This window comes from Dipteris shenzhenensis, chromosome 15, assembly GCF_047967505.1.
Source record: "Dipteris shenzhenensis isolate YYH24624 ecotype China chromosome 15, Dip_SZ_1.0, whole genome shotgun sequence".
Classification (NCBI taxonomy): domain Eukaryota; kingdom Viridiplantae; phylum Streptophyta; class Polypodiopsida; order Gleicheniales; family Dipteridaceae; genus Dipteris; species Dipteris shenzhenensis.
Window position 1 is genome coordinate 17,678,990 of NC_141610.1, and position 71,719 is coordinate 17,750,708.

General features: G+C 40.7%; 2 protein-coding genes and 1 non-coding gene across 4 annotated transcripts in view; 1 reads left to right on the forward strand and 2 right to left on the reverse strand.

Annotated features, from left to right (window-relative positions):
• The first annotated feature begins 3,731 nt into the window (after positions 1 to 3,731).
• Positions 3,732 to 29,193, forward strand: LOC147893469 (TRAF-type zinc finger-like protein). Of its 2 annotated transcripts, none has more exons than XM_087386013.1 (5): positions 3,732 to 3,899; positions 11,069 to 11,204; positions 27,782 to 27,919; positions 28,111 to 28,241; positions 28,534 to 29,193. In XM_087386013.1, exons 1-5 carry the CDS (start codon positions 3,859 to 3,861, stop codon positions 28,706 to 28,708), a joined length of 621 nt encoding a protein of 206 aa, XP_087242139.1. In that variant the 5' UTR covers positions 3,732 to 3,858; the 3' UTR covers positions 28,709 to 29,193. The 2 variants fall into 2 exon arrangements, with proteins under 2 accessions (XP_087242139.1, XP_087242140.1); XM_087386014.1 differs by having other exon boundaries at positions 28,111 to 28,235; positions 28,534 to 29,190.
• Positions 29,194 to 60,321: 31,128 nt separating this feature from the next.
• The window catches only part of LOC147893470 (callose synthase 3-like), an 18,566-nt gene continuing 7,168 nt past the window's right edge, over positions 60,322 to 71,719 (reverse strand). Inside the window, exons 14-43 of the mRNA XM_087386130.1 lie at positions 71,640 to 71,719; positions 71,431 to 71,550; positions 71,196 to 71,313; positions 70,685 to 71,019; positions 70,536 to 70,588; positions 70,369 to 70,429; positions 70,100 to 70,184; positions 69,924 to 69,973; positions 69,731 to 69,817; positions 68,881 to 69,003; positions 68,607 to 68,783; positions 68,366 to 68,532; positions 68,099 to 68,222; positions 67,921 to 68,015; positions 67,635 to 67,767; positions 67,412 to 67,563; positions 67,215 to 67,324; positions 67,000 to 67,119; positions 66,838 to 66,906; positions 66,555 to 66,741; positions 63,325 to 63,424; positions 63,037 to 63,156; positions 62,799 to 62,917; positions 62,644 to 62,727; positions 62,349 to 62,461; positions 62,023 to 62,252; positions 61,130 to 61,927; positions 60,960 to 61,010; positions 60,685 to 60,870; positions 60,322 to 60,558 (exon numbers count right to left, since the gene is read on the reverse strand). The exon at positions 71,640 to 71,719 is cut by the window's right edge and continues 8 nt beyond it. Coding sequence (XP_087242256.1) covers positions 60,322 to 60,558; positions 60,685 to 60,870; positions 60,960 to 61,010; positions 61,130 to 61,927; positions 62,023 to 62,252; positions 62,349 to 62,461; positions 62,644 to 62,727; positions 62,799 to 62,917; positions 63,037 to 63,156; positions 63,325 to 63,424; positions 66,555 to 66,741; positions 66,838 to 66,906; positions 67,000 to 67,119; positions 67,215 to 67,324; positions 67,412 to 67,563; positions 67,635 to 67,767; positions 67,921 to 68,015; positions 68,099 to 68,222; positions 68,366 to 68,532; positions 68,607 to 68,783; positions 68,881 to 69,003; positions 69,731 to 69,817; positions 69,924 to 69,973; positions 70,100 to 70,184; positions 70,369 to 70,429; positions 70,536 to 70,588; positions 70,685 to 71,019; positions 71,196 to 71,313; positions 71,431 to 71,550; positions 71,640 to 71,719 — 4,484 coding nt within the window. The remainder of the gene's footprint in view (positions 60,559 to 60,684; positions 60,871 to 60,959; positions 61,011 to 61,129; positions 61,928 to 62,022; positions 62,253 to 62,348; positions 62,462 to 62,643; positions 62,728 to 62,798; positions 62,918 to 63,036; positions 63,157 to 63,324; positions 63,425 to 66,554; positions 66,742 to 66,837; positions 66,907 to 66,999; positions 67,120 to 67,214; positions 67,325 to 67,411; positions 67,564 to 67,634; positions 67,768 to 67,920; positions 68,016 to 68,098; positions 68,223 to 68,365; positions 68,533 to 68,606; positions 68,784 to 68,880; positions 69,004 to 69,730; positions 69,818 to 69,923; positions 69,974 to 70,099; positions 70,185 to 70,368; positions 70,430 to 70,535; positions 70,589 to 70,684; positions 71,020 to 71,195; positions 71,314 to 71,430; positions 71,551 to 71,639) is intronic.
• Positions 66,823 to 66,909, reverse strand: LOC147893471 (small nucleolar RNA J33). Its single transcript, XR_015542297.1, has one exon. It is a non-coding gene; the product is annotated as a small nucleolar RNA J33 (small nucleolar RNA).

Consider the following 71,719-nt stretch of genomic DNA (forward strand, 5'->3'; position numbering starts at 1 on the left):
ATTAGATCCTCAGTATTGATCAAAGTGCCAGGGAAATCACCCTTCAGAAATTTGTACATAATGCCTTAGGCTATTGCATCCATTATTAGAAAAGTATCTAAACAGTTTATGGATAAAATAAGAAGCCTGCTCACGATTGTTACAAATGTAAATGATAGGCATAATTTGAGAGCATATACCCATATAGCATAGTTTTGATGGTCTATTATTGTCCATTTTGATACCCATATACCCCATATAGCATAGTTTTGATGGTCTATTACTGTCCAATTTGGTGCTAGGAAATTTAACATTCGTCCCTACTATGCAACCATTCTCTAGTTGGCAAAATGTTGTGGTGTCAGCAATAATCTCCACAAAATCAAGAGGGTAAATACAATAATCATCATGGGAACAAAACCTGATAGGGTTAGGTATATTGACCATGCAAATGTCATCGATATATCTAAAGGGATATTGAAACCATTTTAGAATATCCCATCTATCTTGTCTAGCCAGATTAATGTAGAATTTTTACTCAAAGTAAAATAGGTATAGATTGCACCAAATGGGTGAGCATGATAAGCCCATAGGAATTCCCATCTTTTGTCTCCATGTCATGTTGTTAAGTTGTACGTACATGTTCGAGATAATCCATGAATTAATTGTAATAATAGTTTCCATATCATAGTTCAGATCAAGTTCATTTGTAATAATAGTTTCCATATCATAGTTTAGATCAAGTTCATTCATTAAGGTCCAAATTCCTTCAATGGGATAAAGGGGCTTCTTTCTAAAAGAGATGAATTTGAAATTACTATCCTTGAATGCCATAGTTATTACTTTCCTCATGATGTTAAGTAATGGATGCAGGTGAGTGGAGCTCCTTCAAAATCATTTGGTATTTATAAATTAGCAAATTGCGTGTTTTTTTCATAGAACCCTCCTTGTAAAGATTATCTGTCACGTACTATCTTGACTAATAAGTCTAAGATGGATATTGTTTGTCTTGTAACACACACACACACACACACACACACACACACACACACACACACACACACACACACACACACACATAGGAAAAGGACACGAATCTTTCACGGCCCTCTAGGTGACCTCCCATAGCTTGACATTATTTTTACTTTTGTTTTGAGCTTCAACTAGGGCGAGACTCTCTCAATTCTGTATATTTCATTCACACAGCTATGTATTGAAAATGTTGTTAGCCATCTACTTCATAAATCCAACAACTTGCAGCTCATTGAATGAAAAGGATGCCCAAGCAATATGCTATTTGATTGGTCTATCTAATATTAGAAGCATTTTCTAGTTTGATTGAGGCCATGTCAGAAGTGGGAGATAAAATGCATGGTTCTTATTCCCCCTTTCCAAAAGAAAAATAACATCTGATATTATGTATGAAAAACCGTAGAAAGCTTGTGTAATGAAGGGGAAAAATATGCGAAGTCAGTGGGGCTAGCATTATTCTATTAAACTCAGATTTCAAGCCTTTAAAACTTAAAACACTTGAAAACTTAAAGCTGTAGTTTGGCTACTTCATGGAAGAACAACAAACCTTAGGATAGCCACTTCAATACTTTACATGATATGTAAAAGCATCAACAGCTACACCAAGACCATTGTAGAGGACTCATGCCATTGTGTGAGCCTCCCATCCATCCATCCATGAGCATGTGCATGGTGCTCTACTACTCAAGGTGCATGGCCTATATCTAACGGCACTTGAGTAGGCCCTGTCATTCTCATGTTTGAGCTCTCAAAGCTCATGCTCAAATATCAAATCTTTAATTCATCAAGGTGTGCCTTGCTACTAAGGTGTTGTTCAGTATTCAAAGCATCTTCACACAAGCACAACACGACATGTGTAACTTTAGCCAATTGCAAAGCCATCATGATTCACTCTAGTGGGTGCACACATGTGCAAGCACAAGCACACACACATGTGTAACTTTAGCCAACTACAAAGGCATTGTGATTCATTCAACTGGGTGCATGCGCACACATGCACACACACACACACACATAAGGCAAAGATGTGAGGATGGAAGTAAAAATGCCTCACTAAAAAGCATGAACACAAACACAAACTCATCTCCATCCAAAATCTAAACAAACATTGATGCTTAGATACCATTTTGAGAGTAGACAATCACAATAGGCTAACTATGTACACTATATTGCAAATGAAAAGACTATGAGAATATATATATCTTATCGCTGAGGGTTAGGCTTAGAGTTTCCTCATGTTTCCTTTTAGGGTCCACTCTAGACCTTATTATATGGTGCAATTTATACCATCCTCAACAACAATCACAGGGTGCTATCCTTTGTTGTGTAGATGGAGAGACAAGGACCATGAGGAGATCCAAAACGAGACAACCAAGGTTAATAAAACTAGCATTTGGAAGGACACAAGAACATGAATGGTATCGATGGCATTAGCGTAAATAGACACGTTTTAGGAATGGAGCCATCATGGTTGATGACCATTAGCAAGGTCAATAAAACTAGCATGTGGAAGTACACAAGAACACGGATGGTATCGATGTGGCAATTAGCAAAAGTAGAGACGTTTTAGGAATGCGGTCATCGTAGTTGATGATAATCAGCTCAAGTATGCTTTATTTGATTAAGCTTGGTGTATTTGTTTTTTGTAAATATATATGGTTTGATATATCAAGCAGTCTCCAATACCAAACTCTCTACAACTACAAAACTTTCTCAAAGGGAAACCAAATCAAAACATAGAAGAAAGGTGCTAATCACATTTGAATCAATTTAATTCAAGTTATTAGATTTTAGCAATTGTTGATAGAGAGTTTACATAAGACTTACCAACTAGAGAGTTTACTTATGCTTTACCAACTATAGAATTTTGCAATCATTTTGATAGAGCGTTTACATAAGCTTTAACAACTAGACTCAAGATATTTTTGAGTACCATGCAAAAAAAAACTCAAAACTTTGCTTAAACCCTATGCTTTTAGTGATTTTGTTATTATTAAATGGAGAAACAAATGGGGCAATGTATAAAAATCGAATTACATGAGGCACTATATAATATCCATTAGAATTTAGAACTTGATCCCCCCGTACAAATACCAAGATAATGCCTTTATTAACACGTTAATGAAGGTAATGTATGAATAATCTATCGAGCAAAATAGTTAATAAATAATGTCTTTGGGAATATGATAACATGCAAGTTGATATGCCACAACTTGTAGCATACCAAAAAATTAATGTGTTGACATTAGGATGCAAAGTTGCCTCTTCATAGAATGGTCGATTGATCGGGTCCTTAGGTTGTCCTTCAAATATGATAACATGAAGGCTAGTGTGCCCTTTGGAGCTCTGTTCATTTGCTTGTCTCTTTGACTGCTCCCTCGTGCACAAGAGCATGCTTCAACTGAGAGGCTTGGTTAGGTGAGAGAGCACAGATTTATGCTTCAAGAAGTGACGAAAGTGAAGTAGGAAAGAAGTGCGCGATGGAGACCCATAATATAACGAAACCTCGTGCCAGTAGTTGAGAGATGATGAGAGTACACAACTCTGGGATCAATTTAATGCGTTATAAAGGGAGTGCCACAAGGTAAGTGTGTGATGAGAATAGAGAGATGATTAATATTTTACAGAAGCCTTAATGATGAGAATAGACGGATGATTAATATTTTACAAAAATCTTAAGTAATAAGAGGCTTTGGTCTTGTCTTTGGTCGTATCCTCTTTGCTCTTTCATTTCCCTCCGGGTCTGTTTGGCCAACTCGTACACACAAACGCAAGATCACAAACACGAAGAAACAGAGCAGCAGCACCAGTAGAACCTTCGCCTCTCGCCCCTTCCTTGCCTTCGTCATGGGTGATCCCAGTAGCTCCTCCTCTTATTGCTCCCACTGGTAAGTTTCCCCTGCTTCAATTTTGCCTTCTCCTCCCTCTTTTTATACATCAAAATGTACCCTTTTCCTGCCCCGCCCCACTGCACCTTCTGTTGACCGGCTCAGCGCTTGTCGGTACCCTGTCTTGTCGAGCCATTTCTGGCTTGACTTGACCCTCCGACTCGTCATTGGAGTTCGGCGCTCTAACGTTGGAGAGTTCCTTTCCTATCGCTTTGTTGGAGGCTAATCACATCGCCCATCACCGTTTCCGAGTGGATCGCCCCACTGACGGTTTAACGAAGCGCATCCCTACGGTGCAATGTGTATCTAAATCTAATGATCATGTAGTTTGAGGCTTACCGATCGTACACAAAATGAGGTGCCCGGCATTTTATCCTTATGATTATTAATTAGATGCCCTTAATATTTTGGGCTGGAGATCTAATTCTTGATGATGATAAAAGTAGCCCTCAACCTACAACATTATAGTGTGGTTGCAACCCATAAGCTTTCTTTTTAATCGGCAAGGTTTCAATCTAAAGGCTTGAATAAAGAAAGCCTCAACTTCAATCGTTTTTCTCTTTCTTTTTTCGGCAAGATTTAAATCTAAAGTCTTGGATAAAGAAAGCCTCAACTTCAGTCATTATGAAGCTTTTTTCTTTTGATGTATAGATTCACTTGCAAGACTTTTTCCATTATGTACGCTAATTGGCTAATCAAGCTTTTTAAAGGTCGGTAACAATTTTGGCAGCATGGTGGGGGGTTGACTTGGTTTTTATCAATGTTAGCCAAAGAAGAGACATTGATGCATCTTAAGCAGTAGGTTCAAACATCCGGCTCTGAGGATATTGAATTGCCGAAGACATAAGGCAAAGTACAAAGGATTGATGCATTGTAAGACATATCTTCATGCTCAAAGAATGGCATTCCAGGTTGCAATTCTAATTGAATTTCTTACATGAAAAGAGTGGTCAATATAGGCAAGGCTTAGCTCTCTTGCCAAACAAATCATGTAAACAAAGGAGGTCCCCGGCGTTACGACCTACAACAAGGGGGTTGCAATAACTCCTTAAGGGGCACCCTTAAAAGCTATTACGCTTCCCAGTGATGAATGAAGCATGTCATTTGTAAGTGCACACATTTTCTACAGTAGGCTGTATTTATGGTTTTCCTGTGCCTACATTAACACTGAAATTGAATGGGTTAGACGTTTGATCTTTTTGGACTTCCTGGCAGCTGTAAATAATGTGAGGTATTAGGTTGGCAGTCTAATTACTAGCGTACTACACAGAGCTCAAAACATTGTCGATAATCTGTGCATATTGCAAAGCAGAAGTAACAAATAGCAAAGACTATGTGCAATCACATGAGACAGAAGGTTTGGTTCTTGAGGAGAAGAGGATCATCTATGCTGGGATTTGTAGGGTTACGTAAGCCTAGACTTGGTGCCATTACATTTGGGATCCGTCAGGCAGTCATGTGCGATGAGTTGAAGAACTTGATGGTGACTGTCCGTGCTCTATTTTCTAGAGAGGGAGAGGGTTGCCAGCTTATTGGGTGTCTGATGTGAGGGCCCATTAGCCTCAGAACGTTGAGCTGCAAATCTTGCCAAGGTTTTTAATTGGTAGTACAATATTTAGAATGATTGGGGGCCAACGTACTGAGGCATTGTAGCATAGATTCTAGATAGTCATTAACAGATTGAGTCCAATGCAAAGTCTTTGACTTTATCTTAAAAAAACGTGTGTTTTTTCAAAACACTTGAGAGGTAAGAACATTGTTACCATAACACTATTGTCATTTGCAATATTTTGTAAAATTTGCCCACAGCTCATCATTAATGCATGCCCTACAATGATACCAAAGTAACAATAGAGTTGTATAATCTTGAGATCAAAATTTTCAGCATCTAGTGCTTTCATGCATTTCCTTCTCCCAAACAGTTTCTAATGGGCTTATTAGGTATACCAATAGTGGGCCATTGAACTCCACGTTCCCATTGAAGCCGTCTTTAGATGCATGCAAGGTCCACAACATATCTTCGTACTTGCAATCTAATATTTTGACAAGGCCGAAGTATTGAAGCTCCTTGATAGATGTTGTTTGTAATCAAGGTCCTGCTTTGGTGTGATCTATTCTTTTGAAATCTAGCATTTATTGTTGGGTTGCATCATCATTTAAGTGTCTAGCAAGTTCAAGCCAAATATGGGGGGACACCAGAGAAAAGAAGCACAAGATGCTACTTGAAGGGCATGATAGGAAATTTACAGCAGCTTCTTTTTTTCAAATTATTTGACACTTTCGGGCATCAAAATAACACCAAGCCATATAGACTGCTAGATGCAAAATTTGGCGCAAAGGGTAATGCTGTATCAGAAACATCAGAAATTAAAAAAACATTAGGGCCATCATTTATAGTAGAAGAGGTGGTGAAAATGAATAATATAAGGATAATGGTGGTAAAAAGGAATACTATAAGGATAATGGGACTGTTAAATGATAAGGAGTTGCTCTTAAGTGCCATGGAGATCTTTGATGTTACTCAGGAGGAGAGAAACAACAGCTATGATGTGGGGCAATTTGAGTTTGAATCATGCACAAAAAGTCATCAATAAGCACACTCTCAGAAAAGAAAAAACTTTGAACAAGGGCTTTTTTTGCATACAGTTACATCCCAACTAGTGGTTTGCCTTATTTAGTTGGATGATTCATTGGTTAGCACACCGATGTGGCTAACTGGTTAGCCCCTAGTCAGTTAATCTTATTTGGTTAGCACACAAGTTGATAGCCTAGAATTTGGTGGTCAAAACCACTAACCCCCATGGTTTGGGTCAGAAAGTCATGGTTTAGGCTCATGGTTTGATGAACCATGATTTTGCTAAGCCATGGTTTGGGTACATAGATTTAGCAATTGATTGTTTTTCATGTGGAGCTGTGGTGCTTCAACTTTCCTGCATTAGGATGCTGGCGATTGCCGTGCCCTTCTTGAACCCATATGGTCGGGTTCCACAACCTCAGCCTCATCCATGTGCTCTGGCTGCTCCACATCGGGAATGGCTGTCAATGCATGTATGGGCCATGACACATGAAACACTGGATGCATGGTCCATGTCTTCGGCAACTGAAGCTTCATAGACGCATCATTGATGATCTAAAGTATTAGAAAGGGTCGAAAGCTTCGATGTGAAAGCTTAGGGAACTTCTTCCCAATCAGCTGGACGCACAGCCTCATGATGCGGGAAATCCACTGCGCTTCCTTGTCTCCAAACTTGCGTCTGTCGGCTTGAGAGTGGTATAACTCTTGAGCTTTGGTAATGCGGTCCTTGATGGTCTCCATGATCTATTCATGGGACTTCTGCTCCCATTAGAGGAGGGTTCTTGTAGAGGCTATAGTATCTGCTGAAGGAACTGCGTTGACTGTTGCTGTTAGAGCTGCGAATACTCTTGAAAATGCTCTGAGGCTAGCTTATACTGCTGCATTGACATGGGCTGCTGGAGATGCTTTCCAGACTGCTGCTTGAGGTGGAGTACTTTTGCTGGTGCTAATGGTGCTCTTGCTGTCCTAGATGCTCTTGTAATGAGGGGGAAAGGCCTTTCTATATAAGAATAAGGCTGCGAAAGGGCCGACTCAGTCTGTGGGCTGCAGACTGCCAGACTGGTGGCTGGTCCAATTGCACTGACAGGCTGTTGACCAGGCCACATTTCACCTGACTGGGCCTGCAGTGCTCTGATCAACCTTGATCTGCCACGTGGCAGTCGGGTACCTGCTGTACCTGTCCTACCTGCAGCGCATCCATGTGGAAATCCTGGAAAGGCTGCAGTACTGTACTGCCAACCTGCAGAGACTGGAGCTGACCTGTACTGCTGACATCAGCCATATGTCCCTACTCGTGTGGAGTTGATGATGTGTCCTAAATAGTGTACTTCCTCCAAAAAGAATTTCTCTTCTTGGCATTGATGTACAGCTTGTGTCCTTGAGAAGCTGAAGGACTTGTTGTGTGGGATTTTTGGAAAAAATCAGAATATCGTTGAGAAAGACAAAAACTGATTTACCAATGAACAGTAGCTTTGTCGGGTTGAAAGTTGCAGGTGCTCTGGTGAATCCGAAGGGTATGACCATGGACTCATACTAAGAATTTTCCATGCAGAAGGTGACTTGGGAATGTCAGTTCGTGAATCCAGATCTAACGGTATCCACTCTTCAGACCAATGTTTGAAAATATCTTGGCTGTCCAAGTGTTCCAAGATGTAGTCGATCTTATGCATGGGGAACCTACTCTTGACTGTGTGTGAGTTTGTTGAGGGTGTGGTAAAATAATCAATGCACAACCTGGAATTGCAGTCCCCCTTTTTGAGAGAGGATCAGAGCTGTGTATGGAGAATTGCTCGGCCTGCTTATCAAGCTCCTCCTCCATGGCATTGCTGAGCCGGTAGGGGTGCTGGCTGGGTGGCATTGCTTTGGCTACGAGCTCAATATTATGATCCTCCAGTTGAACTTATGGGGTAAGTTGGAAGTGAGAAATATCTTCTGGTACTCCCACAATAAGGCCTCCTAAATAGCTGAAATCGATGGACCAGAAGAAACATCTTGAAGCCAAGGAATAAAATTCTTACCGATCGCTGGAATGGTGAGATCCAACCCCTTGGTCTGATACTTTGGTCAGACCTTGAACTGATGCCACCATCGGGCTCCCAAGATGACTTCCGCTGCCTGTGTTGGTGCGACCGTTATTGGCCACCTGTCGACCCATGTAGAAATCTTCAAGACGGCATTTTTGTTTTTTTCCACACTTTGGCCTGTGAATGCTCCATTTAAGGCCATTGTATCTATTGGTGACAGAAGAAGCGGAGCGTGCTTTGCTGCCTTCGTGTAGGATATGCCCTTCGAACTCCCATAAATGTCACTTTTGCTACGACAAGGCATGTCTTTGGTGGAGTTGTATATGGGATTATGCCATCACAATGGTGACACATCATACATGGCAGCTTGCTGCTAAACTCACTATTGTTTATCGGATCAATCCCAATGCGCCACATGGCATACTGAGCAAAGCTTGAACTGAAAGACCTACAAAATGAAAACACACCATATTTTAACACGTGAGTATTCAATTGTGACCTACTCATCAAGCCCTATCCAAAGGACACTACGTATAACAAACTAACTAGCCTTGGTTATAGTCCTCCCCATCCAAGATAAGACCTGTCCTCTTTTTTTGGAGTGTCACAAAATTATGTGAATATAGGTGAAAATCATCGCTGCCGCTGTAGTTATTTCCTGGAAAAGTCAGTGTTTGGGAGAGATAAGATCAATTCATCTCCAAGCGAAAATGAAGATGCTATGGCCTCCATAATCGTTGCATCAGCTGAGCAAGTGGGGGTATCACTCCACAATAGTCAATGGCTGCCAAAGAAGCTTCATTGTCAAGAAGAAGACTCCACTTGATGTAGTACTCCACAAAGATTTTCTCTCTGAGACATAGTCCATGAACCCCATAATTTTTGCTGGAATGTATTTAATATGCCCACTATTCATGCGGGCTTGAGCTTTTGTAACATGCAACGGTTAGTGATTGTGTAATTTGCAGCAAGAGCTTTAAATCCTATTGCAAGGTGTCTTTGTGTATGCACCACAGAGAGGGGAGAAAGAGATAAGGGTTAGAGAAATAGAGTGGACGATATTGGGGCACGGTTACTTAATGTAGGGGAGAATTTGCTTTTTTTTTTTTTTCCCAAGTAAAGGAACCTTCTATTAATGCGTGAAAGATTTCATACAAGACACCAGCCCTAAAGGTGCTGAGTATGGAAAAAATCGTAAAAGGCTGAAAGAAGAAACCAGCTTGTTCCAAAGAAACCCAGCTCATTGCCTAGGGGATCTCTGGAACTGGGGCTAACATCCAAGTGGGGGGACTATACAGCCAGCGAATCCCTTGCGGAGTGAAGATGTAGAAAACACCTGCAGGCCAAGCCTTGCAGAAACGAGCACGCCTCTCGATAGTCGCCCTGGAGCTTGGAGTCCCACGCTCCCAAGTGGACGGTAGAGTGTAAATGATATCTTGCCAGATGGCAACTAGGGTAGCCGAGGGTGGAACCGGGTGCTCACCCATCACAAGACTGCAGCCAGCCACCCAAATGTTCCAAGCCGTGATGTTGGCTATCACCTCCCAAACACTGTCCTCCCTAGGAGGAGGAGCTAGGCTATTAGGAGGGACTGCCTCATGGAGTGCAATCCTCTGGATGCTCTGACCCTATATCCAGTATGCTGGGGAGATCTCATCAATTTGAAACGCGTGTCCTCCCTTTGTCAACCAAGCCACCATTCCCCAGGTGGTCTCTATGAAGACTTTGCAAACGTGTCATGATCCTGAGGGCTCTCATTCAGATCCTTGTTGCGCTTCCAGTAAACATTTCACCCTCCTATCTGTCCTCTATAGCCCTGTATGACCTGCCAAAGGTGAAGAATGCAACTCCTGCAGTACCAGCGACTTGAAACCTAAGTTTTGAACAAGATAAATCCTGTTATAAATCATGATACAATATCAGTTCATTATGGAGCTCATAATTTGGATGGTCAAGACAATTAGGGTCCTGCAAATCCTGAAATATTGTGGCAGCTTCAGGATACAACAAATACTCCTCTTCAATTCCATGAATTCAGTCTTTATATATAGACGATAAGGTACAAGCCCACATTATGGAAAGCAAATTAGCCATGATATTCTCCTTTGCCATTCTATTTTCAATGTCAACATCATAGTTTTCCACAATGGCAAGCCACTTTTAGAGAGGAAGTATTTGAGAGTTCTATGATCTGTTTGGAAGCTAAAGTGGTGGTGATGCCAATCTTTTGCAAAATGCTAAAGTGTCAGCATGCATTTTCTTAGAGGCTTTCCTGTGGTCATTTGTGGTATTGATGTTCCTTTTTGCTCCAATTTTTTCACAATTGTTTTCTTGTAACTCAGAGCCTTGCCTACTCTAATCTAAGTACCTAATCTAGAAATTTGCTATGATTCAAAATTAGTTGGAACCTAGCGCCTACTCTAATCTAAGTACCTAATCTAGAAATTTGCTATGATTCAAAATTAGTTGGACGCTAGGTCTGTCAAGCCCTTGTCTTGCAACAGTATGTTATTTTCAAAGGATGCTCTTTGGTCATGCCTACTCATTTTCTTTTGGTGCTTTTTGAACAGTGAAAGAGATGTGCCTGCAGCAAACTTCGATTTGCACTTTGCACATTGCAAACGAAATTTAGAACGTTGCAATCTTTGTGGAGAGATGGTGGCTAGATCTCGTGCTAATGAGCATTATGATGACGTTCATGCTCCTGTAAGAGTATTCTTTACTTTTTAGATTGATGCTTTAAGAAAATCAAGAAAAGAAACACCAAATTTTTGGGTTTATGGAGTTTATAATAGAAATAACAAGAGACCTTTGGACATCAAATGAAATAAAGTATTCTATCGATTTTGACTCGGAGCACTAATTGTGCTCACTTCATTGCATCTTTCAAGTGTAAATTAAACTGAAAATAGATTTTATTTTCATTATGTATATATAGTATGGGACGTAGTAGTATGGCTTTTTTGGTTCATGAATGCCAATATTACTAGAGTTTTATCCAAACTTTTATTTGTCATGCTACCAATTTCCACTTTTAAACTGAGTTCAAATGTGATGTGCTTGGATGTTTGCCACCCACCCCCCAGCCCCCTTCCTTGTTCAATCATTTGATGATATCGAGTGTTGTTCATGGATTTTGTAGATTTTATAGCTATGGTATTGTCTCGCATTGTCGTATGTTTAAAATTCCAAAGCATATGTTAATTTTAAGGAATATCTGCACGTTGTTAGCAATGTTTTGCCTAGTTGCTTGTTCTAATGTTGCTCCAATCAAAATGGGCTACGCAAATTTTAAGAATTATGTGGCTAAGTTCATTCAAATGTGACTAGTTGACTTCCTTATGCACTTCTCGCTTTAGAGAATAAGGTCTCCTTAGTCACAAAGGTTTTTTTCCCAAGAATTAATATTCTATTAAGGGAAACAAAAAGCAAAGTACAATTGAGGTTAAACCCCCTATAATGTGAATTACATGGGCTGCTAAGTCACAAAGTCATCGCTCTAGTCATGGGTGGAAGCTCATTTGCAATGCTTGTAATCGTCTTTGCTAACCTTTGTCATGATTGATTCTTTCACCTTTAGAATCCGCTCTTTGTATGAAATGGATGCTCTTGAGCGGGTTTGTAAAAAAGGAATGGAAGTGCTAACTCCCCCTCTGTGCATCAGGTAATGCTACATACATCTAGCACTTTGCTGAACCTGAATGAATGCCACGCTAAGTGGGCTCCAATTGGAAAGCCTCAAGATCAAGCTGTAATACCTAAGGAGTATCTGCTAACATGTCCTCGTCCATCCACTTCGCATGCAATGATGAATAATGACAATTTCACCAAATAGCATCGTGCAACTTTACCTCTTACCTTCCTTTCCCTATGTGCTATAATTTGCTCGAGTACAAGGATCTCATCCATGTCTTTCACCTTTGGTTGGATCTTCGAAGGCAAATCCGTAGGCACATCACCTTGAAAAGGCTTAAGGAAACTCACATGAAAGAGCATTGTGAATGTTCCAATGGTCAGATAACTGTAAGCGAAATGCTACGTTTTATTAATCTGCTGAGTTACCTTGAAAGGCCTATAGTACCTCATACTGAGCTTAGGGAATAGCCGAGTACGACCCCGTGTACTTTTCAGCCTTGCTTTTTGAAAAGGCAGCAAGACATAATCACCTTTCTTGATGACAACGTCACGCCTGTGCTTGTCTACTCCCTTTTTCTGCTTCTCCTACGACTTCTGCAATGCTTGTTTCACTTTCTGATAAGCTATGTCCAAGCTCTCCACATACTTATCAGCTTCAAAATTTTTATCTTTCGTCTGCAAGATGGGTGGAATCTTACATCGGGCTTCTACTATCTCAAATGGAGCTTTACTTGTGGAAGAATGTACTGTGTTATTGTATGCATACTCCACCAATGGTAAAAACTTCTCCCACTATGACTGGTGCTCCGAAACATAGCATTTCAGCAAATCTAGAGCTGTGAAATTAGCCTCCTCTGATTGCCCATCGGTCTGTGGATGAAAAGCAGAAGAAAATAGGAGAGTAGTGTCCATATTCTCAAAAAGTCCCTACCAAAACAAGCTGGTCATGCGTGGGTCTCTATAGGATGCCCATCCTGTGTGAGGACAGCTCCAATACATTTTTACCACAAGCATCCGCATGCACATCAAAAGTCTTCCTCAAGTCAGGCAAAATCAGTACCGGATATGTTGTAAGCTTACGCTTGAGCTCCTCAAAAGAGTCATTCTCCGCTTGTGTTCACTGGAAAGGTCTTTCCTTCTTGGAAAGTGCATGCATAGGGGCTGCAATTTCTGCAAAATAACGGATAAAGCGACGGTAGTAGGAACATAAACCCAAGAAACTATGAACTTCGTGCAAATTCTTTGGTTGCGGCCAACTTCATATTGCTTTCACTTTAGTTGGGGATCCATACAAACCCCATCCTTGGAAACAGTATGCCCCAAAAAATGAATCTCAACCATGAAAAACTCACTCTTTTTGAGGTTTATGAACAGCCTCTGCTTCTTGAGCTCAGCGTATAGAATCGCGAGATGCTCCCGATGCTTTGCCTCATCTTTCGAAAACACAATCATGTCTTCAAAGAATGTACCCACAAAGGCTCTGTGGTCTCGAAAGATCTTGTCCATCATATGATTGAAGGTGGCCGGAGCATTAGTGAGTTCAAAAGGCATAACCAAAAACTCATACAACCCAAAAGAAGTCCTGAACGCCCTCTTATGCACATCTTCTGGGCGTATGCAAACCTGAGGATACCCACTCTTCAAATCAATGCGGCTGAAGACAGCTCCCTCCTTCAACCTATCCAGAATAACATCTATCCTAGGTATAGGGAAGCGATTCTTAATGGTGATCTTATTCAAGGCACGGTTATCAATACACATATGCCAAGAACCATCCTTCTTCTGAACCAACATAATTGGAGAAAAAATAAGGCGATGAACTTGGCTGAATCAGCCCCTTCTCCAAAAGTTCATTTACCTGACTCATGATCTCCTCCTACTGCGCCACACTAACTCTGTAGGGTGGTTTATTGGGTGGACTACTGCTAGGTATGATGTCAACCCCATGGTCCTCCGGCCTTTCTGGTGGAAGCTCACTAGGCAACTCATTAGAAAAGCAATCTGAAAATTCAGTTAGAAAAACAGCCCTTTGCTTTTCTAAAAGGGAAACAATATGCTCTTCATTTACAGGGGTTCTCTCTCTAGAAAAAACCATGTACGCGGAAGTATGGCTTTTCATTACAAAATTAATGGCAAAAGTCGTTGCAACTCCCTTTTTAATTTTGCATCAATTACATGGGTCCTCCCCTTATGTGAAACTGTAATTTTTCTCTTCTTGGCTTCTATCACTGCATCCCAGCGATGCATCCATGGCATACCCAACAAAACGTCACAACCTGCAAGTGGCATAACATAAAAGTCTTTGCTGTTCAAGAAAGACTGAATATGCAAGCGCAACTTCCCTATGATAGGTGTGACATGAGTGGTGAACTCCGGGTTAGCCATACCGGCTTCACAGCTTGGTTCCATCTCCTTGGCCCGAATGCCCAATCTCGTTGCCATCTCGGGAGAAATAAAATTGGCCTGTGCCCCTGGATCAAAGAAAATAAGGGCTATTTGATCCTGAACCTTACCCGAAGCTCTGCATAACTGAGTTTCCTCACCCTGGGGCTGTTCACTGTGATCACATTAGGCATCAAACCAGCCATGGTCTTCTGTTTCTTCCCCTTCTGATCACCTTTGCCTGCATCAGCCTTCTCCTCATTCCACTTTGGGCAATCCCGAGACACATGACTCGGTTCTTTGCATTTAAAACATTTCTTTTCTTCATAGAGAGTTTTCCACTCCTTTGGATTCAAATATGTAGCTGCTTTTTTATTGTTTTGTTACCTCCCTGCAACAAATGCAGCCTTCTGATGATTACCCTTCTTCTCTATTTTAGAAAATCGGAACCCATATCTTTTGTCTGTGTCATCCTTCTCGGATTCTTGCTTTTGTCCACCTTTGAACCCAAAAGTCCTCCCTTGCATCAAAGCATATGCCATGCTAGCATTCACCACTGAAGTATAACAGCCCGGCTGTTATACTCCTCTAAATTACAGCAGTTATTGGAATTCAGCTCATGCCAAGCAATCATGATATTCACCTTAAAACTCGTGGTAAACCACGTTGCTGAAAACACCTACTTGAAACCTACCCACGTGTTTGGTGCGGTGTTTTGCATAAGCATAGCTACCACTGAAGTGCATTCCCCTTTAGAAAACTTGCAGCCCGGCGTATTTTGGATGACTCTGTGAAATTCCCTCCTGTGTAGGCTGCATCAAATTGTTGCAAAAAGGTCAAGGCCTTGAGTTTATCTTGCACCCCACTGAATGTCTCAAATTGTTCACCGTTGCACTAGCCTTTTTAAAGTCCTTGGTGCCAAATTATCGTATACAGGTGCCTGGGCCATTGGGAAAAGCTGTATTATTCAGACTATACATCATATATGTCCCATGGGCTGTAAACTAGGCTGAAACCCAAATGTTTGACTAGTAGGCATACTCAAAAATCGGGCTTGTGGACCCATGGCCTGAAATACTGAACCACCACCAAAATAACCTAGTTGCACCGGGTTTTCCATAACTCCTTGCCGTCCGGAAACCATGGACTGAAAATTATTACCTTGAGTTGGGCCCGGAGTAGCATTAGGCTGTTGAAGACCATAGAGGTTTGAGAGGGCTGATCTTGAAAGCTGACATGTGGTCTCTTGTTAGCTTCAACATCTCTATCCCCATCATCGGGCTCCTTTTCTTCGGTTGCACATCAGAATTCAGCATCTTTTGGAAGCGAGGATCTTGTGTGAACTGCGTGAAAGCACTCAAGAAACTCTGCATTTGTGCCCTGAATAAATCCACATCATCTTCATCAGTCTGATTATCCTGATGCTCAGCAACATGCTGGGACTCCTCTCTTGTACCTTGGTCATCGTCATGAGATTGAGACATCTGCTGTTTCTCTTCCTCTCCAGTAAGACTCAGAGATCTCTCCTTGTGAGACATAATTACTGAATTGTATGCTGTCTTCTTCACCTAGTGTGCTGGACTTGCACCAAGCCAACCACAGGCTCCCCTCTTGAAGAAGTTAGGTGGATCCCGGCAATGGAACCACTGAAAAACGTAAAGGGTGGTAGGATCCACTTAATTACAGCATACATAGTAAATTGACAAATAATTATGCACCATAGATTAAATCACAGGGGAGCTAGAGTGCTCCTACTCATAAACAAGGACACCGATTGGCCCCAAATGTTGGCACCCGTTGCGGTATTCATTTAACATTCTTTTGAAGCCAAGCGGATGATTACAAAGGTCTTAGGGAAGCTGCACCACAGGCAAACCAACACCCACAGACTCCTCGTCCAGCCCACCCTATGATTTTTTGCTCAACTCCAAACGGTGAAATGGCATCCAATTACTAGACAACCCTCTGTCCTCAGCCAACCAAAGCATGCAACAGAGACCTTAAAAGCATCCATAGTATGTGCCACACTTGCAATTGCACAACTAGCTAGACACGGTTGAACAAGTGCAAGACAAAGCCCTCAACAGCCAAACTCTGGTGCAATCAATCGACAAAGCACTTCCAAATAGGTTGCCTCAATCTATAGCCTCTCTAGCCACTGCCCAATAGCATAAGTCAACCTTTCTTTGCGAGGAAAGAAACCCAAACACAATAATTAGCCAGCAACCAATCAAGGAACGGCAAAAGCAGGCAAAAAGCAAGTCTTCTTCTACCCACTATCCACAGAAGATAGGTCACTGGGGCTGGAAAACCTTAGATCCTATAAAGAAAAGCTGATACTGCTCTGGCACAGCCCCAAAAGCAGCTTAGAAGAGAACACCCACACCTAGAAAGTTACCAAAATCAGCAGCAACACCCATAAGGCTCCAAAAATCAGGTTGAAATCTCCTGCATAGCTTGGAAAGCTTGAAAAAGCACATCGCAATCTTCTACAACCATCTAGACATCTAAGAAACACTTGGAACATCCTTGGAACAAATCGCAGTCACCTGGCACAGTCTGGAAGGCGTGGAGATGAAATCACAATTTGGAAAAGACACCCTGGCTGAAATCGCAATCTGCAACAAGCTCCTGGATCAGGTGCGATTTCCTTTGGTAGGCCCTGGATTCACTGGAACTGGCCTTGGTTGATGGCGATTTCCCCTGGCAGGCTCTAGAAGCTCTTGGTAGATGACGATTTGGCTCTGGCAGCACCTGGCAGGCTGTGGCAGCTCCCAGCTGATGATTTGGCTCCTTTTGGAATTGATTTTGGCCTTCTTTCCCAAAAAACAAGGCTCTCTGCACTTTTTGGAGTCTTGTGCTAAAATTAGTAATTTTTAATTGCACCACTCTTTTGGCCCCCCTGTTGCACACTTTGGCCCTAGGACTTAATTGCCTAGTAACTGGGCGCATATTCACAATTTCCAAGGGCCCACTATGAAATTTTAATTCCCCAAGTCCCGCCCCATGGCCGGACCCTCGCACCCTAGAGGCTCAAGGCAGTCACGCACAAATTATGGGAGTTGCAAATCAAAAGTCCCATAATTTCACATCCTCTCTCTCGGCTAGGAGACCTCTACCTCGGACATGGAATGGTGCATCCTCCAATGGCCATACCCCTGCAGGAAATTCAGGAATTGGCATCACATGGGCTGCAGTGACAGCAAGTCGTACTCTTTTCCCGGAAGATGAAGTTGCGTGTTTGCTGGCCTCTCATCAGGCTCCTCAAGATAGAGTCTCAGACCTTGAGGTGGACATGCAGTCTTGATATATTGGCTTGTGAGACTACCATTGTATCATAAATGTTTGACTTACAATGTACAGGGTTTGTGTGATATGCAAAAATGAAAAATCTTTTGGGCTTATATCAATAGATTGCAACCTGTTATAGTAGCCTTGCAGGAGCATAATCAGCATAGATATGCTGGCCAGGCGGGGCATTTATGATCTTTTCTATGCAGGTGGCACTTCTTTTTCTTGTGGGGTAGTGCTTGTGAAGCATGCTCTTCACCCAATAGTGGCCTATAATGATGAAGAACGTCGATGGATTATTGTGTAATGTGTTCTTCAAGGAGAGATATGTGAGTTTGCTTGGGTCTATGCACCACAATCCTATAATTGAAGAGCATTTCTCTGATAGGCTATGCTGCAATATCCATGGAGGCAAAATGCTTTTTTATGTAGAGATTTCAATAATGCTACGCATCCCGGAGATAATACTTTGGGTCATATGCACATGCTAGCTTCGGAGCGGCTGCAATGGGCTTAACTTTTTCTTGAATTTCGTCTGGCTGACCTTTGGAAAGAAACACAGCCTTTACTTCGTAGTTACACTTTCCAACATAATGCGCGGTCATCTTATAGGGCTCGTTTGGATCATTGGTACATATATAATGTGCAAAACTTTGATGCTTCACTTCTATGTGGGCTGATTATGCTTTTCTGTATTTGGATCATGCTCCTCTCTAGCTGAAGATCTCTTTCTATGAATTGCAATATGACAGGCTACCTGACAAAAGGCTGCTGCTTATAAACAATGGTTATTTGCAGCATGAGGCTTTCAAAAGCATGGTGCATGATGCCATTGCTCCTCTTTGGGCACTTTCTTGCATTGATGTTGCCTATGCATGGTCTACTTTTGTTGTTTGTATGCAGCATGCCATGTGTGACTATGGCAAGAATTATATGCTTATCCTTAGGGACGATGTAGCAAAGGCAAAAAACACTTGTCAGGACCTGACATAACTCAGCCACATTTGAGACTCGTCTCATGTTGAGGCTGATTGCCTATGTCGGGCTAGATTTTTCTTGCAATGCAATGATTGTATAAAGCTTGAGAAATGGCCAGGCAGAGGACTCTTACTGATAAGGACTCGTCCTCAAAGGCCTTTTTTAAAGGGTTGCATTACAGGAGGCAAAGTGATGATATTTACAAGGTGAAACTTGTGCATGGTAGCTAAACTTCTTCACGTGCTCAACTTACTCAAGCTTGGGTTAGAAAATTTTCTCAACAATTTGGGATTGTCCTTTCCACTTCACAAGTTGTGATGTCGGCACGGCATGAACTACTTTAACATGTCAGCCCTATCCTCACTCCTCATCAGGCCATGCAAATTGAGGTCCCTTTTGAGGAAAGGGAATTGAAGAAGACACTCAAGTTTTGTGGCAAATCGAAATCTCTGGGATGAGATGGTCTTAGAGTGGAGATTTCTGGGATGCTATTTCACATGCACTGTTAAATATAATCAATCATGCTTGGGAATCTCAACTTATGCCAGCTTCTTGGAAAAAAGGATTGGTTAAATATTTCCTAAGAAGCATTTATGTTAATCTTTTGCAGATTGGAGGCCCATTACACTCACACTTGTTATTTACAAGTTGGTTGCTAAGATGATTGTGAGTGTATTAAAGGTTTTTGGCAACAGGCCTCAGACCCTGCTCAGTATGGGTTCATTCTCTGTAGACACATCATAGATAATATTGCCAATGCTTATGTGGGGATGAATATGCCAAATACATTGAACAAGGTGTGCTATTTTTGCAAGGAGATATTTATGATATTGTACAATGGGACTTCATTTCACAAACTATGCAATCATTGGGATTTGGCAAAAAAATCATTTACTAGTTATATGAAGATAGTAAAGCTGTGAGCATTCTAGTTGGCGATTCATCGGATGAATGGGCTCTCTCTTGTTCTGTTCACCAAGGTCACCCTCTTAGTGCCTTGCTTTATGCCAATAGCTTCTCATCCAATGCTTCCTTATATGGATCATTTACTGTCTATTGGTGAGTTTCATGGGCTAGAGATATGTAGAAGGTCTCTGATAGTGCAAGCTTATTCTGATGATTCTTGCTTCCCTCCTTAGAACTTGAAAGGGATGTTTCAGGCCTAATGCGTGCTGTATCATTTTATGGTTTGGTAGTTGGATTGCAAGTTAATTTCAAAAAATCCAAGCTTCTTCCTCTGCATGAAAAAGACTTGCATCATGTTTTATGGCATGGGGAAGTTGTTTCACCTTCACGGCTTGTGCGTCACCTTGGTTACCCCTTGGGATGGACGATTACCTGTTGTCAGCATATAGATTGGTTGATTGCCAAGCTAAGAAAGAAACTGGAATACTGGAAGTTATCTACTTGGCCCTTACATGTCCATTGTTGCATCGTGCAATCGATTTTGGTTGCCTATGTGCAGTTTTACTTCAAGGTGAGGCACTGGCTGGAAATCACGCATCATCTGTGATAGTATGTGCCAGAGGGATCTATACTGCCGTCTTAAGCCAAATGTTCTTTCATTGTAATGCATCCCTGCCTTTCCATTTAAGATGGGAAAGTATATGTTTCCAGGTCAGAAAGCATACGAGTAACAATAGGGGAACACTTGACAGCATGAGCAAAAAATCCCATTGAATGGTTGTGAGCGACCAAAGGCATTTGTAGATAAATGTGAAATCAAGTCACGCATCATGTGTTGGAAAGGCCACCTCCCCATTTGTAAGCCCCCATATGAGGAGAGCATGGGGGGGTTGAACCTAGGGTTTGAGGGAGTACCACATGGGCAGCATCCTGGCTGCCATGTGGGTGCTATTCAGAAAGAGAGAGGGCTGTCACATGTGGGCAGCACTGTTCAAGATAAACCTCAGAGAATAGTGGTGCAAAGACACGTGGACATCGAGGACTGGCTAGAGCATGACCTGCGCAAGGATGCTGAGCTGAAAGACTGCGATGACATGGTGCTGACACCAGCAACAGTACGGACTGTCTGCAGCAGGTGTACGGAACTGTGGCAGGTGTTTTCAGGGCCTGCACATGGCCAGGACAGCGGCGGAACTGTTGGTGCAGGAAGGCGCCTGCATGGAGGATATGGAGGGCTTTATGCCCTGTAACAAAGGCTGAAAAAGGGCCGAGGAAAGACCCTTATATAGGGCACTGGTTGGGCTGGTAGGTGCAGCCAACCAGTCGGTTTTAGGGCAGACAGAAAGTCGGCCCGACTGGTCGGTTTTTGCAGCAGCCCTTGGGGGCTATAAAAGGAGGGCCTCCAGGCCCTCATTCATCAACCTCTGGAGCAGCACTTCAGGGAGCAGGAAGGAGCAGCAGAGCAGCTATGACTAGGAGGTGAGGAGCTGCAGACTTAGCTCACAGAGGGCTGCCTACCTAGGCTAACACTCATGGCAGCAAGATTGAGAAGATCATTCTGGATAGAAAGTCTACAGACGCTCGAGGTGGAGCACGCGGGCTCGAGTCTAGAGATAGCCGGCAGATAGGAGGAGGACCTTGTCATGGCAGCAAGGTTGAGAAGATCATTCTGGACAGAAAGTCTACAGACGCTCGAGGTGGAGCACGCGGCAGATAGGAGGAGGACCTTGTGGTAAGATCAGAGGACCACACCATTGGTGGGACTCTTGGATCTCTCTCTCTTTTGTATTGTGTCCATAGCTTTGGACAGAAATATATTATTTTGGTGGTTTCTCTATCTGGCTGGTTCATTGTCTATTGATGAGTCGGCACAGCTATTCTATGCACATTAAGTTAGGAAGTTTGTGATTCCACACCCCACACCACACTGTGTGAGCTCCTGGGCCATTCTATCAGTCTTCCGCTGTGCTTACCCTGTGTTGGGTCATTCTAACATCATGTACACCCATGGCTGGTCATCCTGCATAAATTGAATCAACATTTCCCCCTTATGCACTAAAATATACATGTGAATATTCAAAATATTTAATCCTCCATGCATTTTCGACAAGCAGATCAATTGAAAGTAATCTGAGAGCTTTATGTCTATGATCAAATCATGGAGTCTCAAAGATTAGGCTCTGATTTTGGATGATCCTGCTTGTCGTTCATTGTTGCTGGCTGATGTTACAGTTGCAAGCTTGTGTAAAGTTTTGCTCCTTGCTCCTTGGGTTACAGCTCATGCAAATTGTATCTGGTCTTTGACTCATACTCTGAGATGATGAAAAAAGGGTTATATTATATTTGGGCTTGCAAACTTCCTCTTTGACAACAGGTTTTCCTATATCGATTTTTGCCAAGGGTGTTTCCCTTTGGACAGATCTTGGCATGTCGTCATGTTGCGCTTGTGCTTGTCGATGATGTTTTGGCCCCACGGGAAACTATGCCTCATCTCTTTTGGCATTGCCAAGACTCCCGAGATTTTTTGTTGCTTGTGCAACAACATCTACAGGCACACTTTTCCACTGCTTGCTATGGCAAGCATTTCTGGTTGTTTGGGCTCCATCCTACTAGGCAAGGATATGATCTCTTCTTCTCTTGGGTTTGTTATTGGTCACTATAGACTCTATGGAAGGATTGAAACCATAGGGATCTTTAATGACCTGTCTCTTGCCAAGTACTCCTTTTGGTGGCCTTCCGTCTTTGATTGTCTGTAGGCTCGGGATATCAATTTTCCTACTTGCTTGTCTTATATTGACATCTTCTGATATGTTGGTAGATCAGAGTCCCGTTTTTTGGGACTGACGTTTGTAAGATAAGGCTATATAGTTTTCACCAAAAATGTGTGCGCGCGTGTGTGTGTTGGATCTTTCTTGGTTGCCTGACACATTACTTCTTCGGCTTTCCCCACTTGTTCTCATCCACGAGAGATGGTCTTACATTTGTTTTGGACCTGTCCTCTAGCCCAGGATTTCTTTTTCAGATTGATGACAGGGCGTTGAGCTCGTTTTCCCTCCACTTCCTTTGGGAAGAAGTTTTGGTTGTTTAGAAGATGTTCTCCGATCCCGTAGTATGATCGATTCTTCTCTTGGTGTTGTTGGGGTAAAGGCACATTGCCACCCCTTTATTAAAGATATGACACCTATGACTGTCTTAAGACAGTCATAGGGGGAAAAACCTAATCCTAATAAAACCTATGAGTTTGTGGTGTGGTCATCACTTCACACCCGCATCTTTTGTGTCACCACTCTCTCTCACTCTCTCCCCCTTTGTACTTCTCCCTCTTACCTTCCCTCTCAACTGGTATCAGAGCCAGCCTCTCTTCCCCCTCTACCCCTGCCTACCCACTCCCTCTACCTCTACCTATCCCCTCGGGCCTCGAGCCCTCAGCAGCTCGGGCAGCAGTGCGGGGCAGCAGATCGGGGCAGCGCACCGACAGCCCACGCGGGTGAGCAGGGCAGCGCGCACGGGCTGCAGCGGGTCTGCGAGCAGGGCAGGGCGGCGCGGGACAGCTGCAGCGGCAGCGCAGGGCGCATCGCGGGCTGCAGCAGGGCGGCGCCGAGCAGCGCCAGCAGCTGCACAGCAGCAGCCTAGCTGCTGCTAGCTGCTACAGCCTCCGGGCTTCGTACAGGGCGGCGCGCAGGCGCGCGCGTGTACGGCCATACGGCCGTCCGTACCGCCGTACGGACTCCGTACAGGCGTCCGTACTGTACGGATGCCGCTGTACAAACAGGGAGCTGCATCAGGAAACTGCGACAGGGATCTGCAACAGAAAAGTACATTTTTCGAAACTTTTTTTTCTCTACCATACAGAGGTACAGCAGGTACATAGGTACTCTGCACAAGTACACCGGTACAGAAAGTACAGCAGGTACAGCAGTTTTTTGTTTTTGGGAGGAGAAAGAAAACGAGAGAGAGCACTCTGCTCTTCATTCAGGATCATTTTCAGTTCTCAAAACTGTGTTTTGAAAGTACAGCAAGTACCTTCGTGTCCCTCGTGCTTGAGGTGACTAGTACCACAGTGTGTGGTTGATTGCACAGTTATCTTGTTTCGGGAAGGTAATGCCTTGATTTTGCAGAGGACTTTTATGCTTTTGCTGAGTGCAAATCTCAGCTTTTGGGTGACATTTTCAAAGGGCTTTTGCCTGGAAGTCTATGCAGTGTATGCCTTGAGGCAGTGTGGAGCTAGGGAGCCCACATTGGTCTTGTTTCCGCAGTGTATTCAGTGACATTTCTTGCAGGTCACATTTTGTGTACGACACCTTGGAAAATCTCAGTTGAGCCACGCTTGGCTAGGGCGCATCGAGTTTACTCGGTCCCTAACTGTCCATCGTTGACAGTGCTCAAAAGATTTTCTCTTCAGTGTCTGTACGGTGGGATCTGTGTTGTTATTGTGTACACAGGGCTGTTTATGCATTGCATTGTTAGGTGAAAGTGCCAGGAGAGCGCTGTATTTTCTTTGCTACCTCAGTGTTGAGGTGTTTTTCACTTGGTACAGGTGTCAAATCAAGGGGCTTTTGCCCAGATTTTGCTTGAGAGCACTTGGGTTACTATTTGAGACCTTCAGATGCCTTTTATCCCTTTGGCAGAAGGGTGATTGCTTGGGATTTGTCCCATTTTCTGTTGCAGGTTTGTGACAGGCTGAAGTGTCTGGAGCCTCTTTTACAGTGAACAAAACAGTGTATGACAAGTGGTTTATGCATATAAAATCAGTGCAATACCTCATCTGAGGTGGGAGAAGTGATCAGTACAGCAGTGTTTTATGCTTCATCAGATGATGATGCACTGTTAAAGCACCTGTGGAACAGCTGCAGCGTTCTGAAATTACTGTTTTATGCCTATTTGAGCACGGTACAGTGTGTCAGAAGGTACAGTAAATGGAGGGAAATTTACTGTTTTGCTGCAGATTCCTTTGACAGTAAAAAACAGCACTATTGAGTGCTTCTGGCTCTTGATAGAGCAGGTTTTTTCTGAGAAATCAGAACCTTATTCAGTCATTTTTTGACTTACAGGGAGTCAGGAACTTTCCTTATCTGATATGGCATCAGGGGGAAGTGAATCTTCAATTCTGAACATAAAGAATTGGAAGGAGCACACAATTATGCATTATGGGCAGAACAGTGTTTGAATGTACTTCTGCTAAAAAAGATCCCACTTCCTTTTCTTTGTTCTTCCCATAGCTTCCTTGAAGCTGGAAGGCTCACCACAATCTGTCAGCATGATAAAATCAGCCACATTATTGGCTCTTGGAACAAACCTGGCAGGAGGCCGTTGTACACGGGTGCTCCTCCTAACAAAATGTTCCGGATTAGGCTGCTGTCCAGCCTGTTCGTCATGCATGACGGGTGGCTGTACCACCATATCTGGCTGTTCTACAGCCCCATCTGCTGGCATATCAAGTGGTGCATCATTGGCAAAATTATCTGGCTGATTTTCAGCCTGTATACCCTCTTGAACAGGGTTATCTGCAGCAGCCTGCTGCTGCATATAAATGGGCATTCTTTGCTGTCCAACATCATCATAAATAACCCTCCTGTATTCCACAGGTTGCACGGGTTCCTTGTGTACACTATCCTCTTTAAAGATGACATCATTGCTGCGTATAATCTTCCGTTTAACGGGATCCCATAACCTGTACCCCATTTCACCTTCGTCACCATAACCCATGAAGATGCATCTGAAAGACTTTGGCTCCAGTTTGGTGCGCAGTTCTTTGCGTATATAAGCAAAGCACTCGCAGCCAAACACACGTAAGTGCTTATATGAAGGTGGCTTGCCAGACCACATCTCCTCTGGCACTTTCAACTCCAAAGCCTTGTTTGGCGACATGTTAATAATGTGAACTGCTGTTTGCACGGCTTCTGTCCAAAAGCCATGGGGTAATGCAGCATAAGACAACATACATCGAACCTTCTCCTGAATAGTTCGATTCATCCGCTCACTTACACCATTTTGAGATGCAGCTACCTGCAGGCAGAAAGGTTTTGCCATGCAAGTGGGTTTACAAAGTCAAAGTGGATTCAAATGCTTTACCGAGGTATAAGGCCAGATTGGTTGCCAAGGGATTTAAGCAGGAGAAGGGCATTGATTTTGATGAGATCTTTTCCCCTGTAGTCAAGATGACTACTTTGAGAGCAGTGTTAGCTCTTGTTGCTCATGAGGGCATGGATTTATGTCAGATGGATGTGAAGACTGCTTTCCTTCACGGAGATCTCCATGATGAGATCTATATGAGTCAGCCAGAGGGATATGCTGTTAAAGGGAAAGAGCAGCTTGTGTGTAAGCTCAAGAGGAGCTTGTATGGACTCAAGCAGGCGCCAAGAGAATGGTACAAGAAGTTTGATGCCTTCATGCAGTCCCAAGGGTATCATAGGTGTGAGACCGATCATTGCTTGTACACCAAACGGGCAAAGGATGGCAGTTTGATGCTACTCATTCTATATGTGGATGACATGCTGATTGCCAGTAAATCTCAGCAGGAGATTAGTACTTTGAAGAAACAACTACATAAGTCTTTTGACATGAAAGACTTGGGTGATGCAAATCATATTCTTGGCATGCGGATTACTCGTGACAGGTCCAAGAGACTTTTGTTTCTGTCACAGAAAGAGTACATTGACAAAGTACTGCAGAGGTTTAAAATGGAGGGGGGGAAGTCTATTAGTACCCCGCTGCCTCCACATTTAAAACTCAGCAGTAAGGACAGCCCCAGATCAGATGATGATAAGGCTGAAATGGCCAAAGTTCCGTATGCATCTGCAGTTGGTTCTTTGATGTATGCCATGGTTGCCACTCGTTCGGATATTGCTTTTGCGGTGGGAGTCATCAGCAGGTATATGGCAAATCCAGGCAAGCGGCACTGGGAAGCAGTGAAAGGTGTCTTTAGGTATCTCAAGGGTACCAAAGACTTGTGCATTTGCTATGGTAGGCAGGATGCATTGGTGCATGGTTTTACAGATTCAAACTATGCAGGGAATGCAGATAACCGGAAAACTACTACCGGTTATATTTTCACATTTGCAGGAGGTGCCATATCATGGGTGTCTCGGTTGCAGAAATGCGTTGCACTGTCAACTACTGAAGCTGAATATGTTGCAGCCACTGAGGCTTGCAAGGAAGCAATATGGCTTACTCGGCTGGTGGGAGATTTGGGCATTACAGGAGATATGCCAGTTTTGCATTGTGATAGTCAGAGTGCTATCATGTTGGCAAAGAATCCGGTCTTTCATCAGAAGACCAAGCACATAGATGTGAAATATCATTTCATCAGGGAGGTACTGGAAGACAAGCGACTTGAGCTTGTGAAAGTGCATACTGATGATAATCCTGCAGATTTGCTCACTAAGAGCTTGCCTACAGAGCGGTTTGCACATTGCCGCCACATCATGGGATTAGGATGAGACCACTCTTATTTTATGGTCTTGTATACAGTAACTGTATATTGCTGTAATTTTAATTCTTTTCTCCCCTTTAGGCATATTGGCCTTTAGGTGGGAGGTTGTTGGGGTAAAGGCACATTGCCACCCCTTTATTAAAGATATGACATCTATGACTGTCTTAAGACAATCATAGGGGGAAAAACCTAACCCTAATAAAACCTATGAGTTTGTGGTGTGGCTCATCACTTCACACCCGCATCTTTTGTGTCACCACTCTCTCTCACTCTCTCCCCCTTTGTACTTCTCCCTCTTACCTTCCCTCTCAGGTGTCATATTGGGCTCTTTGGTCATTGTATCGTGCTTGTATCATTCGACTGTATGAGCCCTCTTTAGTGAATGTTTTTCCCTATTTTCGAGCTTCTTTGCGTCGGTCTCTACAGGATGTTCATTCCCTTGGAGACCTTCGTCAGGCCCAGTTGGAAGATTTTTATTACTGTTTTTAGTTTTGAGTAGTAGCTGTCTCACTTTGGGACAGCTATGAATGTACATTCTTCTTAATGCAAGGTTTCTTTGCCCCCAAAAAAAAAAGTGTGTGTGTGTGTGTGTGTGTGTGAGAGAGAGAGAGAGAGAGAGAGAGAGAGGTAGAAAGAGATGATTTTTCTATCCATGCAGGCAAAATGTCCATTGTGTAACGACACAGTAGAGCGGGAATTGCTTTTATTGCATCAACATGATAAATGTCCTCAAAGAATGCTGGCATGTGGGTTTTGCGACTTTCCCGTGGCAGCTGTGGACTTGGATGCTCATACTGTGCGTTCTACACACTCTTACATCATCCATTTGGCTATCCTAAATTGTGTATAGTTGGTATTTTTCAAGTCTTGTTTCTTTCCAATTGTTGCTCGCTTCTGCATGTGGCCTTGCACCTCTGCGGCTCTTGACGGTGGAGTGTTGTTATCATCTTCTAAATTGTGTAGTTCAATTGTGTATATTTAAGACAGGATCATTGTGGGAATCGGACAGAGATGTGCATACCCTGTGGCAAATATGTGAGATTGCGTGAAAAAATGCTGCATGATTTGCAGTACCATGATAGTAACCAGGATGAAAGTGGACCTTCTTCTAGGTTGTGGTTTGTCTCTGAAGCCTATTTTTACTCCTTCTAGCAATTGTCTTGCTGGTGGTTACTTTTGGAGTGCTCTGTCTCTTGCTTTCTGATCGTTTCTATTTTGTTCAATTGGGTGGGCGAAAGCTTCAGGTCAGAAAAACTGCTTTGACAAGGAAAGGAAAAACGTTTATGCGATCGTTAGTAGTATTTTCTGGATGTGGATTTTCCATTCTGTTAAATGAATTTTGGAATAAGATACTAGATTTTGTTGTGAAATTTCAGGATTGCAATTAAAAGTTGACTATCATGCTGACAGGGATTACACTTCTTGGAGTCAACCAGCAGCTTCAGAGCCTCCCCATCGTCCTCATAACCAGGGGCGTGCCACTTCAAAGCAAAAGCTACTCGTCACGTTTGCCATCACAGGAATCGCCATTGCTATAGGAACCTTTGTACTTCAAAGGAGGGGACCAAATCAACGTCAACAGTGAACACTATGTACAATGTTCCTCAAGTTTCTCCTTTCAAAGTCGTTGTTTGTGCTGAGTTAGTGGAATAGAGCAAAGACATGTGGCACTCCTTATACACAGGAATTGTCTTTTCGTCTAGTGAATGCCATAGCTAGCCCACTGCTAGGTCAAAAATGAAAGCTTGCAATCCTGTTTTGTTCGGACTGTTCTGATGCCAGGTAATTATTGAGTTGAGCTTGTCGAATATTTGTACAAAAGCTCTTGTATTTATAACTCTTCGATTATGTATGATGTAAAAAGGGAATGCATGCTGCATTCTCAAGTCGGGAACTACTTGTGAGGGTGACTGATCCTCAGTGCTTTCTAGATGGATGCCATACAACTGCTACCTGCTTTATGGTTTAAAAAAAGAACGAGCATGACTAATCCCTCGGGAAAATTGGGATTAGGTAGCAATCATTTTCCAAAAAACATGAATAAGATGTGCTTAGAAAAGTTCAAATGGTGAGCTGCCCTGAGAAATATGTTAGATTGCTTTGATTCAGCATCTATCTTCTTTTAAATAATTGAGTTTACCCTTCATGTTCTTGACTGTATGTTAAAGGTAAGCAGTCTGTATTTTTATCTCATATCAGTGGACAAGAAGCAGCTAGTATTATTTCAGTACTGAACGAATGAACTTAGCCTTGGGATATGCAATCGGCCCATAGTCGATCGATTAGGGTAGCTTAAGGCTTAATGACATGGGTCAGAAGAGGGAAGTTAAGGACAGGAAAGTTTGATTTTAGGACTTCCAAACTGAGATTCAACATCCCAAGAAGGAAAAAGATCATGCTAAAATGTAAATCATGGATTCCTAACTTTTTCCTTCCCATGTTATTAGACCCTTGGTTGGTGTGCAAATTTTGTAAATGCTTTGTTCATCACGCCAAGTGTAAAAATTTGGCCTTGAATCTCCATGCTTTCTTGATGTAGTGTGCAACTCTACCTACTGTACTAGGTTTGTTTTGGGACCAAGTTCTTAAGCTCGTGGTGTTTTCTGAGCAGTACCAGCACCTTTGATCTGAGCGCTTGGTTTTTTTTTTTTTTGTATGAAAATGTTCAACTAATATGGAGACTACATGGACTGAATCAAATCCAAAATTTATGGGTGGGTGTTTTTAAGTCTTATATATGTGTCAAATCTTTGTAACAAGGTGGAGGGTCCATTGAGGCCTTGCTTTGAGAAGGGTAGAGTTGGTATAAGGTCAGTGGAAGGTTTATGGATTAGGGTTTGTGGTCGAAAATTCTTTTCCCCTAGTTTGTTTTAGGCTTGTTTTTTTCTCGAATTAATGGGTGGATTTAAGGTTTTTTTTTTTGGTTTGTTTAAAGGTTGTTTGAGATAGTTAGTTATCGATAAGTATGTAGACCATAGAATGGTCTGATCAATATGCGAACACAAATCCATTGTCTTTTTTTTTGTTACATATGTTTATTCAAATGTGATCTAGTTGTGATCCATATATTGTAGTGATATAATGGCATTGAAGGTTGTAGCCAAAGGTGTTCATAATATTTTGCAGTGTTTGTGATTTTTTTGTTTATTGAGCATGTCAATGTTGAAGTCTCTTATGAGAATTTGTTTTTTTTTTTCCCAAGTGATCTATGAGAATTGTTTTTTGTGTGGTAGTAGTTGATAATTTTTTGTGAAGCAATTGAAAGAATGTTTTTGTGTTTTCGGGACGGTGGTCTATATATGTTTATAATCTCATAGTATGTTTTATTTTGATTTCAATTCCGTGTAGTGAAATTTTGTCTAAATTTTGAATGACAATGTTGTTCGAGACTAGGGTACCATTGTTATGATTGTTTATATATTGGAAGTCGGATGTTAGAAATAGTTGGCATTATTCGGTTCTTGTTTCTTGCAAACATATAATATCGGAATTGATAAGTGACTCTGTGGCTTGTATATTGTCTTTGTATTTATGTAATGACATAGTGTTTAAAGATTGTATCATTATAGTTATGTCTGTGTGTTGGTGGATTTTGTAGTTCAATGTTTCTCATTTTAATTGAGTCGTTGGCCTTTTCATTTCTTCGTGAACATCTTTGTCTCTATGAGAAGGTGTTGTTCGAGTAGTTGAAGTAAGTAAAGGTTATCTATGTTTTTTACATGTGAAAGTGTTGTGTATGCAAGGCCGTGCGTGCGGATTTTTGTTGGTGAGAAAGCTAGCTTATTCATCGTTAGACCTTGTGCTCCGTGTATTATTCTAGCAGCAGTTGCTTGGATCGGGAAATGTTGTTGAGTAAGAATTTAGAAAGGCCAATTTGTATCTCCCTTGTAACTTGGAATATGGGTATCCATTTGCGATTGATGTTCGTAGTGTATGCATGATAGTTGTTTCGACGGGTTTCATTCTCAATTTTTAGGTTTTGAAATTGAATCCATACCATGTCATTATTGTCGTAGGTAGACATGCTCATAAAAACTCTATCTGTGTCATTAACTAATCCATCTTGTTAGTTAATGTTTCCTGCACATAATTCAACTAGCATTCCTTTGATCTGTATAGTCGTTCGTAGTCCATCTATTGCTTTAGGATTTTTCAAAATTTTAGACAAGATGCGGCTGTTATTATTGAATGTATCAATTACTTTGAAATTGTATTCTTTATTTGCTACTTGATGGAATACTTTGTCGTTATGTTTATTTGTTTCAAGGTTAGTATAGTAAAGGTGGAAAAAAGTATGGTCTCTAGGTGGCTCGCGAAGACAGTATCGGTTAATGTATTGTATTTGTTCATTTATATGTGTACATTTTTTGAAATAGTTTAATGTTTGTATAAAGTCAGTATTGTGTTGGTGCGTTGTTTTTTTTAGTTTACAGCATTGTGGCTTTGTGAGCCAGTATGTGTTTGTTATTGTCTGTAATGAGTCTTCTTCTAATTTGAATACCCATCTATCTCTTACTGGTTTGGCTTGATATAAATATCCACAGTAAATACTATCGACATTTTCAAAGTATTCTAAATGGTTTCTTTAAATGTTCTCATGCGAAGGTCTACGAAGTATAAAGTGCATTTCTCGCTAATGAGATTTCGTCAAAGACAATAAGTTGCAATTGTTCATAAAAACGGATTAGTATGTCAAGCTTTTCCCTTGAGAGGGAGATTAAGTTTTTTTCGTACTGGCCACCATGTGTTAGTTCTCTTATTTGAGTAAATGCTATTCTTGAAGCAACTAATCGTTCTTTAATGTCATTAAGGATTACCACGTTTAACAACTCTGTGTTTCGTGTTATTTGGTGAGGAACAAAATACTTTGGCGTGCTCTCTGCAAATCGTTGTTTCTTCTTTTCGAAAGAAACATTTTGCTGCCTCTTACTTATTATCCAAGCGTGTGTGATTTCTTTTATGGTTTCTTTTTATTTCTAAGTATTATTGATGATTCGTTGCTAATAAATCTTGGTAATATATGTTGGATTTTACTTGTGTCAGTCATGACATTTACAATGCTACCATGCATACTGTACTGCCCACCATAAGTTAGTTCTCTTTTTGAGTAAATGCTATTCTTGGAGTAACTAATCGTTCTTCAATGTCATTAAGGATTACCACGTTTAACAACTATATGTTTCGCGTTATTTCGTGAGGAACAAAATACTTTGGCATGCTATTTAGTTTTATTTTGGTCTTGCATTCTCTGTAAATTGTTGTTTCTTCTTTTCGAAAGGAACATTTTGCTGCCTCTTACTTATTATCCAAGCGTGTGTGATTTCTTTTATGTATGTTGTTTGTTTTCTAAACAGTAGACGCTCACATGATAAACATTTGTATTTTGGAGTTTCTCGAATTGTGGTAATATATATTTTTACGAACTTTGAAGGTGTTTCAAATCTTTTGAGTATTTTTGTAATGTTATACATTCATCTATTATGCATGCTCGTTTTCGTTTGCGTGTTGTCATTTTCAGTTGTGAGTTTGAGGTTTGTTCTAGTACAAGTGTTGTTGCTATCTCATTATGATGTTGTAGTTGATTGTGATGTTCAATCTCTTGGTTGTTAAAATCATCTTTGTGTTGTGTTGAGGCCTTTTTTTGTTTCTTTTTAATGTCCAAAATCTTACGTTTGATAGTGTCACTACGCAGAATTGCTTCTGGGAATTTTTGCTTTAAGATGTCCAACGCATCAGTGGTAGAAGTGAGCATGTTTAGACTAATCATGTTTTCTAATATACAACCCATGTCTTTGGTCCAACGAGTATACTTTGACGTTGTTGTTTGTATCGTACATGGGAAGATTAGTTTTTTTGGGCTTACTATGAGAAGCTGTAGTTTTTGCAGCTTCTATGTAGGTTCTGTTATTTTGGAACTAGTAGCGTTAATTTGATTCTGTGAATGATGTATTTCAAATTGAAAACCGAATGTGCGAAAGAAAACATGTTGTAAGAACAAGTATTCAATACAATAGTAACAATTACTATGTCGCAATCCTTCCGTGTACTGGGCAATGCTTTTGATTTTCGGGTACAGTTGCTGAAAGAGCGTAGATTCGAAGAATGGTTGATCCCATTCTGCTTTCTTAATTCATATTGGTTTGAAAATTTTACGAACTGCATGTATATGGCTTTTCTCAATGCTTCAGGTGTGATATGGAATTTTAGCATGTAAGATATACATAGGAAGATACACTTATTTTGTGGATATAGCTTGAGGAACTCTGAGTCAATGTTCATTTGTTTAGAGTCGTTTGCACTTGTAATGTTCATTGGTTTAATCGAGTGTGTTTACTTAAAGATTGCTAGCAAAGTATGTTTGTGAGAGTCAAAGGTTAACTTGTCGAGAGATGTCAACATTATTTTATTATCATAGTTTGATAATTATATTTAATGTTAAGAATAAATTATTACACAAGTGAGAGTCTCTTTCATAAATACGATTATAAATATAACTATTACTTGAGAGGTGTATTTCAAATTGGAGAATGTTGTAAAAGGTATTATATTTTTCATAAATGGTAGGGTTGTCGCACTAGTAGTTGATTTGTAGTTTTACAGACTATCTTTCAATATATGGAAAATAAAATATTTCGTTGGATTTGGAATACTAGTGAACATATACATATTCTATAATAGTTATAGTGGTACTGTGAAAAGAAAGCTTTTTTAAGTTTGACGAGTAGATCGAGTAGTGCTAGTTTGAAACTAACAATAAGTACTAACAAATAAATAGCATTATATAAAGTAGAAATAACAGTGTATTTGAAATGATATCTTGCAACTAAAGTAAACTAATTATTTGTTTGATATGATTAATTTGTTATGGAAAATGTATTTGGCTAGCTTCTATGAAGAGATTTTGTTAATCAAAAGACTTATTATCATTATATTTAAAATTATATTTGTGGTACGTGTGTGCTAAATGATGTGTAGGATGAGATTATACTTCTTTTGTATGATTACAAGTAATAGTGTTACTTCAAATTTTTCAGTAAAAATAATAATATGTTTACTAATTTGATAGGTCAGATTTCTTGAGAAGCTGAAAAGAAATATTCATTATGAATAATATCTTGCAAATAAACTAAAGTAAGGGTGACTTTAATATTACAAATACATAACCTTTATTTAAATATTTAAAGTATGCACACATCTACTTCTAAGTTCTTAAAATAGAGTATTTACTAAATAAACTTTGCTTGAATAAAAAATAAATTCGAAAGCAGACACAAGTTTTTTTAATGTACATATTTTTTAAAAAAATAATAAAGAAAGAGTTTTTTTACAAAGTAACATGTAGCACCGAATGCTACTATGCTATGAAATAACGAAGCTTACAAGCTTACGTTCTATAGTAGGTAAAAAGCACTCAATGAAAATCTTGAATTGTGTAACAAAAGAAACTGAAGCTGGAAAACATTTGGCTACCACTCTGTTTTAAGGAAACTAAACCGATGAACTTTTCAATCACCATTACGCCTTAAAGGGATGAACCCTGCAACTAGACCGTGCATGTTGACCAAGAATCTTCCTTCGATTCTCTAGTCAAACAATTCTGATTTTAGGAATTGTGTGTTGTCTTCCAGTAACTCTATGAAAGGTCGAGGCCAATCTAAAACTTTATTGACCCATGTGCCCTTCAGTGTAACCTCCACAGTTGCACCATCTAAGCTTGTAATGAGTGCCTTTACTTTGGGGATCTTTCCCAGAATCGTAATCCGGTCACATTTAAGCATCGGGGTACAGTATTCTCCTTCAAAATCTTTCCCTCTTTACAAAATGAGCACACAGGCTCATATAATGTTGAATTCAGGCCCGTAACAGTGAGAACGTCGCTTATCTACTATTAACACATCATAGCGAGTATTAACTACCAATATATTGTAATCTGTTTTAAAATATTATATACTAATGTACACAAATCAAACATTACTTGATTTTTGTAACCAATTTGGTGAATATGTCGATAGAACACTTGGGCTAATTTGGCAGAGATCGAAGGAACGCATGCAGGTGCCATAATAGTCAGATCAAGCATGTTTAGCGCGCTATTTTTCTTCGCGCCTACGCTTCTCAGAACAAAATGGTAGAAACCCACTACTCTAAACCTATCCACAATCTTGACATAATATGAGCGTCGATTGTTCCAAAAAGTCAGCTGCAATGGTAACATGTGTCAAAATTTTCTTGGCTGGAAGTAAAAAAACTCATTGCGATTAATAATCTAAAGAATTGTAATGACAAGTTACCATGATAAGGTCTTCTACATTTTCACCGTCACCGGCGATTAGGTCATCCATCTGACACATGCAGCTTCCAAGCTTAATCACTGTCATTACGACTGTAGCTAGTTGCAAGTAGTTCCCTTGTCCTTTGTTCATTATCTCTTTACAATCTTCTTTGTACTTGTAGATACTAGTAGTCGGAACAAATATTGGGACAATTGCAAACGTTTCAGAACATTCACGAAGGATCAAATACCAAAGTGTAATAAGATGTTTCCTCATTGTTCCAAGTAGTTCTATTACAAACTGAGAAGTTTGTAATCTTAATGCAATGTCCTACATTCAACGTCTTGACAAAGTCGACAGAGTAAACCTTGCCTATAGCGAGTGTAATACACCTACCTCCTTCTCTATCAGTTAAATCTAGTTTCAAATTCTTGGGGTAATTAACATTTTGTAAGGCCCAGGTGCCATACTTATTCAATACTCTATCTTCAAACATTCCATTCTTAACAGACAAGTGACAAAATATGAAGAGGGGAGAGGAGAAGAATGGAGTGAGGAGAGAGGGCACAGCTAGAGAGCACACCACAAATGACTAACTGTACACTAAATTTAGTTTAAAAAATAGAATATATACGAACCATTTTAGGGTTAGGGTTAGGGGATCTAACCCTTTCCTTTATAGCACTCTATAAGGTTAGTGCTATGCACATATGATCACGTGATGGTGCTATGCACACATGACCACATGATGTTGAGCATGAACTCTCAACACCTTCCCTCAAGATCAACATCATGAAGTAGGCCTTCCCTCAAGATGATGATTCTGGGGAATCGAAGAAGGACTGAGCATTACATTCCATCACACCCCTTTAATGCGAATGTCCTTCCTCTGCATCAAACCAAGAGCTAGTTGGTGTTTCTCGAATCACTCTTTACTGAGTGGTTTGGTAAAGATGTCTGCAACATTCTCTTTGCTATCATAATGCTGCAGAGTGATGTCACCAAGTAATACTCTTTCTCTGATGAAGTGCTCTCTGACATCAATGTGCTTTGTCCTGGAGTGATATACTGGATTTTTGGCCAATGCTTGAGCCGATTGATTATCACTGTATATTGTTGTTGGCTTTGACTCATCAAAGTAATCTGTTTCTGACAATAGTCTTCTGAGCCATATAGCGTCACATGCACCTGTAGTGAGTGCTCTATATTCTGCTTTAGTTAAAGACAAAGAAACAGTTGGCTATTTGTTTAACAACCATGATATAGCACCTTAACCAAGGAAAAATGCATATCCATGTGTCGATCTCCTGGTCTCATGATCTCCGGCATAGTCACTGTCATAGTATCCATGCAACCGTGGATGACTTCCTTTGTATTCTATCCCAAACTGTCTTGTTCCTCTGATGTATCTCAAGACTCTTTTGGCTGCATTCTAGTGAGACTATTTTGGATTTGCCATAAACTATGCTAGTGAGCTTACTGCATAACAAATATCTGGCTATGTGATTGTCAGATATATAAGACATCCGATGAGCTGCCTGTAGTATTTGTCATTGACTGTAGGCTTTTCTGAATCTTTAGTAAGTTTCAAACTCTGTTCCATGGGAGTGGCTGCAATCTTGCAATCTGCCATATGAAACTTCTTCAGGAGACTGTCAACATACTTGAGCTGACTCATAAATGTGCTATCTGAATCTCTCCAGAACTCAATTCCAAGACAATAGTGCATAAATCCAAGATCTTTCATGTCGAACTCTGCAGATAAGTCTTGTTTCAATTTTCGTATGAAGCTATCCTTGCTTCCTGTCACAATCAAATCATCTACATACAAAAGTGCAATAGTAATGTCTTCCCCTTGAACTTTGTAGTAGAGAGCATGATCTGCATTGGACTTCATGTATCCCAGATTAGCAAAATACTTGTCAATTCTGCTGTACCAACTTCTGGGTGCTTGCTTTAAGCCGTAGAGGCTTTTCTTGAGATGGCAAACCTTGTTCTCCTTTCCTGGTTCAACATAACCTACTGGTTGTTGCATGTAGACTTCCTCGTCTAGATAACCATTGAGAAATGCATTCTTGACATCGAGCTGATACACATTCCATTTGCTGAGTGTCGCTAGTGATATCAAGAACCGTATGGAATCCATCTTTGCTACTGGAGCATAAGTCTCATTATAGTCTTGACCATATTGTTGTGCAAATCCTTTTGCAACTAATCTGGCTTTGTATCTCTGAATACTACCATCTGGATTGTACTTCACTTTGTATACCCATTTGTTTGCTATGGCCTTCTTTCCTCGTGGAAGGTCACATAATTCCCAAATGTTATTTTTATACAAAGCATCCATTTCTTCATTCATAGCAGTTTGCCATTCTGGCTTGTCTACTGCATCTTCGAAGTACAATGGCTCTTTTGTAGCCATGATGGTAGTCATAAGAGCATAGTTGGTGGTTTCCACCTGAATTGCTTGGCCTTTCTGAGCATATGTCACTCTGGCTGGTGGTCTGCTTTCCCTAGTAGACCGTCTAAGCTGCTGTGGCTCTGCTTGGGGTGTTGCTGGCAATTCTTGCTCTTCTTCATCAACCTGTTCTATAGATGATTGTGAATTCGATGCTTCTATCTATTGTGTAGGTGAGGTTTTCCATTCTGATTCCTCATCAAAGATTACAACTCTAGAGATAATGACTTTGCGGTTGATGGGATCATACAATTTGTATGCTTTGCTTTCTTCACTGTAGCCAACCATGATGCATTTGCATGACTTCGCATCCAATTTTCTGCGATGATCATCATGTATGTGGGCATATGCTATGCAACCAAATATGCAGAGATGCCCAATGCATGGCTTGTGTCCAGTGAATGCTTCATAAGGAGTCATACCTTGTATTGGTTCGGTAGGAAGCTGATTAAGCAAATAGTTAGCTGTAGCTATTGCTTCTGCCTAATACTGATTCGGAAGATGCTTTTGACTAAGCATTGCTCTAGCACTATCTGCTAAAGTCCCATTCTTCCTTTCAGCTACTGCATTCTGCTGAGGAGTATCTGCACATGTGAATTGTCTTCGTATGCAGTGATTTTTGCAAAAGTTCATGAATGCTGAAGACATGTATTTACCTCCTCTGTCTGATCTCATGACCTTGATCTTTCTGCTTGTCTGGTTTTCTACCATGGCTTTGAATTCTTGAAATATGGAAAACACTTCAGATTTCTCTTTCAGAAAGTAGACCCAACAATATCTGCTGTAGTCGTTGATGAAGGTCAAGTAATAAAGTGAACCATTGATGTTGCGGGCCTGGGCATAATCCCATACATCTGTATGAATCAAATCAAGAATACCTCATGCACGAGAGGTACTTCTGACAAAGTTGGTTCGCATTTGTTTGCCGAAGCAGCATGCTTCACAAACCTTTCCAAGAAACTGTAGCTTCGGAATCCCAATTGCCATATTCTGATTCCTGAGATCTAACAAGTACTTGAAGTTGACGTGACCATATCTCTTGTGCCATTTTGCAGATAGTGGCATCTGTTGCATTTAAGCTGACATGGCATGCTTATCTGGTACTGTAGCTAGCATTCTGTATAAGCATCCTTCCTTGACACCTTTTGCTACTAGCTGACATCTTTTGGATTTGTCTCTGATAATGCATTCATCACCGTCGAAGATGACTTTGTAGTTGTGTTCCATCATTTGACCTACTGACAAAAGGTTCTTGCTGAGCTTCGAAACATAGAGCACATCTTTGACTTATCCTTTTGTACCAGTGAAATTGTTCATAGGGATAACACCTGTCCCTTGAACTGGATTCGGTGTATTGTCTGCTGTGTAGATGACATTCTTCTGTCCTTCTAATGGTTTCATTTCTGTGAACCATTCCTGATGATTTGTCATATGAGATGATGAACCACTGTCGATGTACTAAGGATCCTGTTCCACTTGGTCGACTTGATAACTGAAATGCTCTTTGGGATTGAAATCAGTGTCTAGGTGCATTGTATTAGTCTGATGCAATTCCTCGCTTGCAAGAAACATATTTCCATGTTCATTTGCAAAATGACTGTGACTAGAATGTCCACCACGATGATTTCCTCTTCCTCGAGAATTCCCTCGATTACTGATGATTTGACCGCCTTGGTCATACTGCTTCTTGCGGCAATCTCTTTCATAGTGTCCAAACTTATGACAGTAGTTGCACTGAATGCTTGACACGTTGGTGGATGCATTCCCTCGTCCTTGAAATCTTCCTCGATTGGAATGATTTCCTCTTCACTGATTCTGATTTTGCTGAGGATGATGTTGATGCTGACTTTGATTTTGTTGCTGATGATGATCACTTTTCTGATATGATTTACCTCTGTTTCTGCCTTTGCATCTGCTTCTGTCTGAAGTTGTGAATGCTTGATCATTAAAATGACCTTTACATGCTTGAATGGCCTGAGTGCAGAGTTCTTCACCAAGTAGGACTGACTAAAGTTCTTCCAGTGTTGGAATTTGCCGTTGGATGGCAATATTCTGGACTAGATTCTCGTATCCTTCTCCTAGTCCATTCAGAATGACTTGAACCATTTCTGCGGGATTCATAGTCTCTCTTGCTGCAAGTTGATTGTTGTAGTCTTTTATGCGGAGTATATAAGCATGACCGGTTTCACTACTGTTGCGGAAACTTTGGTTGATTTGGTTTCTCAGGGTGAGAATCCTGGATGTGTTCTTGGACTCGTAGAGAGCGGCGAACATATCCCATGCTTCTTTTGATGTCTTGACTATGTTGAGTTGTCCTAGCATGACATCTTGCACATTCTGCTTGATTAGGTGATAGGCATACTTGTCTTTCTTATCCCATTCTGCTTGAGCTCGGGCAATGGCAAGATTTACTACTGGTGCAGAAACTATTTGTGTAGTTGTAGATCCCAATGTAGAACCCGTTGCTGGTGCTGTGACAATAGATGGAGTAGAGCTACTGGTAGCTGGATCGGCCAATGGTCTAGGTGTAGACCCATCGACATACTCCCATTTGTCTTGAAGCACAAGAATGGTCTCCATTTGGTATTTCCATGTACCGTAATTGGAGTTGTCTAACTTAGCAGATGCCTCCAGATTGAGGTTGCTAGTCGACATGGTGCAAAAAATGTACTCAAAAAGTGTCCTGAAAATCTCTATATGAATCAACTGCAAATATACTAAAGATGCCAAGTGAAATCTATGTACCGTCGGTGAAGATAGAACTGCAGTATATAAAATCTGATCTGTATTACAAGGCTTGTGGCAATGATGCTGAGAATAGCCAAGAGGCTTTACAAGGCTGAAATGATGTGCACGATGCCATGAGATAGCCGAATAGGCTTTACAATGGTGGCATGTGTGTGTGAAATCAAATGCTATCTGCCCACTAAATCAATCTGCAATGCCTCTGAACTCTGAAGTCTGCTCACTGAACTGATGAACGTAAGGTTTCAGGTAATGTAATTATGTGAAATCGGATGTGAGCGAATGGATTGACTCCAAGTAGGTACTAGTCGGGAATTTCGGGCATGGCTTAGATTGGCAACTTGGGGAAATTCAAAGCGTCCCCTCTATGGCGATCTAGTCTACTCTGATCTAGATCTGAACCAACCGTCGATCGATGAAAGAACAACAAATAATTCCTTTTCTTTTGTCCTTTTAAGTGCTGGGTCAGATGCAACGATGTAGAGGCAAATGTGCATGAAGGAAGTGGTTTTGTCAGTGAGGCTCAAATGTGAGTGTAACTTGTGCCGAAATGTGCACATGATGTGACAAGTGCGTAGAGCACAAAAAAATGAGTGACTTTCCTTTTTGGAGCACCCTCAAATTCTTCCTGGATCAAGAGATATGACTTGATCTAGGTGGAGGGGCAAAAGGAGTACAAATGGTGCTCAATGATGATGTGTCACTGGAGTCACATGTAGTGATGATGTGGCACTATGCTTAGCAAGAGGTGCGCCTGTGAAAGGTGGCAGGAGTGTGCACATGTAGTGTGTGCACAATGTGCTTGGCAAGGGATTGTGCCTGCAAAGGGTCAGTGCTGACTGAACTACTGAGGTGGCAATGTTGAGGTGGCACTGCTGAGATGGCACTGTTGAGGTGGCAGAGGTGACGTGGTAGTGATGTGGTTGATGACATGGCACTAATGACATGGCTTGATGACATGGCTAGATGACATGGTAGAATGACGTGGCTTGCCTACGTGGCACTAATGATGTGGCAACTGAGCTGGGTGGTGATGTGGCAGATAAGCGTGCTTGCTGATGTGGCACAAGGATAAGGTGATGATGTGGCAGATGCTGGAGTCTGTCGACGTGGCAAGATGGAATAGCTGATGATGTGGCACATGGGCCATGTGTCACTTGGCTGACCACACCTCAATGTGTGGTGAGGTTGAGGATAAGATATCCTCCCTCGCTGCCACGTGGTGCTATGATGACGATCGAAATCTTTTAAAGATTCTATTGATTCTACTGACGGAGGTTCACGATCGACGATGGCGATGGCGAGCTACAGTAGAAGCCCGAGGCTGTGAATGCTCTGCAGAGCTTGTTGCTCGCCGAGGCTATGGTAGATGAAAGCCTTATTCAATGGCACAGTTGAGGTGATTGTTGTGGAGAGTTCCCATTGACGTAGTTGAGGTTCTATCCGTCTGTGTACGTGGTTGGAGAGGCTATCGCGGCCGATCGTCGGAGATGGCACAAGGAGCTGCTGAAGGTAGTTCAGTGCTGAGATAGGCTGCGCATTGAAGTAGCTTGCAGCGTTGGCTTTGGCGGTTGAGTACTGGAGATCGTTGGCTTGTTTTGGAAGCTGTAGAAGCTATTGGAGGAGGCAATGATGAGCACTCGTTGGAGGTCGATGATGAGCACTCGTTGGCTTGTGGGCTGCTAAGGAGCAGCCGCTCTATTAATGAAGTGCTTGTTGAAGCGTCAGAGGAGGTGATGCGCTGGAGGGAGCCCATTTGGATCTTCGTTGGCGCTTGGAGTTGCCTTAGGGAGGCTCGTCGAGGGAGCATCGGTAGGCTGGCCATTTAGGCTTGCTGCTGGCAGTAGAGAGGAAGTCGTAACCGAGGCTATAGTATAGGCATTGTGGGCTAGGCTTGGAGCGGATGCATGGCTGTTGAAGGAGCGACGTTGGAGAGCTGTTGATGCAGAGCGCTTCAGATTTGAGTCGTTTGGCGAGGCAAGGCGCTATAGATGAGCTATGGAGTTGGAGTGGAAGGAGCTATGGCCTCCGTTGATGAAGAGCTATGGCAGATTATCGTCGTGATGAAGGCTTTGAAGCCTTGGGTGCTGCAGAGAAGCCGGTAGTGAGTCGCGACCCTTGGAGAGGTCGTTGTAGACTATCTTCTTGACGCCGCTTGAGGATGAGCCGCCTTGTGTGGCTAGTGCTAGCTGTAGGCATTGCAAGAGTTGTAGTCCTGCTTGCTTGTTGAAGCTAGGTGCTTGCGGAGCACTTAGGCAATGACGGAAATTACTCTCTCTCTCTCTCAATTCTTTCTATCACAATGACGGAAATCTATGACAAAAATATATATCTCTCTCTCATAGTCTCTGAAGAAACTCTTGATGGAAATCCTCTCTCACTTAGAAAGAAGAAATCTCTCTCTCACAATAAGAATGAAAGGAATTCTCAGACATGCAATGGATGAAGTTCTCTCCATGAAAGAGAACACTCAAGTTGAATGGAAATTTTCTCAAATGGACAGAAATTCTATTGAGAAAATGGAAATTCTCTCAACAGAAGAGAATCCTCACGATCACTCAAGAACACTCTCGATCTCTTGATCACTCTCATCTCTTAAGAACCGCAATGCCTCAGCAGAAGGCAAGGGAGCTTTGATACCATGACAAAATATGAAGAGGGGAGAGGAGAAGAGTGGAGATGAGGAGAGAGGGCACAGCTAGAGAGCACACCACAAATGACTAATTGTACACTAGATTTAGTTGAAAAAATAGAATATATACAAACCCTTTTAGGGTTAGGGTTAGGGGATCTAACCCTTTCCTTTATAGCACTCTATAAGGTTAGTGCTATGCACATATGATCACGTGATGGTGCTATGCACACATGATCACATGATGTTGAGCGTGAACTCTCAACAACAAGTTCACTTCATGAATGAGTAAAGCCCTCTCATTAGGTGAATACTCACTTTTGATGCTTAAATCATTCAAACACTCTATAGTTAAAGTATGGTAAGGTCTTTCCTCTTGTGGAGATTCTAACTTGGCTCGTTTATCTTCTCTATAATCTACCTTATCGTACATTCTTTTGACAGAGCTCTTGTTGACGGTCACAACATCAAAATTTGATGTTTTCCATCAGACTCAACAGGGACTACTGCATCGTCCTTAGTGTAGTACCTACTTGAATCTGAAATATTTATGTTTGTTATAAGTTCAGTATCTTGCCCTAATTTAAGAACCACACATCTTAATCCTAATGTAGTTGGCATATTAAATAATTTGTACATTATGAATTCACAATATCTAATTAAACCTCATATTCTTAAATTCCATCTACTACAAATAATTCAATACAAAATAAAAGCATTTGTTTAGATACATTCATACCATATTATTCTTAACAACTACGTAAAGAAAGCCTTATCTGTGTATAGACTACTCTTGACTATATAGATGCATGTGTGTGCTTATAAACTCCAAAAATCCTAAAGCTCTAGCATTTCATAGTTCCAAAATTTCATTACAATCTTCTCCCCTCTTTTTTAACACTTTAGCTTCTTCTTTATAACTGTAGTCAACTTCGATTTTGAAGATTCATTAGTATCAATGATTTTTTGTATAACTCCTACATGTCATGTTAAAATACTTTTAAGCAAGCCAAAGTTATTATAGAAGTTTTTTCTCCTAAATTCTTTCTACACTAGATAAGTACATAATTTGTGAAAGACACATACGTAGTTTTAGCCAATAACGCCTCTTTGTAATTTGTAGCTATCTTTAATATCAACCAAGAAATATCACCACCACTGTGGAAGAATAGGACACTACCAAAATAAATGCAGGTTGAAGCACAAGCCAAATTGCATTGTTTGAAGTTGGGATAAAAGAAGAGGACAAAGGAGATGGGGCCACCTCTTCTAAGCTACTACATTACAATGTCACTACCTCTTTAGTAAATTGTAAAGGTCACCAAATGAGCAGACCTATCTTTTGATTTCATTACACCTAAATTCCTTAAGTAGCTATGTTGGCACTAAGGGTAGGTGATGACAAGTTCTAATACTCACATCTGACCACCTTGTAGTAGCCGTGTTGGCACCAAGGGGGGCATTGAGAAAATGAAAGCATGGTACCTATAAGATGATGGACTAGAAAGGGGTAAAAGATATAAAATATATGATTGGAGGTTATGTATTGCATCAGCTAGATGGTGATGTATGTACCTTTGTGGATGAAGGTATCATATACTTTGGCTATTTAAGGAGGCATCTCCTAATGAAATGTGACTTACTAGATTTGGATCTATCTCTTCCCTTGTCGTGATGTTCATCTTTGAGCCTCCTTAGTCTTCTTATCCTCACTACTATATGCTTGGAACCAAGAAAGAGCCCACCGGTAATGTACCCACTAGTAATGTGCCACCGGTAATGCCATAATAAAAGTCACGATCGGAGATGAAGGTTATTATTCCAAATGCAGCAAACAGAGGTCTTCACCAAGTTAGAGGTTTGTCGAGATGCTAAATAAGAAGCCCGTGCTCCTAAATCCATGGATGTGGGAGGAATAGAAGAAAAGCATTCTTGGTAGAAGTAAGATATGCAAATGAAAAGGTAGAAAACATGAAATGCCTAGATCAAATCTCCAATCCATCAATGAAAGCATAGAAAACAGGTGGGGGACGGGCAGGGGACATGCTGAAAAGGTAGTAGCATCGTGGTGAGAATATGCCAAATGGGCTGATAATGCATTCCCAAGCAAAATTGTCTCCTAGCATGAGGAAAAGACAATGCAGGGGCTCATGCATGGGAAGCTCACACAATGGCACGAGTCCTTTTGGATGGCCTTGGTGTAGCTATTATTGCTGCTACATATCATGTGGAGCATTGAAGTGGCTATTCTATGACTTTTTGTGCCATTAAGTAGACAAACTAGAGCATTATAGTTTGAAGGGATTTGGTACTTGAGCTTCAAAGGCTTGTGATAAAGCATAGAGTACCCGATGCAATTGTGTGAATGAAATATAGAGAACTAAGAGAGTCGTTTCCCCATTATAAGCTCAAAACAAAAGTAGAAGCAATGAGTTATAGGAGGTCACCAAGAGGGCCATGAAGGATAAAAGTTCCTTTTCTTTCCTAATCTCTCTCTTTCTCTCTCTCTCTCTCTCTCTCTCTCTCTCTCTCTCTCTCTCTCTCTCTCTCTCTCTTTCACATAATATCGCAATATTCTTTTTCTTCACAAAAAAAGCCTTCATAAGGTTGTTTAGTGAAGAGAAACATGAGCATGAATCAATAAAATGGCTATAACTTTTCCACCATATCTTGAAATCAAGGGCTCTTTAAATCAAAAGTTCCATTTGGACTACCTCTACAACTTGGGATGAAAAATGGAGAGAGAGAGAGAGAGAGAGAGAGAGAGAGAGAGAGATGACTTGAGAGAGAGAGAGATGACTTGCCATAGACTTCATGTGCAAAACACTATTGAATGGTGAATCCTCGAGTAGTTGATTGCACAAATTTTGGATTTGAAGTAGTCCTTGTGAGCAACTCTAAAGCTTCATCAAGTCATCTTTGGCATTTATATACGTAGGACCTCCTTACCTATTGTAGGCTGAAAGAATTGTCTTTAGAGAAGTGCACATGTCCTCTCAATTCTAAGGTGTCTTGCACAAGGCTATCATGACACTCAAAGGAATTTGGCACCTAATGTCATTATATTAGAACATACTCTGCCTTTGTAGAGTAGGTAGCCTTCATCAATACTAATTCTTTTCTACATGAGTCCTTTATGAGCAACTTATAGTGTGTTACCATTAGCATGCAACTCCTCAATGAAAGCTCCTCAACTTGTCAGGTCCCTCCACATAATTGTTGTCCATATTTTGGAAAAGTTAGAAATAAAAACTCACATTTTTCTTTTAAGGACTCTAGGAAATCATCTTGGAATTGAGTAAAACTTAAAACATTAACCATTGGCATTCAATTAGGAAAGCTGCTACCACATTAAGTTCCCCCTTTTGATATGTCAATTAAATATCATATTCTGCATTGAATCAGCCTATCTAGCTTTTCTTTTGGCTAACTGCAAATCCATCTAAGGCTTTCTTAATGAAAATTGATTTCAAATTTAGTACCACGTAAATAGTTGTGCCAATTCTTTAAAGCATAAACTATGGATATGGTTCCTTCTCATATGTTGACTAATTCCATTGATTGCAGTCTAACTTTTTGCTTTCAAAAGATACTAGTCGAGGCCTTTTTTTAAGTACTACCCCAACAGCAAATTCGTCAGCATTTGTTTCAACAATAATTTGCCCATTGGGATCCACTACCATTAATATAGGTGCAAGCGTAGCTACTTTCAAAACTCTTCCTTTGAGGTTAATGCGATATGAGGTACTTCCCTTCCCCTTAAGCTGCTTGGGAGCTAGTTTTGCATTTAAATAGCTATCTTAGTATGTAGTTGGATGAATCTCCTATAAAATCTAGGCAAATCTAATAATATTTGTAATTACTCTAGGTTTGTAGGGTGTGGGCATTCCAATGTGGCCCTTACCTTTTCAAGATCCATATAAATCTCTTCTTGGAATATAATATGTCCCAATTACAATACTTATTTTTCAAAAATCCACACTTGGCTTCTTTAGTAAAGAGAGAGTTGTTTTTGAATTCTAAGCAATAGGAACACTTTTATCAAATGTTCCATTTGCCTTTTCCTAGTTTTAGGGATATCATCTAAAAATAATACGGTAAATTTTTCGAAGTATTGTTGGCTTTTCCTTGTGTTGGGGCATGTAAACCTTGTAGGGGGGTGATTCAAGTTTTGGAGGACTTTGTGCTTTTTTCACACAACAATTGGCCAGATTAGCCCCAATAGCATGCTGTGGAGGTGATAAATCAAACATTAGCCTTTAGTATCATTAAGGATATTAGCTCTCTACTCTTACCCCTTTCTCGCAACCCATACTTTTCCAAAGTCCCCATAGAGGTGCAAGCTTTTGTCAAGTCCATTGAAACAACACTCATGTTCACACAAGCTAGTTTGAGAAACACTTTTTAAGCCCTAGTTTGACCTCTCAATAGGGTACAATTCAAGGCCCTATGCTACATTACAAGCTTCTAGGATACAATGAGCAAACATAATTATTTGAAGGTATAAAATCCATTTTGACTTTGGAAAGACAATCGTAACAAGAATTATTAATGGTTGGAATAGATTTGAATTTTAAGGTGAAGTTAGCAAGCCTATGGATTGGTGGCAGTGTTATGAAATGGGGGTGGAGGAATAGAATGGGTTGGAAAAGAAGATTCAAGTATGGGTCTGGGTTTTGGATTTTAGAAGTCAAGGCTACACATTGAGTGGTAAGGGTAGGAATTAAGAGTAATGTCATGGAGCTCAACATTTAGAGCATGCTTTCACATGTCAATAAGGTTGAAGGAGCATGGACGGTAAGAGAAAGTTCACAACACAAGTTTTAGAAATTATTTAAATCTTTCTAAAGAGTGTTTGCACTATGCCTTTTCTTTCTTAATGCATCTTCAATCTTAAAGCCTTTTCTATCTTAATGCTTTTTCTATCTTAATGCTTTTTCTAACTTAGTACAGTTGCTAGGGACTATAATTATTAAAACTATTACCCTTATTGCAACATTGTAGAACTAAATCTTGTAAAGATTAGAGATAAGAAATTGGCAATCACACTAATTGTTGTAAGTGATGTTATTTGATCATAGTTTTCTTTGCCCCCCATTTAAAGTGACATTATTTGATCACAGTTTTCTTTGCCTCCCATTTACCCTTGAATTTTTGTGTAATGTGTGCTTGTGTCAATTAGTATCTATAAGGACACTTTGTCCTCTTCCATCTTTTATTTGTCCTTTAGACTTGCAATTGTTTGAACAATAGTTTTCATAGAAATTAAACAATCATGTATATGACCATAATAGTTCTTGTTGGTTATCTTACACTTGGTAGGTTTTGGTGATTTGAAACATTATGTATATGCCTACAATAGTTCTTGTTTCTCCCCTTGCACTTGGTCTGTTTTCGTCATTGAACCATCATTGGAATTTTCAAAAGAGACTTTGACAATTTGCTTGATAAAATATCACATATAAAATTGACATTCAATCAATAAGTAATATTTATATTTTGATGGAACTGATAATATATACACCATGAAAATATGTAAATCCAAGATTTTAAGTTAATCTATGGCCATGTATCAAAATAAAATTGATCTTGTTGGTATGGTTTAGTGATTTGAACCGTTATTGGAACTTTTAAAAGAGCCTTTTTATAAAAATGTCTCTTTTCTTAATAAAATATTGCAATCAAATTTGAAATTCAATAAATAAGGAACATTTATATCTTGATGGAACTTATGATATAGATCCCATACAAATATGATATAGATCCCATACAACTTATGATATAGATCCCATACAAATAAGGAACATTTATATCTTGATGGAACTTATGATTTTGAGTTTGTGTATGACCATGCATTAAACAAAAGTTGAAGGCTCAAAGGCTTTATATTAAAAAACTAAGATTCATGGTGGTAAAATTTTATACCCATGAAGTATACATATAAAGAACATGCAAGGCATGTTTATTGATGAGCATATATTTCTAAATGCTTTATGATATTATATTTAAAGAATTATAGAGTTCACTAAGAACGCATATGTCTTTTAAAATGTGTACACACATATATACACCCATATATAAAATGATGTATTTGAATATTTTCATATGAAGGAACTTCTCGAAATCCTATATAGGTCACGACATAGTCTTTTATATAGAGACACATCAGAGTCTAGAGCGCCCACTACTAGTAGTTAGCGGGTATACATGGGAGTTTGTCTACAGAGATGAGACGAGGGATCTAGGAGGGGTACGAGGGTTAGGAGGAGTCACAGTCCTTTACAGATCCACACTTTTGGGGGCCATCTCAGTGGAGTAGAGAGATCCACATTGCAGGTTTCTCTAGATCCAGATTCGGCACATGGATAGCTAGTATCTGTTTATTATAGTTTGCTACTTCCCCCTCGAGGCCTCCCGCTTTGCTAGAGATATTCAAGGAGAGGATGAGACATCCCCATTTGCTGCTCTTTATCAGTCCATTATTGACTTCTCTAGCCATGGAGAAGTCCTCCTACTTAGGGACTTCAATGCAAGTACAGGCACTCATCAAGCACCACTCCTCGACTTCAGGGATGATTCCACTCTACTGCTAGACATTGACCTCGAGGAGGTAGTTATGCTACGAGTTTCGCCTGACAAACGAGGACCGTTCACATCAGGCCCTTTTAGACCTCAGCAAGATGCATGATCTCATTATTTATAATGGTCATGACAGATGGCCCACATCAAGTGGCTTCATGTGCTTTCCACATGGGGGAGGCTTCAGTGTTGTGGACTACATCATGGGATTCCCTACCTTCATATCTCGCATCACTGACTTTACCATAGCACCTCTCCCTCCAAGGGCTAATCATACCTATCTCTTCTTTAGCATTTCTACCCCCCACTGTGCATCACCTTCTACCCTGTTGAGTTATTACTCCACCTACCATGATATATGCTTTGATCGCGATCACTCACCCACTTACTCATGCCATCTGTACATACTTCTCACATACATTAACTTTATACCCCTATTAGAGGATTGTGCTGCCCTAGTCACGAGCTCACTACACGAGGCTACTCTTCATGCCTTCCCCCACACCACTTGCCCACCACCACTTGGGATCGTACCTTGTAATAGTTGGTACAATGATGAGTGTAAGGCTTTACATCGTCAGCTCATATTCAAAACCAAAAATAGTCTTCCGAGCATACCAAAGATGCTACGTGAGTACCGTCGACTGGTATGCAAGAAGAAACTTGACTTTGTATGCTAAAACGAGGAGGGGCTATTGAACATTCTGCTCAGTAACAACTTTAAGGACTTTTGGCAGAGATTTCTTGAGGGACGGTCCCCCTCACCACTCATGGACACTTAGGTGTGGTTTGCACGCACTCTCTATGATATTCCAAATCAGCCAATCCCTAACCTATCACATATGCCACGTCCCACATCCTGCACCCTCTTCACTAGGGGGGTAAAGGATGTCGTAATGAAACTTCATAATGGCCGAGTGAAGGATCATGAGGGACTATGCACTGAGTTCATTGCATATGGAATTAACCTCCTAGCCCTGATCTTAGCAAAGCTATTTAATGAACCTGTTTGCTTGGGGTTCCCATGCACCTGGACCATTAACACTATATCACCCATTCACAAGGCAGGGGTTCCCATGAGCCCAGAGAAATACATGACCATTATGATTGGACATGTCATGTCCAAGATCTATGCATCAGTACTTGATTCTGAGGTCAGTAGATTTGCAGAGTGTTGAGGACTCAAAGCAGTGGGACAGGCCGGTTTTAGGTAGGATCATGGGACCATAGACCACATTCTCATGCTCAAATGTATCATTGAGGAGGTGAGGGCATGGAAGCAGAGGGTTTACTATTGCTTTGTGGATTTCCACAAGGCATTTGACACTGTTCCGAGAACCCACCTCATATGATGCCTACAGGATTTGGGTTATGACTAAGAGATCATCTGGGCTATCATGGCACTTTATGAGTGAGTTTCAAGCAGCATTCGGACAAGATCTGGATGGATAGATGAGATCATGAGAAATATCAGGGTTAAACAAGGGTGTCCCTTATCACCTACCTTGTTTGGCCTCTACACTGACGAGCTCGAGACAGTGATGCAGACACAGGGATGGGTAGGTTACTCTCTCATGGGCACACTGATCCGAATATTGCTTTATGCAAATGATGTGGCTCTCTTGTCTTCCTCACAATAGAGGGGCTCCAGAGACACCTTGACACACTACAGTCCTATGAGTCTCATGATTTGAAGGTCAACTTGGGTAAAACCAAGGTTATGAACTTCAATACATCTCGAGCCATCATGCGCGAGGAGCAGTTCGCATTTGATGGATCCCTAGTTGAGATAGTTTCATCATACACTTATCTTGGGGTCGTCTTTTTTGGACCCATATTCACTATGAGACCCACGATGCATGCACACCTGAGCAGAGGATATGCTTCATTGGCTAGACTAGAGAGGTAGTGCTTTTGCTCTTACTTTCAAGATCCATGCACGAAAGGGTTGCTTTTTGACTCCTTGGTCCGCCCAGCAGGGATGTATGGCAATCCATGTCGAGGGCCAGACTTGTCGGATATAGAGTGGGCTAGGGTGGAGTAGCTACAGGTTCTCATGTTATCACGGATGATCCGTGGTAAGCCATCCGTTCCTCACCAGATCATTCGAGCGGAGTTTGGGTCACCCCCAGTACAAATAGATGTTGCATTTTAGGTCATTACGTATCTATACCAAGTCAGGAAGTATGGGGATTACACCTCTGGGCATAGCAAGATACCATGGCTAGCATTGTTCTCTTCTATGGCACTTGCAGGCAGGGGGAGACTAGAGGTGTTGGTATGCACGCACAAAGAGATGGTTTGCAGGACTAGGGCTCCACCACATGGATAGGCTACCTCCATTCTAGTACAGCATGGATGCTTCGTTCTCTCCCCTCCTATCACATGAGGTCAACTAGGTTATCCGTGAGGATCTACTACAACTACACATTCCAGACTGAAGCTTCCAATGAAGCTAGGCTTCTATAGAGATCACTTCTTACATATCACAGTGGAGGGTTTCATTGATCCACCAGGAGACACACATATTCACCTACCCCACTCGTTTAGGATCTCTCTTGGGCAGTTTCGGGTCTCTTCACACAGACTTCGTATCAAGAGCAGTAGAACAGAGCGGTTACCTAGGGAGAGGCGCATATGCACACTATGTGACATGCAGGAGGTTGAGACAGAGGATTATTTAATCTTTAGGTGTCCCGTTTACCATGAGATCCAAGGATGTTTTTATTGCATCTTCAGAGATAGTTATGGGGTTTTGGCCCATTTCCTCTCCCACCCAAACCAGTAGTGTTTGGCTGGTTTCATTCATGAGATGCTTAGACACCATGAGAGGATACTTCGAGCATGGACACAGGAGCAGACTTCTTCCTTGATTGATACCTCTCAGAGCTCTATCATGGAGTTCTTTCAGCCAGATCACATAGACCCCCATGAGACAAGACCTCGGCATGACCGTAACCTAGAGCCTGTGATGCAATAGCTCATACAAAGGGTTGACACACAGATCATACTTGGGAACATCCCCTCCTTGTTTAGGGTTGCTGCCCGACCGACGAGGTTCACAATGGCCCTAGTTAGACATAGAGCTACGACCAGAGGAGACGTACCAGGACTGCATTCTTGAGGGGCCGATAGCGCTCAATTGCTGACCTCATGCCTCCACTTCCTCATCCATCCTGATGTCCTATTGTGCTGATGATGATGATGATGATGATTATGATGATGTCGATGCGGATGCTGAGATTGATGCATATAATCGACTATCGACATGACTATGTTGTACTTGGGACTTAGTACTACCATTTTTCATTCTACATTAGTGTGGATGCTCATTTAGTAGCTCCACTACCACAGCTCATTGTATCAGGTTTTTCATAGTCTCATAGACCCATCGGTCTTCCAAAGACTTTAATAAACTTTCTCTCTCTCTCTCTCTCTCTCTCTCTCTCTCTCTCTCTCCAAAATTTCATAAGATGCAAATGAAAATGTAGTAGCATAATGACTTGCAAGGAAAAAACATAGCCAAAGATAGAATTGGAAGTTTGATTGACTTATGTTGTGCCAAGCTAGTGTATGATGTGCTCCTGTTTTTGCTTGCATCCAATCTATAGCCTATAGACACCCTTCTTGTTTGGAGAAAGTCTCATGTTATTGTACCAGAACAATGCCATTGCAGTGATGAATTTCTCACTTAGGCAATCTCTCCTTTCTAGCAATTAGTTCATGCCAATAGACTTCTCACGTTGGGCTGCATATTTTTCACTCGATGGCAAGTTGTTGGAATCACATTAGTCCTTCTAATGGAAAACATCCTTGAAGTTGTGTGCCCAAGCAATTTTGTGGTTGTTTTAGATGAAAATAGCATAGCTAATGTCACCCTCTTTACAACTAGTTGATATAAGCTATGCACCCCTTTCACATTGTTGAGGCCATCCCTTAAGTTAGAGAGTATGACCTCTTGGGCTTGCAACTCTTGGGGTGTTGGAAGGGTAGACACTCGATGCATTCTTGGGTGTAGGATAAATCTTTTGAGGACACGAGCCTAGTAGTCCCCCAAATGACCTAATGTTGTTGCCTCAAATGCTCCCATTAGTTTTGAGACCACATCTTGTGTTCTTTGTTTTGATGGCACTACTCGAATGGATGCATCTGCTACCTCCAAGGCTAGCTACTAAAAAAGGAGGTGCTTTTCCTCGTGTTGTCTCTTCCTCCACATTCATTGCCAATGTGTCTTCCATTTTTTGTTTAGATATTATATCATCGATTTTCATGGCCTTCAACCTCCTCCTTGTACCTTGATCGGGTATATCACCTTTCCTATCTCGCAGCCTCTGTCTAGTTCTCTTGCAACCCATGACAAACTGTATCGCACAATGTGGCTCCTTATTTTAAATAAAGAAATCAAACAAAGAAATGGGATACAATTTCTACTATTAGATGAGCTAGCTTATGAAGAGAAACAAGCCCTCACTTGAAAGATTCATGACAGGAATGAAAATTTATTCACATTCCAACTTTTAAGAGAGCCTAAGGAGCACAGAGAGCCATAGGGGGCAAATGCCCCCGAGGAGTAGCGAATCAAAAGCAAGAAGGGGAAGAAGCCGAGTTCACAGATTTTGGAATAATGTTCAGGTGATAAGGTGAGACCAGTGCTGGACCTTAACCCCAGTTATGTACAATACTCCAATACATATATAAATGAATGACAAAGAAGATTAGGGTGTTCTCCACCTACCAAAACCTGTGTGGCTCTCTCTTTTGGCTCTCCCTCTCTCTCACCCTCTTTTGTTCCGCTTCCATTGTTGAGGTCTCTCACCTCATTCAAGTGTCTCCTCAAAGCTAGAGGCATGTTTAATCATTGTTCCCTATAGTCACATTTATGCAACAAACATGAATGAAGGACCTTAAAGATCTTGCGAATCTTGACTTGGCAACTTTGAAAAGGAGAGAAAATGTAGATGAGGGAAGAAATGGTGAGATTATGCACACATAGTCTCAAAGAAAGCCACATCTCACTCAAAAAATTTCAATTTTTTTGAAAGAATGAAGATGGAGAAAGGGAAACTCGCACAAAGAATGGCAAGATCATGAGCAATGGGAAATTCCACCAAAAGATGAGGAGGGATAAAGACTGAACATTCCTAGTCAAAACAAATGATTCAAAATTAGGGTTCTAGAGAGTAAAAAGTGAGAGGGTTCCCAAAACTAAGAAGGGGAAAATGTGGGATATGGAAGGAAGATTGTACTTTATTAGAACATTTTCTCCTTTTGGAGTGATGCTTATTTTCTTACACCAAACTTCATTGTTTCTCACACTAGCCTTTAAGTATTTTGCCTTTTCCCCCATCTTTAATTTAAAAAAAAATTTGGCTCACTTATATGAAAGGCTAATTGCTCCACCTTTAACTAATCCTCGTCAAGCCATTACCCATGAGAAGTATTACCGCACATATCTTCTTAAAATGGAAAAAGAAATTGAGAATATCTTCAAAAACATAAGAAACTATTTTCCTAAATAACCCCATGGAATATGAAAGATAAAATCCATATTAATAAAGACTATAACTTTTAAATTATCAAATGCCAAATGATAGTCACAAGACATAGCACATGAACTGAATGTATCCACTTCTTTAACATGTGAAAGAGGGACTAGCACCATGGTAAAACAAAAAATATTGAGTCAAACTACATGTCATTGGTAATAGCTAGTCCTAGGATTAGCGAATTTCTAGAGAGGTAGATTACTAGGCAAGGTCCTAGGGCTAGGAATAGTGATGCCATATAGAATAGAGATCTAAATGGTAAAAAACACTTGTGGCATATTTAGCCATCATGTAAAGCTATTTATTGGCATGAGGCATTATGCTCTGGGGATTCAATTATCTAGTTCAATCTTGACCATAGTCATGGGAGATTGGGAAGCTAGTTTGATGCCTCCCTTGTGGAGACAATTACAAGGTATAGGACATGGATGTCTATTGAACTAGGGCTAGGCCTTACCTCATGTCCTCTATGTGCTTGAGGTTGAGCTTGAGAAGCTTTATGGTTTCATGGTAAGTTGTGGATGGTGTTTTATAGTTTTGTCAGCCTTTGGTCAAATACAGCTATGAACAAGTGAAATCATAGGTCAATATACTCAATCAAGCAATTTTCCAGATCACTTCTCTTGTTCTTTGACTTCTGATTTTCTTCTTTTAATGCCTCTAAAATATTCCACTGAAAGATTGTGATAAGTATTAAGGTTTTTCATGATTAATCTAAAGTTTAAAGCCTAAATAATTATGATAAGTATTAAGGTTTGTCATGGTTAATCTAAAGTTCAAAAGCCCACAGAGTTATTACAATGCATGTTTCCTAAACGTTTTCTAAATTTTTTGAAGAGCTTGGTTTCCCTTTGACAATCTCTCCCCTAGACCCCTCTCAACATCCCCACTCAACCCCCTTCTCTACCTCACAAACACTCACCCCCCTCATAGCAACATTCTCTCTGCTCCTAGTTGCCATATGTAAAAAATATGGAGGAGGGATTCGAAATCCTTCAAAATTTGATGATATGTCTCCCTCGATATTCAATAGGTGGCAAGTCCCCTATTTGACATGTGGCTTTTCCTCTTCCCTATTTCTTTTAAATATTGTGATTCATTAAGATGTATTCCCCTATATACAACAACCAAAACTCAAGTACGTGTATATTTTTAATTTTGAAATTCTATCAAAGAAGCCACCTCTAATCTTAATTATGTTCAGGTCTATGGGAATGGATCATAGAATTAAGGATGATTGTAAGTAGTACCACTAAAAAAGCATCACCAATGACATTTTATGGGAATTTCCCAAATTTCTTTAAAAAAAAGATAACTTCTAGTGGGAAAGGCAGAGGTGATATCTATCAAAGCAACAAGTGTTCAATTCAGCTCTTCAACTCTATGGAATCAGACCTAGTTCCAATGGAAAAGGGATGTGAAGATGGCATCTTATAAAGAATTGCAATTTTATAACTCTTGATGGAAGCATTGGATTTCATAGCTATGAAATGAAAAAGTATTGTTTTCTTTGAAAAACTATCTAAATGTGCTACTCCTAAGAGCTATAAGGTTTTTTAATGCTAGAATTTTCCTCTCACACCACTCATTGGCCTACAAATATTACCAAATACATTCTTTCGAGAATTCTCTCTACCAACAAAGACTTGGCCGTTGCTTCTAGACTGTGCTCTGCCAACACACACGTTCTCCTACTAATTTTAAATTTTCTATATTCATATATCTTCTCTTCTATTTCTTCTTTCTTTTCTCTCCTCTTTCCTTCTCTTCTCTCCTCAAGTTCTAATTCAATTAATGAATGCACAATTATGAATAGGAGCACATTAAGTAAGCATCTATCCTTAATAACTATGCCAAAAATTTGTTAACCCAATTAGAACTTATAGTCTTTGTATTGTTTTGCAGGGACTTTAGAGCTCCAAGTATTTTTACTCCTTTATATGAGGACAATATCTTGACTAATTATATATATATATATATATATGTAGACACACACACGCAAATCTACTTACATACATATAAATATAACTATGTATGTAAGTAGATTTGTGTGTGTGTGTGTGTCTACATATATATATATATACTTATATTTATCCATATACTTATATACTCATATACTTATATACTTATATTTTTTCATATTTATATATGTTTGCATATGTATCTTGCCTCCATCCTACCACGTCTCTCTCTCTCTCTCTCTCTCTCTCTCTCTCTCTCTCTCTCTCTCTCTCTCTCTATGTCTCTCTCTCTCTCTTTCTCTGTTCTAATTTGGATGCTATCACCCCATAGTTGGGATTGTTGTTGTAAAGTGTGCCTTTACCTCAAGGAAGTTTTTTCTAGACCTTAAAGCTTCAAATTTAAGGGCATGGGTTCCTATCAAGCACTAGCCTCATATTTTCCCTACCTCTTACTACGTTCACACGTGGCAACTCAAACCCATCCTCGCAAATGTGACTTTAGGGGCTTTTAAGTAATTGAGAGACAATAATTTTTCTCCCACTCATTTAGATGTTTAGAAAGTGAAAGTAATTGAAAGTTTTATAAGTGAAAGTGAAAGTAATTGAAAGTTTTTTAAGTGGTTGAGAGATAATAAGTCTTCTTCCACTCATTTAAGTGTTCAAAGAGTGAAAGTAGTTGCATTTTTTTCAGCTAATAGACTTGCTAAATTGTCAAAATAAATGTGTTTTTTGTGCTCTAGCTAGGAAGGTGTGGAATGTAGTACATATGCTTTTAGAGAACCTCTAAACTAGAAGGTAGTACATATGCTTTAGAGAACCTCCAAACTAAAATGTTTTACCTTTAGACGATGCTCGTAAAGTTAAAAAGGATCTATGAGTAGAGATTATGTCACATGCTCTTTGCCACATGGATTTCCAAAAATGGTTTTTTCTTTATTCGTAATGTATTATTAGGGATGGAAAATCTACTAAGTTACTAATGAGGAAGATATGGAATTAGCTCTCTATGAGTTTAGGTTATGTTCTAACACAAAGTCCAATAAGGACTTTGATAACAAGATATGTAATGATATAAATATAAACGTTGAAATCTAGTTTGAAATATTTGTTTACACCTAAAAAAATTGTGCTGCTTGGAGCTAACTAGTGTAGCCATTCTTAAGTACATAGTTGAAGCGACAGGTCATCACATGACAATTATCATCAATTATAAACACAAGATTCTAGTTAAAGACCACAAAGGTCAAATGAAAATTTCAAGACAAAAAGAAAAAAAAAGTATAAACACTTAATTTGTGTATTGGATAAAGTAGATAAACCCATCAAAAGCTAATAAGAACTCTTGTAAGATACATTTTACTAACACACCTATTGCAATTTACTTGTGAGAAAGAATTGCTTGCGATGTTGTAAAGATGACTTGCATAAAGGCACCCGTTTTGTAAGACTAGGGTAAGGGTACATATTTTTGTAATTGCAAGAAAAACTTATTAGTAATAATAAAGGAATATTAAGCTAAGGTTGCATATTTACTTTATTGCAATAAAAAACTTATCTATATGCTTGGTAAGCTAGCAAACAAGTACAAACCAGAGTTGGGATGCAGTGCAGTATTACGTTGATTTTAAAAGGGCCTTCTTTGATGTTCTAGTCAATTGTAGCTTTACACATGGCATGCACATGCATGTGGGCGTGGGAGCATGCATGTTCATGTCTGAGATCTGTACATGTGTGACATGAATTACCAACTTTGCACTCACAAGTAAAGTTTTATTGTGCTAAATACTTATAAAACCAACAATCTAAATTAGAAGTACCACTAGAGATGAGACTTGCCACATGTTCTCATTAAGTCACACATCATGACCCATTAGAAAAATCTCAAATTCGGATAACAATTTTTTGATGCATGCTACAATATATCCTAATGTCAAGCTCCTTGAACATATAAAACAAAGTTTAGTAGATTTGAACAATGAAAAGTCTATACATTCCACACATCCCATCTCAACAACTCAAGCTAGATAACTACGAGATTGAAGCTCCGAAAATATTGCAAGAGTTCACTCAAGGGTATCCCTAAAAGACACAAAAATGCATAAAGAAGGAATGCGTACTCTTGTGGCATCCCTAACCAAGAAGGAATGTACATTGCATACGAATGAGAGCACATCATCCAAGAGCACAAAAGGTACACAAATGGATTATTGAATTTGCAGCTTCAATTGTAGCATGATATTCATTAGTCATTTAAACAAATAGGTCACACAAGTGCCCGCATAACTTCCCTCATAGAGAGTGTTTGTTTAAGATGATGTACCTAATGCTTATCATGATTTTTATTTTCAACAGACAGATAGGGGCGGGAAGAGTGGGGTGGGTTGGGGGGGCAAAGCATGAATGCTACCTCATGGTTAAGTGAGAGGGGATGAAGACGGTGATTCTTTTTTAAGCCATCTTAAAATTTGTATTAATACAGGATTTAAAAAGGGGATGATACTTGGAAAATCACAAAAAAGGGGCATCCAAGTCTGTCCCATCAATCGCTAGCCTCTAACGAGGTAGTGCTAAGAAGATCTCCTTCATTGTAGCGTATATAATTTTTACAAACTCCCACTCGGGGTGGTACAGAGAATGGACTTTGGATTTTGTTAGTATTCTGAGTATTGATTTGATAGCTCCCCTTGTGTTCGGTGCAGGCTGCTGGGAACACTACCAAAGTTTTCACTCAAACAGATATGAAGATTACAGGACCCATAGCACTGTTTATAGCATCTCAAAACAGCATACTCCGGAAGTCTAGAAGGTATTGCAAGAAAAGATCTGCTTCAGTCAAGCGAGACTTTGGATGACCAAAGCAGAGTGGGCTGTGCAGCACAAAAATACAAAATCAGTGCCAGGAAACGCACCTCCTGTGCTAAAATTACAGAGGATATGGCAACTCAGACATTGGAACAGTGAATGGGCAGAAGCATAAGCATAGCCTTCTCCCGAGGCAAGCACTTTAATTTATCTTCTTCTCCTTTCTGCCTGCCAGAATACGAGAGATTTGCAGCCCTCGGCTGAAAGCTTGGTTAAATAGAAGGCGAGTCTGGAAATCAGATATAAAGGGGAACCATGCCAATGTCGCCACTGGCGCAAATAGCAACAAACCCATTAGGTACTCGTAGCCTCGAGCTAATGCTTTAACCGAATCCCACATTCCAGCTTTCTTAACAAGACCCTTACAAGCCTGAGCGATCTGTTCATTGGATAAGACTAGCAAAGTTAGGTTCTCAATAAGACTAAAGGAGAGAGGTGAGATCTAATAGTAAATTCTGTATTAATTTTCCAAAAGAGAGCTGGCCTAGAGGCCCATAACGTTCACCTGCAGCAATGCCCATCCAGTGGGAAGGAATGCCAAAGCACTGGCAAACAGGTCCCCTACTGAAAGGTGTCCCACTAAGAAAAGAACAATCAATACAGTCACTGCCGCCACAAAAAGGCCTCCTTTGAGAAGCCTGAACAAGAGCTGATATTCTGCACTGAATTGTTTTCTGCCCACGGATACACCCTGCATTAACAAAATACATGTCTCATCAGAGGGTTCTTATACCTCATTGATATACTTTTAACACACAAAAAGGAGTCTGCCCTGCTTACCTTGAGCATTATTAGCACGAACAAGATAACCAGCCAGGACAGTGCATACACCTGCACGACATGAGCTCGTTTGGTCAATGGCATTGAGCTGACAGACCGAATGAATTGCCCTGCAAAGTGAGATTCAGATCCAAATGGGCAACGTGAAATGAGGAGCCAAAAAAACTCACCAAAATGCTCTTGTTCTGCTGTGTGATGTTAAGATGGTACACGAGCCCATATTGATACAAGAAAAACCTTGATGTCAGGAAGATCTCAATCAGCTGGCCTCGAAGACCTGAAGTATTGAGATGCTCTTGCTCTTCTTCCCACCATGATTCCCAGCTCTTCCCTGCTGGTACTCCAATCCCTCCACGATTGCTCACCCATTTGATCCAGTCATCCCAATCATCAACAATCTTTTGCCACTCGAAACCTGATGGGTTGAATAAGAAGGGTGCAAACAGCCAAGTTCCAACTAGAAACCACAAGGAAAATGTGATCAAGAAATAAGCAACGGTGTGATTTGCGGAAGCTCCGTATACGTTGTACACGATCAAAAGTATCAGTAATTCTAGCCCCTTGGTGAAATGACTGCGGGAGTACAAACGATAGTTCTCTGCGAATCTTGCGTGAAACACAACAAATCCACGTCCAGTGGACCGATATTTTGCCCCGCCGTGGAGTAGAGTCCGACCATAGAAGTGGACTTTGGTGCCCATAGAGAAAGTGAAAAATACAGAGGCAAGCTGAAGCTGCATGACGATAAATTCACTCAGCGCCCTGCGAAAACCTCGCTCCAATCCGATTTCCATCACCATAGGAAGGGCCATAACGAAACCGATCTGTACAAATGACTGGGAGGCCAATGCAGCTTGAAGCGGCGTATTGTCTTGCAGGCCTGCGAAGTGAACCATACTCTTCTCAAGCCCACTAAGGGCGAGATATATACGACCGTACAGAAACACATAGACGGTAAGCACAACAATCTGCATTCCAGATGAAAAGTTAACATCAGCGATTGAGGAAGGATTGAAGAACTACCAAGCAAACATTGTGTTGTACAATGCAGAAGAGCACGCACCAGAGTGCTGAAGTAGAAGCCAACAGTCGTGAAGTAAACTGATAACATCCGGAAGAAATCGACGCGATGGCCAAGACGATAAATGTCACGACTCATCGTCTGCTCACCATTTCCGTTTGCAATCTTGGCTTCAAACATCGATATCTGATTCAATCCCACATCCCGCCCCTTGCCCACCTGTATATACTCATGATGGGTGACATTACCTCGTCGCAATGTTGTATTGAATCCTGCATGATGTTAACACTCAGCAAAAGCTCAGATTGTCGAATTCAGATTACTTTGCTCAAACCCCGAATCCTTTCACAATTTCAATTTCACGTCACCTGCGAAAATATCCTCGCTTAGATTCACACCCTTGGAAGCCTTGCTTATGCCTCCTCGAGTTATATGGAAGAGCCTATCAAACACATCAGGATGACCGTAGTGAAAGCGGACTCTGTTCAGGAATGAACCAACAGATAGTCGTTAGCATCATGTTGCACTGCAGGCATCTCGAGAGACGAAGTTGATAAGCATACATTCTAAAAGATCCCATTGTAGCTAGTGAAATCAGCTCTATGATTAAAAAATCCTCTTCATCCATAGCACAGATGCCTCTCATATATGGTGGTGACGTACTTGAGAGGTTTCGCCAATACACGTTGTCCGATTGTAACAAAACTGGACTCTTGGTTGGACATGAAACCAGCTAAAGAAGAGACACTGCATGTAGGAACACGTTAGCAAACGATTCTTTTGTGATACAAGAAAAAGAGGTACCGCCAGATTCTCACCTCCCAGTAAAAATGTGTTCACGCATCCCCAGTACGGAAGGACATCCCACGCCTCCATCATCCTCCAAAAACTCTTGAAGGAGATTTCTCATCTTCAACGCTTCTTCCAGATAGTTGTCCTGACAAGTAAAAAGAGGATAACATCCATGAGATCAGCTGTTATTCTATGTTGCTTTAAGAACTGCTTTGCTTATAATAATGGGACATGAGGTAGCATCGTTGCAATAGATGAGAATACCTGATTCATGTCGATAGCTTGCAGTGCCTCACCTCGAGTGAAAATAATCGCATGATTTTGATTCTCTGGTTTACCCTCACCCAAAATAGGTTTCCCAGGTAGCTTGATTCTGTATATCTCCTGATCAAAGACAATAGCTAAGCATCAGGCATATGGTTACAAAGTTCATTAGACCCGATACATATACAGAAAAAAATGGATCAACTGTAGCTTGTAGTCACGTAGGCACCTTTATAGGTACAATACTGAGCTTTTACACAATGGTGATTTACAAAAATAAGTTCTCACCTGATCCGCACCACTACCTTTGATTCCTTTGGCGAGTACAGAATAATATTCTTTCTTCTCCTCGTATTCTTCAATATATGCAACTCTCATAGCTGGGTACCTGCAAAACTTCCAATATCTTACGCTGATAAAGCATCCCACTAACCGAGCTTCGATCTCTCATTTATCTGAAGCTTGGTTGCCATTATTTCAGTTAGGGCCTATTCTCACTGCCAATTATTAGGAAGGATTAGTCAAGGATTTTAATGGAATTGTGCAATCCAATTGGGATTCAAGGGGTCCAGTGCTCCTAAAAGCATTTAAATCTCTTCATTTTAATTCTCTTAACAGAATTTAAAAATTATAGAATATTAAACTCCTTGAAATAGGCACTTTTGACTTTCGCAAAGGGAAACATGCTGAAATATAAAAAATAATTACATGTAAGTTTTAACCTTGGAAAAAGTCACCCCCACTGTAAGCTTTGTTATCTCACCCCCACACTAGAAAAGAATTGAGTGAGTACCCGTACTCGTGAGCACTGTCTTAGGTTTTGCCAGACGCAAATGATTGTCAAGATGAATGGATGATTAATTTGCAACACTTGTGATGGAAGCCCGTGCATAGAACCATGGGAAAGTTTGAATGCTATAATGCAACCGCTTGCAAATGCAAAGGGATTTGCAAACTCTATGGGTGTGCGTGAGAGAGAGAGAGAGAGAGAGAGAGTTCTTACCACAAAAGTAGTGTTGTGAGTGTGAGAGAGAGAGAGAGAGAGAACCAAAATAGAAGGGTGCCACTTGGCAAGAAACGGTGTGGGACACTTTTTTACGGAAGTGTTAGTATAGCGCTCCCTGCAGTGCTAAAAACAAGCAAACCAATCAACCCTGCCACCTAAAAAATTGGCACAAATGCACCGCCCTTCTTTCACCATGTGATCTTGCTGATCATCCTTGGGATGCGTTCAGACATAACCAAATCAAGACGGTGAATGACATCAGCCACATTGTTTCCCTTCCCAAAATGAGTGCATGATAGACATAGCATTCCAAGAACACCTAAAGCTCCTAAGCTGTTGACAAAAGATCCCCGCCCACAACGCTCTCATGTTAGCGAGATCAGGGCAACAACCCTCAGCATCGACAACGTTTCCCAAATGAACTTGAATTTATTACAACAACACAATATCATTCAAGTGCACAAACATGACACGTCAACAAGAGATCTAAAAATCCTTAATAGCATCATGTTTAAGGAGAAAGAACATTAAACATACCCAATGCATAACCCAACTTGTAGTGACTCTTAACTGTGTATCCAGTTGTGTTCCATGGCCACACCAAATCAACATGCATTGTAATTAATAAGTGAGCCATGGCCAAAATGAGCTTCCAAATATTTTTTGCCAAAAAAAAAAAAAGAGCTTACAAAGAATAATCAATTGCTGGGAGCCCAAGGGCTCAGATGAAGAAGTCTATAAAATGCCACAAAGAACCTTGGGCTCGACTCTTCAAAACTGTAATAACTCCAAGAACCACTTGAAGCCTAAGATCAAACATGCCACTCTTATCAATGCTGATCAAAAAGTTTGCATGCGTGCCCAACCATGAACCCATAGCTGCATGTCTACCGAGTCTTGAAAACACACTACCAAGGCTTCAACTTCTCGAGTTTCACCGCTCACCTATATAGGAAACAGTTAGGACCCTCTCTCTTGATCCAAAAGGCTCTGTTTTGTTGAGTCTCCATTCCTCCATGACCACATGTGTAGCTCTGGATGGAAGAGATGGACAAAAAAAAGACAACTAACAGACATTTAATCTTGATATGACTAGTCTACTAGCAATATAGGAGAATTCATTTGTTTTATCTTTGCCGCCCTTGCTATCTAATGCCGCTGCTAACTTCATTGGCGTTCTTTGCTTCAGGCTACATCTTGTTACTTCTCCCCTTGTTATTGCAAAACATGTTCCCTTATTTACTCCTAATGGCAGGACTTGTTGCTTGCTATCCCTATCATATTAGATCCATAAAAATTACTACATCCCTAGGCGATGTTTATTAGCACTGCCCCACTAAAGGCAGGCTATCGTATCGATTCAGTTTCCCTTGGAAAGCAGACTTTCCAAAAAACATGGCAAGATGGCTAGCATACATCGTGAATTTTAGCCTTGGAAAGCAGACTTTCAAAAAAACTTTGGCAAGCTACAGCCTTCGGGTAGTGCTTGCGTGCACCCACGCACCTTCTTGTAAATAGTAAGACGCATTTGTCTTGATTAAGAAAAAGAGTTGTCTACCTCCATTCTAGCTTTGCAAACTCTTAATAATCGTCGTTGCTTCATCATACATCCCTTAAGTCTTTATCATCGGTGGATATATCTTCCATTGTTTAACACCTGAATGCTGTGCACTAGAGGAATATCGAGATTTGAGGATGACATAGGTCTCCGCTTCATGGCCAAAGTAGTTCATTATCTCTTGATTAAGTAACTTCCCAAAAAAAGTGTTGCTCAACACAGAAGTGTGATATTAACTTGATGACCGACACCATCTACCATCACCTCCATTCCCTTAACAAAGTTCAAGATCCTAGAAAGGTACGCAGTAAGGCTAAAATTCATTTGCAACAAGAATCCAATGTAGCACACGGGAATGAGAATCGAGAATTTGAGCAAGGACACACCATTCATCATAGTTGATGTCCCTTATGCACGATTCTTCAAGTTATGGGGAAAAGCCCCTTCAAGGGACGATATAAACTGCAATACATGATAGCAATTGTAGAGGGGCCGTGGGCAGCAGGGCAACCAATCCCAAGATTTATATCAATCGATCAAGCAAGTTGCCCCAAAACAAGAGCAAATGAAAAGAGAAGGGGCACACCATATCACTAGTCTCATCACAATCCATTCTACACTTTTGAGGCATGCGAAAACACATCACTTGTCCATATCATATAGTATGAGAAGTAATTGTGACGTAGCAACCACTTATCCTGGGAAACATGAATACATGGCATACCCTTGTTGCAACACGCCATCCTACTTTTCCTAAGCTACATGGCACAACAAGAGATCCAAGTCTGAACTCTTGAGTTTGTCAATTCCAAAAAAAGCATCTACTAATATCCTTAAAACTAATTTTCCCAAGGTTTTGAGACTCAACAGCTGACATGCTTTTAACTAAGGACTGACAGAGAAGGCTGCCATGTTACCAACCTTCTGCATGGGAGAGAAATGGTATTTACTTACTCTTCCATGAGCTGTAAAATGTCATTTGCACGAGGATCTCCAGTACGCTTCTGCTGACCATAGAGCTGACAAGTAGCCACGTAGGTATACTTCATGTCAGCCACTGCCTCGATGTTTACAGGTAGTGACCGCTGGCTTTTATCTCCAACGAGAGACTGGATAGCTTCTTTGTACCCTTGCTGGATTTCTGTTTAAAGGGTGAGTAATTGAAGTTACGATGGTAGCCTTGTAAGATTCAGTGTAGCCTTTATGGTTTTAAAAAAATCTGCAGTAGATAACTCACCTTTTTCAGAAGCCATATCCAGAAATGCCTGCAGCTCAAGTGCTCTTCGATAGTACATCATACCCCTCACTGTCAACAAACGATGTGTTAACGTGGAATTTTGCAGAGGTCCACAGCTCGACATATTAGAACACAGATTCAAAGCTACTTTGAAGTGACTACCTGTTCTTGTCAGTGTCTGTGCCCGATATGAAGCCCATTTACGGACTTCCTTGGAGGTATTTTCATCCCACATGTTATCAGGAGTGCATTTTGTTCGCTGCTCAAAATTCCTCCACTCGTCTGTTCAACATGAAAAATCATTAAAATTGAAATGTCCATGCATGCACACACACGCAGAGAAAGAGAGTTCTAAAATTGGATACTAGAAAGTGAACCTGGGTATATCTTTTGAAGATAGTACAGAATTGAAACACCATCCTCATTTTCCTCTTCCAAACCCTTTTGTGTGTACAAAATCTCTTCATTATAATAAGGAGTGAGGACACTGCAACATCGAAACAAATTGTAAGCGAACAGTGACATCCCAGATGTAATACTTTATATGATTGAAGACTGGATCTGTCGAAGGAACCTGAAGGAGAGCATGTTACGAATCTTGGGAGGAGGTGGCATGTCCATAAACAGAGAGTTCGTAAAAAACGCTATGCGACGCCTAGCCTCCAAATTCGTGGGAACATCCATGGCAGCCTCCCTTGTGGTTAACAGCAAGTGAAGTCTCTTGATCTGCAAAAACATGTCAGACTAAGCATCTCAAAATTTTCCGTAAGGCAAGCTTTGATCAGTGCTTAATTCACCTTTTCATTCCACGAATCTGATTCTGGAGGAGGGTAAGAGATTGAATCTTTCTCAAATAATTGGCGTTGAAAAGTTTCCTCTCTTTCTTCCTGTCCTCCCAAAGAGGCTCCATGGCTTGACTCTAGACTTTCCCTGATGAGAAATAGTCACAATGAATGGAACAATAAGCCATATATAACTTGCCCACTGTAGCCTCATCTTCTCCCATTAGACAATACAACATATTGAACTTTTAAAAATCACAGCAAATGCAATTCCTTTCTGTTAAAAGTGAACGATGCTCACATGTTGCCATCCTTCCTTATATCTCTGGAAAAAACCTCAAGCATATCCTGGAGGAGAAGTGTAACCCGCTCTGTCTTTCCACTGTCTCGCTCAGCCTAGTAGAATTACAAGCAGCGATGACAATTCTCATACAGAAAACATGTCCAATTTACAGAAAATGAAGCAGAGTATAGTTTACCAGAATCACCACGAGCTCAACAAACTTTTCATAAAGCAGAGGTAGAGCGCTCATCCTCAAGCTTTGAAGGAGGGTGTTATTCGCGATGTTTATCGCCACGTATTCAAGAAGTTCCCTTATTACTCTATACAACACAGTCGCAAAAAAGCCTAGTTCAGATGTCCCAGCAAAGATCTGCAGACAGCATGGCATGCTGACACTGCCAAAGGATTCCAAAAAGAACTCAAAAGTTACACAAGAACTCAAAGAAGCTTGCCAATCACGTACTTCTTCTCCTTTTCACCAATGACAAGAACATTTAAGATAAGTGTAAATAGTTCATAACATTCTTGGACAGCACAACGCATGTACTCATCAGCCTCAAATCTTTTTTGAAGCTCTTCATCGTCCAATGCATCTGTGAAGTCTTTAGCTGTGTCTAATGCTAAGGCGATCTGCAAGCACCAATAGTGCCTTAGACAAAGTATAAATGGGACAAACTCGGAAGCAGAAAGAACCATGCCATTACCTTGTTTGCTAATAAAAATGGGGGCCACTGCACATACTTCAGTGACGGATCTGAGGAAGATGGCACAAGAAGAAGGTCCTTCTCCTTGTCATCTATATAGTCTTCTTCACGAAAACTGTTGATAACCTCATTCCACAGCTGGGAGAATCTGGAAATTACCTCTGTTGTGTATTGGCTCTGTAATGTCAAGACCCTGCAGCATTATTACATGGAATGCTTGCAAGAAATCTCTTTTTATAGATTATAGCTCTTAGGCCACAAAGCAGCACAGCACCTCATAAGAGCGACGAAAAGAGAACGATCTGGGCCGGTGCTTTTCATCCACAGGAACCAAATTTGCATTCACACCTCCAGGTAACGAGCCGAAACGAGACCTAAGCATGGCTAGAGTTCGAATCTGCCATCAAAAAAATGAGAGAAAATGCAACCCCATAAGGCAAATAAGGGTATGAAAAAGCACAGATCAGAATAATAAAAAGCCTTGTGTAAAGGTTAATAACCCTGAATTGCTCAAGGAAGCACTTAAAGTAATCTGTAGAGCAACCCACTATCCAATGCTTACATAGAGATGAATGGCACATTCACAAAATCGCCTCTTGGCTGGCAATGTGGAAGTAGAAAAAAATGATATGAAGATCCTCAGTTTCAAGAAGAGAGGTGAGTTCTGTGTACGTCCAGATAAATACAAGAAGGTGCCCTAACTCATCACACCAAAGCAAAAAAGAACATTTGTAGTGGCCTAGAAGGTTAAAAGTTTTCCAACCCAAGAAATCGCTTTCACCTTACATAATACAAGTTATCTATTATGACATTCCTATGCACTTTATGAGGACCACAAGAGGTGTAGATTGTCACATAGACATGCCTCACATAAGTTCACATGATACGCATATGTTATCCTTGCGTCAAAGATCCACAAATTAAACACACACTGACTGCTGGTGAACCTCCCACTAAAGGAGAAGGCTGGCCAAAACATCAAAACATCAAAATAATAGGATGTCCTTTAGACAATTTGCAGCCAAGATGCATGCCAAGGGAAAGATGATGCCCCAAAGCTAAGACTAGCATTCTGAACTGCCTCTGTAATGTGAACCTTTAAAAAATACTGGAAGAGTACATACCTCTCCAAGCCGTGAAAAGGCTCCATTTATACCGCCAAAAATGGTTGACCAGACTGCATACCAGATTTGTGTATCCATGAAATAGACCTGCCAAACAATATCCTGGAGTGAGGCAAAATGCTTAATCCCAGGAATAGCACGGAAAATATGATCCTACATCATTTCAGGTTTGGCAGCTTTTTTAATCAAATACCAATATGATAGGAGCCCATAGAGCAACCACAACACCAAAGTTGTCCTTCGCTGCAACATTACAACCAGCCAGTGTGTGTAAGAAAACCACAAGATATTATGAGTTTCCCATGAAGTCCATGCAATGCTGTGTAGTGTGCACAGGCAGCATATCAAATAAATGGCATAGCCACAAACCGTTTGGGAAAAGTTCATGCCATTCATATTGGCCTGCTGTAGGGGCAACCATGATTTGTTTTGTTGGCTCCACCAAAGGCTTGACCTGGAAGATGCCATTGCTAGCTTCAGGCAACAGTGTTGTGAAAACTCATGAAACAAATAAGCATCCTAAATGACATTCCAGCTCGTGGGCCTCTATTTGACAACTTTCGGCATTCACAACACATCCATCTCAGCTCTAAATGAAAAGCCACATTGGTAAATCTAGAAATGAACATTGCACTTACCTCAATGTAATAGCTGAACGAAAACTTGCTCACAAGAAGCAAGACCCAAAATAGAGTATACCTAACAAGAACCAAAAGAAAAATGAAGAAAAAGCAAACAAGTATATGAATCGAAGACTGCTAGGTTGAGCTGCTTAAAAAGGACCCAATGCTGCATAGATACTCACTTGAACAATGTAATGGAGTTTTCATGCATCCCGCGGCCAATATACAAAGGAGGCTGGACATAACGATCCACTATTACTGCTCTCTCAAATTTATGGGTTTCATCTTAATAGCCATCTCAAAATCAGTACAAACAGGCAGCTCGTGTTACCTGGGCCCACCAAAGAAGCAACTGGACTACTCCCCAATTTGACTGCTCAATAAATCGCCTCAAGATGGGAAACAAGAACATCAATGCAGCGAGAGCATCTGGTACCAAGTATAGTATGACAACTTTTATATACAACGATGGACTTCCTGAAGACTGCCCAAACCAGTTCTTCAAGGTGCTAATTAATCCGGATGGATTTCCTGATGTATGTGCATAGCAAACAGGAAGAATGATAACCCAAGCTACGGCCACCACCACCTTCAATATGTACCTAAGCATGTCAGTGTATTTCATGCTTCGCCATGCCTTGAAGCTCAGTCCAATATCAACTATCGCTGACCAAAGCAGAAACAAGAAAATTGTATGAGCTTTTTAATGATCACAAGTTAGGATACCTTGGAGTTAATGGGACGAGCCATCACATTGGGACACTCTTGATTTGGAAAGTGCCACAGTGGCAAAGAAACCAAAACTAGGCATTTCAAGCAAATAACCCTAGCTTTCCAAATACCTTGCAATAATCGGAGAATGGCAGCTGTAATAAATATGCTCAAGACCTTTTTGAATATGCTTGGGTTGAACACACCAGCTATAGAACCTCTGCCATTCCAAGCCACTATCACCATAGCCTGGAAGTAAAATCCATGTGTCCAATGAATAGGTATAGCAGACTATATACTCACCAAACTTTCCCATGGCAAATAGGCCAACAAGCTCACCAAACTTTCCCATGGCAAATACATCACCTGGAGAGCAAGAATGAAGAATGACCACATCCTGTCGAAACTTCTGAATATATGCCAAAAAGAACGGACTTCCACAAAGTTTGTTTTGCCAATCCAATGAGGTTCTCGCTTCCAAGCCCTCTGCAATAAAAGGTCAATTCATGACCCAGTTTTTGAGACAATCGAAAAATAGATGGCATTCCAAAATGCAAGTATTTCCACGAGCCAACCTCAACAATTTGTCCTTTATACTTGGGAGATTGGAAGAAATCTGCATCGGCTCTCATTGGCCAACCTAGGCGGAAGCAAT

Excerpts from the sequence above, each read along its gene's own strand:
- LOC147893469 (XM_087386013.1), top strand. The coding sequence starts at position 3,859 with ATGGGTGATCCCAGTAGCTCCTCCTCTTATTGCTCCCACTG. Across the intron at positions 3,900-11,068 it reads TCCTCTTATTGCTCCCACTG|TGAAAGAGATGTGCCTGCAG; the intron begins GTAAGTTTCCCC and ends CTTTTTGAACAG. Across the intron at positions 28,242-28,533 it reads GGACCTTCTTCTAGGTTGTG|GGATTACACTTCTTGGAGTC; the intron begins GTTTGTCTCTGA and ends TCATGCTGACAG.